At 46.9% G+C, this 72,089-nt stretch overlaps 1 protein-coding gene across 1 annotated transcript; it reads right to left on the reverse strand.

Moving 5' to 3' along the window:
* Window positions 1-2,996: 2,996 nt before the first annotated feature.
* Window positions 2,997-52,424, reverse strand: SIAH3 (siah E3 ubiquitin protein ligase family member 3). Its single transcript, XM_072854380.1, is given in 7 exon segments — window positions 2,997-3,544; window positions 6,669-6,686; window positions 13,628-13,648; window positions 22,455-22,471; window positions 26,327-26,342; window positions 47,797-47,854; window positions 52,290-52,424. Coding segments are annotated over 7 exon segments (813 nt in total).
* Window positions 52,425-72,089: the final 19,665 nt, after the last annotated feature.

Consider the following 72,089-nt stretch of genomic DNA (forward strand, 5'->3'; position numbering starts at 1 on the left):
TATAGGCACTGAAAGAGTGCATGTAAACTGAATTTGATTGTTGATCCTACTTGCCAGCATTTTAGGATTTATGTCCCATCATGCAGAATATTTGCTTCACCTTTGCTTTATAGCAGTGAAGGGCTGTTCATAGGCTTTGAATTATGATGGAATTAGAATGTCTTCCATGGTAGAAAGTCCTTAAATATACCCTTAAACATTTGAGTTTTATGTTGAGATGCTTGTGAAGGCCGGATTTAGGTACCCATATCTCCTTTCTCCCCAAAATGTGTCCTCCTTTTCTGTACTGAGAGTCTTACTGGGCAGATTTTCATCAGTACTCCAAAGTATCTGGATTTCTGAAATCCCTGCCAGAGCTGGGGCTTTGCAGCTGTGGAGAGACGAGCGAGGAGGTTTCTTGGTTGGCTGCAGAGAACAGTGAGAAGTATTTGAGCAACAGCACCCAAGAGGCAGAGCAGGAGGGGGCAAGCAGTGCCATGGGCTCTGCAAGCTGGAGGCAGAAGCCCAGGTTGAGAGCTTGAGAGCAGGCTGAGAGGGTGGCCACCAGATGAGGACTGGGAAGGAAATGGAAAGGCTGAACTTTTGGTCTGGTCATGAGAAATCTCTGGGAGAAGGATGTGTGGGATATAAAGAGGTCCGTGTTGGGGAGGTCAGATTTCCACTGTGCCTCCCGCCCCATCGAAACCAGAAAATCAGGACTCTGGCAAGGGATGGAGATGTCTATCCTGGAGAACTGCTGCTGTCATGCTCATCCTGCCAGAAATACACTGGTCTTTTGGCGAGGGGCATGCCCAAAAACACCAACAGCACATTCATTATTTCAGTAGATATTTCAAGAACAAAAGGTGCCAACTAGTAAGAAGTAAATAGTCTGATACAAGTGAATACCCAAGGAATATCCCTCCCTCTAGAACTGGTTGTGATCAGACAACAAAAGCAGCATTACATTAGGCCTCTACCTCAGTGTACAAAGAGCTCAGGAAGTTTAAGCTAGAGGAACTGTTTATATTGGGGGTTTATTGCTTTCGCTTTGTTTTAATTCAGCAGCAGAATATTTGCCGGAGGAGCTGGAGAAGCCAGTTAGAGTCCACAAAAATGCCAATGATTTATTTATTGCCATAATTTAGGGAAAGGGCAGCAGTTGCTTGTTCTGAATATTTAACATCGCAGGAAAAAAGCAAGCCTTTCTGAAGCCTGTGTGTTCCAGTGAAGCGCTGCAAACCAGCATGCCCCCCTGGCCCCCCCCAAATTCGGAGGTGCGAGAGCCATGAAGGTATGCCCCAACCTACTCTTACAGGGACTGAGACTTCTTCTTCAGACCTCAGCCTGTTGAAGAGATCCTGGCTCCCTCTGAGCAGTGGCCTGCTATGAAAGCCCAGGTAAGGAGGCGAGGTGCATCTGCAACTCAGGAGCCATTACCTGCGCAGCATTCATCTCAGGAAAACTGCAATTTGTTTTACTTCACGCATCGTTTATAATAATTCCCAGGAGAGCAGCAGATGGGAGAGATTAGCATCAGAGCTTTTCCCTACCCAAAGCTAGCTACAGTGAGATGCCTTTTGAAACACTGAAGGACTGTTCTTAGCTCGCTTCCCCCCTTCCTTGGTTTTCCAAGGGACTCAAGCAAACAGCCTCAATCTCTCCAGCTACTAACTGACACAACCCACCAGATGTTTCTCAAAAAAAGCATTCAGGAGCAGCCAGGCCACAGCCACATATGGGCAGAAGGGAAACAGGAAAAGACGATTTCCCATGCTTCTCGTGTGTCACACTCACTGTAGAGCCCCCTCCTTCAACACGTCACCTGCTGCGGTGGGATTTCACTGCTGTTGTTGGCTATGGAGCAAACATGCCTGACTGCAGATGGGACTGAGTGTCAGGAGATGGCCAGCACCTGCCTCTGACTCTCCCCCAGAAGCCATCCAAGGGAGAAGCTCTTAGAGAAATGCATTTCTTCTTATGACCATCGCCGTCTGTGAAACACCTTCAGCAGAATGAAAGGGACCATCATCACCACCAAAGTGTATGGAAGGAAAAAAAAAAGGTTATTTTTAAAGAAAAGCATCTCAAATCTCATAGCCAATTTGCAAACAGATATTCTGGCTGCATTGTTTTAAATCAATATTTAACAGCACATGTTGTGGGTTTAAGTGGCACAGAATTCAATAGCAAGATCAGTATACAACCTAGGACCTTCCTGATACTTTATTTTCTGAAAATCTCTTTTTGATTGCTTAAGGAAATAGCAGCTAAAAAGGTGAATGCCCAGATGGCTGTCTATGGTTATATCCATCCTGGAGCCAGACCATCTAGCAAACCTCTCACTGCCCATCGTGATAGAAGAGTGAGATTTAACCATGCTCTGAGTGACCACCCACTAGCTGTCACCCCCGATTTAATGCAGGATGAGGCTTCCCGGTCCCTGACTCAGCAGAGGTGGTGACTTTTTCTTCTGAAGCTTTCATTGTCTGGGTGGTGAAGGTTGCTTCCTCAGAAGCTGAAGGGAGCTCTGAAACTGCCCCGGGGCTTGGTTGTGACCACAGTGTAAGAGTTAAATCACTATTGCTAGTATGGAAACCTGGGTGATCTTGTCACTTAGTGGAATACTTTACCTTTTACCAGGCACCGGGGCCTCCTCAATACCAGGCAATTAGGCAGAGAATGAAGGAAACACATTTGCATAGCATGCTCAGACCAAAGGTTTCTATGAGTCACCCTGGGTGCACTTTCCAGGAGAAAGTGTTGTTTCCAGTGCTGCTGGAGGGCGACAATAAATTGATTAGCCTCTTTAAAATTTCTCATAAAATTGTATTAACAAAACAGTAAATACGTTACACAGAGACCGTAACCACAGGATGTTTACATAATGCCCACTGTGGACGAGTACTAAATACCATAAAAGACCTGAGACCCCCCCGAAAAGTCCACAAGTTCTGGCTCTCACAAGGCAGCTAGAGCACCATTGTTTCTCCTCCTCCTCTTCTTCCTCTTCACCCTCACATTTCAGCTTCGGTGTTGTGAACTTTGCTGGTGGTTATTGCAATTCCTATCGCTAGGCTTCCATTGTCGGAAAAGAGCTGAGCCAGGGAAGTGTTCAGCACAAGGCAATCTCCATCCGAAATGACAGAGTCAACACACTCCAGTACCGACCTGGGGGTCGCCTCCCACTTAAGGCGCCTCTGGTTCCTGTTGAGCTCGAGCCGGTAGGTGAAGTTGTCGGCTTGGGTTGGCGTGCCGATCAGCATCATCGTAGCGAAGAACTGGGGGTGGCCTTCATACTTCTCCTGCTTCCTGAGGACCAGCAAAAACTGGTGGCCAAGGCAAGAGTGCATGATGATCCAGTCTGTGGGTGCGGGCAGGTGCATGTCCGTGGCCAGGAAGACAATCTCTGCCCCCTGAAGGATGTTGATGTGGTGGGTCTGTCTCAGGTGGGACACCACCACCTCCAGGTGCCCTTCCCACGGGCAGGAGAAGAGCGGGCACGTGCAGGGAACCAGTTGGGGGTCGTGTACTGCTTCGTGGTGATGGCAGGGAGGAAGGACGCCTTGCTCCGTGGACGTCTGCGCAGCTGCACAGCGGGTCGGTGCATACTACGAGAAGAGAGAAATTACACATGATAGCAGGTGGACCAGGAACCAGTGGAGATTCGCAAGGTGCAGACCCCACAGACACCAGCCATCTAATACCCCACCTAAAACAGCACCGGTGGAAACACCAGGAACTCAGCACTGCTGAAACCAGGCTGAGATCAGGGGCAATCCAGGCCTGGATTTGCATTGCAAAAGGCACTGGCAGTTACCTTGGTCTCCAGGAGAAGAGAGAAACCATTTGAGCCATGATAAGTCACTTCAAATGAAAGTGATGTATGTGTTTAAAGAGCAATTTCATTAGTTTGGGGGGAAAAATCTGATTAAAAAGAAAAAAAAGCCCAACAAAGCAAGGACAGCATGGGGCATTTTATATAGTTAAGGCTCTTGCAGCTCAGAACAAGGAAATGAAATATGTATGGCTTTATTATTCTTTAATGAAACACACTGGCAAATTCAGGCGTTTCTCCTGAAACAATATGCTTTATAACACCCATAATTTGTGAAATAAGAGTCAGTTTTTATTGTATACGATGCCTTCATTTTTTTTTTGTCAATGTATTTGTGCTTAATTGATGCGCTTACCTCCATAAATCTTAAATGGCTCTCAAAGGTGGACGGATGCCAGATTAAGGGCATTTTTATACTAAAGTAAATTTGGATTAAGGTAGGGCAGCTAGCTGAAAAGGCAGCTCTTGTAGAATAATTCCACATGAGGACTAGGAAGCAAACCGCTCTGCCTCTGTCAAGCGGGTGGTGTTGAAGAGATACGAGTAAGTCTTATTCAACCAAAAGTATATCCACATGTAATGCTATTCAGGAAGAGTAATAGCTCTCTGCAATAACTGTGCGTGGACAAACCCTAAGGCACAGGCATGCCGGTCATGATTCATCCTACTCAATTTTAAGCATTTACTTCAGCCACCCCAGATGGAAACCTGGTTACCTTGGACTGCCTCTGCAGTCAATAGAGGGAGGCACCCTTCCCAGCGGCGGATTCAGATCTTAGCTGGAGTAATTCACCTCCTAAAGGTGTCACTGGCTGCTGCCAGAGTGACTAAGACTGAGATCCAATCTGTCTAGTTGTACCTAAATTTTAGATGCTTAACCATAGGAGGACAATGTCTTCCTCTGAACTCCTTTGGAGATGCTTCTAAGGAGTATAAGAATTAAGAGTACATATATATATACATTTTCCTTTAACATATGTTTTAGGAAGATTCATGTAATTCTCCCAATATTGCCCCACATCTGCTCATTTTAACAAATGTACCCAAAATTACAGGAACAGCAGTATGATTCTAAGATCTAACAGTTATTCTCCTCCATGCCACATCCAAGTCATAGCAGATTTGGGCTTTATTCAGCTATTTTTTAGCAGAGATTTGTTTTAACCAGGGGCAAGCATAGTCCCGTATAATAGGTGCCAGATACATTGCAAATGGTATGTTGTCTCATCTCTCTATGGATACCGTGATGCCTTTCATTACAGCCTTGACGTGAGAGACTGCATACAGTCTTTCCTCCCAGAACTTGCACTTTTGCTTTCCAGGATGTTTTGGAAGGCAATCTTTTGGGCCAGCTGTCCCAGCTCTCAGATGACCAGGGCTTCCTTGCCAACCAGGATGACAGAGTCCTGGATCTCCGTTCAGGATTTCCATTTTGTCAGCAGCTGCCAAGGGATGTGATGGGCAGAGCAGGGTTGTGATTGCTGCTGCTGTGTAATGCGTGGTTCTTCCCAAGACACTGGGTGTCAAAGGGAGATGATTCTTCTTCCTCTGACATTTGATATGAAGAATAATTGACTATTTAAGCCTTGTTATTGAACCTTGCAGCTTTTTCTTGGGAGCAAAACTATTACTTCAGTAGTACTGTTCTGCTGTTTCCTTCCTCATTTTTTATTTGTTTTGCTGTATAAAATTCAAGAATATAAACTTTCCAACAAGATAATGAATTGAGGTCAGATAAATTACTATCATTGTCTGGGAAATAAAACAGGTCATTATAAACTAATCGAGGTTTGTGGTTTTAGCTGCCTGCTTATCATGGTGGGATTTCTGGAGAGGACTGGTTCACACTTAATTCTACATTAATTTTTGCATTCCATTAGGATGAAAGTTATGGTTAATTTAAACTCTTTTGGTGAAGAAGGCTACTACAATGGCAGATCGTAAAAGCCTTTTAAAAAATCCCTGAAATGCTAATTGCCTCATAAAATGAATTCTAATCTCCCAATCTAATACAGTGGGTGTGAGCAATTACTTTCTCTCACCAAACTGTTAATGCAACATTAGTGATTATACTAATTAAAACTAATGAACTCATACTCACATGCTGATAAACCTCTCAACCACTCGACAAGTTCCAGCCTTCTATCAGTTTTATTTAACTCCTCTTTAGGAAGATGAATCTTAAATTAACCTCTTGAATAACATTCAAAATTAGGTTTTGAAATGTGAAGCTTTATAGACTGTGTATAATTCCTCTCCAAAGATTACCAGAGTCAGAGAAACCATTTCCACTGAGGATGTAATTGAATTTAGAAATGCATTCTCCTAATTTGATAAGCATGGAGAACAATGGTAGCTCATCCCTCTAAACTGTATCCAAGGTAAGAAAATACAAGTATCTCCAAAAAGCACTTTATGACAAGCACATTTCTGTGGCTCAGAAACTGGAAAAATAAATTATGATGAGCAATTTATTCAATGTATCTTTCTTCTTTCCTTCATTTGTGTTTTTTGTGTGTGTGTGTGCAAATAATTGAGAATTCCCTTTCACATCTCACATTTTTGAAACATTTCCATGAATCACTTCAGCAAAGGATTTTTGGTCTGACTGTTCAGTTCAGGTTCATTGAAAATTCTAGAAATCCAGCACAAACCACATGATCTATTTTTATTCTCTGACTAGGTGAGAATCATCTTCAAAATCTGGTTTCTGAATTATTCAACATTGCTGTTTCTAAATTCTAAACTTTGTAATATTCTGAAAGAAACATTTAAAAATTCCCTGTCTCTGTGGAAAAAAGTCTCACAGAAAACTATTCTTTTACTTTTATTTTTGAGGTATGAGTGTAACTATTGGGGTGCCTGTGCCCTTGTTGGTCTTTCATATGGCTGTGAAGAGAACCTCTAAAATTGATATGTAAAACTGGCATAAAATGGTCACCTTGAGTGCATTTAAATGCTTGAATAAATATTTATGAACTTTTTTTCCCATGTTTAATCTGCTCCAGTATTTACTTTCCATCATTTATTGCCTGATTACCTAACAATATTAGGTTTATTATATTGTTGTGTCAGTCCAGTATTATTCTCAATTATCTTTTAGCCTGTTGGCCAATTTCCCTCAAATTTAACTGTGTGATAGAAGTCTTAAAGGCTTTAATTTTCAACCGGTTTTGTGAGAAGAGGCAGCAAGGCAGAGAAGTATGACCCTTTCGCATCTCCAGGGAGGAACAGCTTGCCATGTGGGCAATATTACTTTGTCAGATAGGAGAGAACCTAAACAACGGCAGTTTGATCCCAAATGTATTATAGACACCAGAGAACCCACATGAGACAATGTCTTTATGAACAGGAGAAAAGGCTTCAGCCAGAGTGCTCCTCATTAGATGCAAGATAATCCCACCATGAGACACCAAACTGCAGGAAACCAGGCTCTGCTGCTCACAGAAAAATTTCTTTTTAATGATGCAGCTTATTACAGTGTAATTCTCTTTAAGAACAAGTCATTTAGCAAAGAGCAATTTATAAACACATGGTGATTTTCTTATGGAGAAAAAAAGAAAGGTTATATTTGGACCCAGGACACAGGGCTTCTGGGTCCTGCCCCAGCCTTTCTACAGACTTTCTGCTACAAATGCAACAAACCGCTCTAGGTGTGACTCATCTGTTCTAACTGTGATGTCTGTGGAGTAGGTGGCTAACTCTGAAGAACATCAGCTCCTTTTGCAGCCCATGCAGAGCCCCGGAGTGCAATTCACTTCATCCCAAGAGATACTGAAGGAACATCCCCCCAGACGCCACTCTCTACATGCAGCCAGGACCAAACCCATCCTCGGGACAGACCCACAGAGGCTTTACTGGTTTCTAGTCAAGGAGCAGAATAGTATCCCTATTTTGGTCAGGAGACAGTTGTACCACTATGGCCTTCTTCTGCTGCACTGGAGACAATGCAGTCCACGGAGAGAGAAATGGATGCCCGTTCACACGAGGGTGTAAATCTATGGCTCCCTACCACCATTACACCTCCAGTCACCAGTGACTTGATAGAAAATCCAGGGGAAGGTCGAGGGGTAGATCCAAGAGGTAGAGATCTCCAAGATATCCAAAGATAGAGATCTCCAAGATCTCCAAGAGGTAGGGACAAGCATGTGTCTGAGTCTGCAGCTGCAAAGCTGAGGCACCCACCCAGGAGAGAGGGCTTTGGTATTGCTCTTTATGCTCTGGGCGACCTTTTGTATTTTAACTAGCAAAGACTTTAGGTCAACTATGGTAAAAATAGTGGAAACAGAGGCAGCAACGCACACTGCACCCCTGCTGGCTGAGCTCCCAGCCCTGTGGGGTGCAGGCATCAGCTACACTGCGATCCCTCAAACCCTGCTTCTCTGCTGCACGTTGGCACAGCTTCAAATGGGAGAGCAAAGGTGGCTGCTGCCCTGAGCAGCCAGATGCCTTGCAATTAAAGTCCTGACTTGCAAATGGGGAATTTGCTCACTGCAAACCCCTCAGGGTGAGGGAGGGTTGAATTCAGTCCTCCCACCCCATGGAGAGGACCCAGACCCTGATGATCTGGAGTAAAAGGAAGGCGAGTAGCACTGCGGTATTGTAGCAGAATAAATGCTGCTCAGGTCTTCAGAGTGAAGGTTAAATGTCACCTTTCTGCACTTTCCAGTGTTCCCCAGTGTTATACTGGGAGCCTGGATGCTTCATTCATACTTCTACTTACAGTAATGCACTTAACGTGAAAAAAAATCAGCCTTTTACATGCCCATGAACAGCGCAGTGCGTGCTGAAGAGAACATCCCAAGGAGTGAGGACAAGGACTCATTTGCTGCTCAGTCAATAAGGGTTTCTGACAGCAAAGCAGATGCTATGAATAATCACCCTTTTCGAGACACTTCAATGCAAATGCAACTGCATTTTATCCAGTGATCACACACAACTTCGCAAACACTCATTAATTCACCCATGGGCTGGGTTATTTGCTTGGGGAAGTCAATGGTGTAGCCTGACAGCCCTCACAGTAGAGCTTCTGATCAGGGTCACACAGAAAATAGCAGAGATGAAAATGAAGCCATCGGACACGCCAGCCAGCCTGAACTAGCAGAGAGTGCTCTCTCTCTGCCCCGGTCCAGCTTCAGCACACCCTGAGACACCGCAACCTAATCCTCCTCCCGAGAGGGAACCCGTATCTGCTCCTTCGGTGGATCCAAACTCTTTCCTCCTCAGCCACAGCTTTCTTGGCTGGATGACAGGGGACTTGGTAGGAGCCATGCATGTTCACAGCAGCCGTGACCTTTGGTGGGAGCCAGGGGTTGAGAGGGGCTGTGCTCACACCCCTCTTACAAACCCACCACCTGTGCTAATGCTGCCTCCTGCTACGGCTGACCCCGCGCTGAGATCCAGTTTCCTATCGTGTCTAACTCTGTAAAACTTGGTTGTTTGGGATAACACCTGATTCAGGCTGACTTTAAAATATATATTAAAGTATATATGCACTTACGCAAATACACACGTATTTATATATAGACTCATAACACTTGCAGGTCTGTTTAAAATGTTTCTAATTGGGGAAAAAATGCAGCAGGGAAAAACACATTGTTTTGTCCAGCTTAAACCATTTTGGTACCTTTTTTATTTTAAGAAGTTCTCTGTGGGTGGCACCTGGGGGATTGAAGCCCATGCATTTTGACTATGAGCTTATTTTTGCTGTCCTTGTGAAAATAGTCCCAAATTTGAGACTGCATGTTTTTTAAAAAACTGTCTCTAGGAGCTCATTTTATCATGTATTTTTTCTTCTGTGAGGCTCATTGCTGTGTCTGTGTCTATTTGTGCATCACAGGCATCCGTCAGCTGATACCTATGATGCTGAGCTGAGGCACAACGGCAGTATTATTTCCCACTTTAGGGTCAAGGAATTTAGGCACAGAGAGATTAATGATCCAAGTGTATTGACCATATTTAGTTGCCCAGGTTATATCACACCACACCTGATTTTTCATAGTAGAATTGCCTCATAGAACACTTGATATTTTCAAAATCCAGCCTCCATTAACCTCAGATGCAGCTAGAAGTGATCAAACTGTCCGCAAATCAGATCTAAGGCTTTAGGTTGAGCAACTCAGGAGCAGAGATCGTCTGACTAGAAGCTATCCATGATCAGCTTGCTGTAAATTACTCTCCAGTATCATACAGGGCTTTCCATGCAGAGGCATGAATGGAGTCCAGCTCTCCAGGGCAACGTGGTCTTCCTCCCAGCTACAGGACCTCCTTGCTAACCTGCCATCGCTTATTTCATCTCCTCCATCACCCTACGTGTGACAACGGGACAACACGGGATGCAGTCATACTGTACGTAGGTGAGCAACCTGGAAATGAGAACTTGGCAGGTTTTTGGCTTTGACCTAAACATTTCTACAGGGAAGGAGGGACCCAGGCCTGTAGCTTGGGGATGCTTTGAGTGAGAGCTCCATGGGAACTTTCAGGGTTTCTGTTGAAACATATTGGCTTTTTCTTTGCCAGTGAAATGTGCCATTTATTCAGTTTTCTTACTGTCTTCCTCCTCTTCCCTGGCTTCTCAGGGTCTTTTTGCTTCTTCTCATCTGTATGGAAACTGCCTCCAATAATTTTCTAATTCTCAGTTTCTTTCTGTCTCATAAAAGCTTTGCCACCCACTAACATCCACCTCCACGTTACTTACACCCACCACACAGGGACAGATGCTCAAAAGAACTATAAAGGTGACATGAAGAAACTAGTGAGTCTTTTAATCCTAGTTTTCATTTAATTTATCTTCTACTATTTTTTAGTATGCTAATGAGATTTTGTAAATCTCTCAGATGAAAGAAAAGAGAAGGAAGGAAAAAAAAAAACCCTCAACCTATTTTGTCAAAAGCTGTACTCCCATATCTGAAATTAAGAAGTCCAAGCCAGGGCTCATGTTGGGGATTTATTTAAAATTTTAATTACACAAAACCCTATTCATTATGAATGCATCAGTTGAATTTCTTAAGTACTGAATATTAGTTGCAGCTTTGGCAGAGGAAGGATTTGTTTTCCCTACTATCAAATGGCAGCGAGAGGACAACTTCAAGCTCATTTTGCTAATCTCACTTTGCAACATAATCAGGCATGACTTGGTGACACAGCGCACGGGATGTGTTAATGGCTGTCCTCATGCTAATTACACACCTCTGACTGTGCAGAGAAAATGCCGCTTTAGTACATGTCCGCACTGTAGCACCACACTTCTCTGTACCAGAGGACCCTGAATTTTAGATGAAGCCACACAGTTTTAGAGGTATTTTGGAAAAAAGAAATTTGTTTTTGTGGTAGATGTAGCAAAAATATGTTACAGCATTTTAAATGTATCCCAGATGGAAAGAAAGACATTATTCTCAAATTAAAACTCCTTGCTTGCTTTTCAAAAATCAGGGTTTTCAACCTAAACCGTCATGCAGTCTTGAAGTGCAAGCAAAAAATATCAAGAAACTTGACATTCTTCAATATATTGAAAACAATGTAATTATAATGAAATATAAACAGGATCCATACTAAAGCATTTCAGTCTCGTAGATGCTTTCTGAGAGAGATCTAGGCGTAGACACTGGCAGGGTGGAGCAAGGTCATGCTTTCCAGCTCTACTGCTTTAAAACCAAATTTGATGAACCATTCCCAGCCCATGTGGGAGGACACCTAAACTTCCCATGTTTCAGGCTGAAGGGAGATGCACCACCTCACTGACCCTCAGCCAAAGCTGCAAATGGGTCATGGACACGCAGACAAATGATCCTGGTTTAGCTGCTCTGTTTGCTGGATCTTACTCTGTGGCTAACCTGAGATCACTTTCTGTGCTTTCTTTGAGGAATAAAATACATGCACACAAGCAATTCCTGTGGAGCATCTGGCACAGTTATTTGCCAAAATAAATGAAAAGCATGGAGGTGAAATGGATGAAATGGAAGCACCTGGACCTGTGGAGGTCTAGCAGGTTGGCAAGCTGATCTACATCACCTGCTGTGGGGTAATTGCCCTGTGCCTGCTCAGAGGCCTTAACCAAGGGTGAATCTTAGCTTTAAGATCTGTAACAACAGAAAAAAAGGCATCCTGGCTTTGAGTAAAAACAGTATGAGACCATGACTGTGGGAATGCATAGGACCAGACACACTCGTAACGTCTAGAGCATCCTTGCTCAGTGCAGGCTTATCCTGCACCCATGTTCACTACCCTCACTCACTGTGCTGGCTTTGGCTGGGGTAGCGTTAATTTCCTTCACAGCAGCTAGTATGGGGCTATGTTTTGGATTTGTGCTGAAAACAGTGTTGATAACACAGGGATGTTTTAGTTACTGCTGAGCAGTGCTTACACAGAGCACGTGTCTGCTGCAGCAGGTATACCTCTGAAGGGATTGTGACCCAAAGGTAAGTCCACACTGGAGAAGGTAAACCTCGAAGCATCTGTGGCTGTGGATAAGTCCATGGTGCAGCAGGTACACCTTGAAGCATCAGTGGCTGTGCATGAGGCCATGCTGGAGCACCTCAAAGCACGTTGCCATGGGTAAGCCCACAACAGAGCAGGTACACCCCTGGAGGGACTGCAGCCATGTTGAAGCAGGTTTACTCCTGAAGGGACTGTGGCTGTGGGTAAGGCCATGTTGGAGCAGGTCTATCTCTGAAGGCATTGTGGCCACTGGATAAGGCCACGCTGGAACAGGTGCACCTCAAAGCAACTGTGGCTGTGGATAAGTCTATGCCGCAGCAGGTATACCCCTGGAGAGACTGTGGCTCGTAGATAAGGCTCCACTTGGAGCAGGTACAACCTTAAGGGACTGCAGTCTGTGGATAAGTCCAAGCCAGAGCAGGGGCAAGGGGAGGACTTCATTGCAATGTTAAACGCTATAATGTGGCCCAAGGGGAGCAGGGGTGGAGATTGTAATGGATATACCTTTAAATTGTTGTAACCCAGGATTTGAGTTGCATGTTATAGGAAGTACTATAGCAGGAACCACTTGCTGCTAGCAAGACTAGGGGCAAGCGGAGGAGTTCCTTGCAATGTTAAACCCTGGGGTCTGGTCCAAAGGGACCAAGGGTGGAGATTGTAATGGAAATACCTTTAAAGTTTGGTAACTCATGATCTGAGTTGCATGTTATAGGAATTACTGTAGCAGGAACCGCCTGAACCAATGGATGACAAACCTTACAAGAAGCAGTGCAAGTGCAGCACCTGAGCTGGCTTTGGTGCCCAGTAACTCCATGCAACACACCAACTCTCCTGCCCAGAGTGACCACCATAGCAGATGGAGCCCAAAGTCATGGACTAAATGAACTCACTTGACATTTTATGGACATTTGTGGACATTTTATGGACATTTTACAAGGGTGGTCCATAGGCTAAGGGAATGATATCTGTGTATTATATCAAAGGATGGGGAGTAGTGATTAATGAGGATGTATTGGATAGTGTGGGACCTGAGCATGACGTAAATGGTATGGAATAAGGGGTGGAGAATGTGCTGGTTTTGGCTGGGCTAGAGTTAATTTTCGTCATAGTAGCTAGTATGGGGCTATGTTTTAGATTTGTGCTGGAAACAGTGTTGATAACACAGGGATGTTTTAGCTGAGCAGTGCTTACACAGAGTCAAGGCCTCTTCTGCTTCTCACCCCACCCCACCAGCGAGGAGGCTGGAGGGGCACAACAAGTTGGGAGGGGGCACAGCTGGGACAGCTGACCCCAACTGACCAAAGGGCTATTCCATACCGTATGATGTCATGCTCAGCATATAAAGCTGGGGGAAGAAGAAGGAAGTGGGGGGACATTTGGAGTGATGGTGTTTGTCTTCCCAAGTCACCGTTACGCGTGATGGAGCCCTGCTTTCCTGGAGGTGGCTGAACACCTGCCTGCCCATGGGAAGCAGTGAATGAATTCTTTGTTTTGCTTTGCTTGTGTGCATAGCTTTTCCTTTACCTATTAAACTGTCTTTATCTCAACCCACGAGTTTTCTCACTTTTACTCTTCTGATTCTCTCCCCCTTCCCACTGGGCAGGAGTGAGCGAGCAGCTGTGTGGTGCTTAGTTGCCAGCTGGGGTTAAACCGTGACACCCACATTGCCTTTCTGCTCTCTGTTACTTGGGTTTGGGACCCCCTGACAGAAACATTGGCTTCCTGGAAATTTTAAAGGGCTTTTAAAACTAAGGGGAACAATAGAAGACAATGAACTGCTCCTGTTCCTCAAGGAGAAGCCCATGAGGGTGCTCTTGCCAGCACCATTTAAGCCCTTTGCAGAGGCACTGAAGCAAGGAGTTGAACTGAGGCTGTTTTGGTTGTGCAGGAGCCGGTGTCCCCAGCATGACCATGGAGGGAGCAGAGACAGAGCCTGACTCCACCATAGGGAGATTCCTTGAAGTGCAGAAGGCTACTGGGGACAAATCCCAGATCCTGAGTTACAGCTACCATCAGCAACAGAGGTGGAAAGGGTGGGCAGCTGCAGGTCAGAAACATGGGCTTCCTCCTCTGCTGGTAGTTTAGAGATAATCTGATCGTGTCCCTCTCCATTTCGGTTCTGGGGAACCCTGAACCTCTTCCAGGCAGACTGCCCAACCTTGCAGAGGGGTTGTAGCCACTACAGACACAGAAGAAGCCAGGCTGGAGAGTGGGACGTGCCCTCAGGACCTGATTTGCTGCTTGAATTCCCTTTGTTGCATTTTAGGACTGGGCACAATGCAGTGACAACAAACCATAGTACAGAGTACTTGGTGTTGCATTGCAACTGCTGAGGGGGATGGAGAAGTTTCCTTTCTTCTCCTTGGACTAGAAGAAGAATTTATACCTTGTTTAAGCAAGGGTGATGCCTCTAAACACCACCTCCTTTGGCCACACAGGGAAGGTATTGGAAGCCAAGGCACACACTGTCAGCTCTTGCTCCAGAAGGGCAGTGTGTAACCACTGTTTATCGCCAGATCGCTCATGAGGCAATGCTGGCTGTGGCTCTGGGTGATGTAGTGAACAGCTTGCATATGTAAAAAGAGATAATCCAAAATGTAGAATTATCTGAAGATTCACTTCATCCTTTGTCCACTTTGTATTTTGTATAAAGCCTGTTAACAAAGTGCAAAACCATTATAGGCTTTAATTAAAAGCAAAGTGATAAAGTAGTTCCAGGCTGCATCTGTTCTGTCTGATAGGGGAGGCAGAGTTCACAGAAGCCCTATATCTGACCTGTTGATTTTATGTTTTACATTCACACTGAGGAAGAAATTAATATGGAAAAGAAAAAAAAGAAGAAGAAATTATTGCCTACTGTGCTCATAAACTTTCCAGTTCAGACTGGCTCTAATAACTCATCATCCAATATTCATTTACAAGTTACTACAGTAACAGCATGTCTCCAAGAGGAGCAGATTTGCTGGTGTCATCTGAGATAATTAGACCAAATCCACCCCGAGACAATTGAAATGCTTCCCTTCCATCAGGCAATCTACAGCTATCACAGTTATATGCATTTAAATTTGCTAACTGCTCTTTCAGGAATGCACCCCAGGAGTGCTAAAGGATGGCACAAACATTACTGGTCTGCTGGAAGGAGAGAAGGGATGAGGTGGTGATTGTTGAGCAAGGCCACAGCCTCTCTTGGTGGGACCCATGTCTCCAATCCCATCCACACACACCTCCTGGACAAGGATTTGCTCTATGGTCTATATTACATTGCTCTTGCAACGGGCATGGGATAATGAGCAATTAAACCTACGCCAGGCAGGTCACAGCTGAGTTCAGATCCTGGGCTGGGGCCACGTAGGCAGAGCACGGAGGGACCACAGGGCACCCATTGCTGCAGACACTGGCTCCCTGTCCTGTCTCATAGGCTGTGCCCATACCTACATCTCTGTAACAGTCACTGAGCAATGTATCAGCCATAAGATACTCCTCATTTTTGGTTAGGACTTTCTCCTGAGAACTGTGTCTGGGGGAATGCAAGAGTGGCTTAAAATCACGTCTACCTCCCTCCTGCTGAGGCACTGCTGGTACTGGCGAGCGATGGGCATCTCAGACCCATCCACAATGGCCTGGTGTGGTGGAGGTCATGCCCAGGTTTCAGGAGCATTAGGAAGAGAAGAGGGGAACATAAATTATGCGAGGCTCAGAGCAACTCGTCTTTCCCCTACACATCCCTGCTCCTTCTCCACTAGTGATGTAGTCCTGAGCTTTCAGCTTGCCCTTGCTCTGGTACCTGCAACATGAGTGCGGCATTGAATGAAAAAAGTCTCCCTGTTACAAGACAATGCAAAATTCATCATTATTCCACTGTCAGCTGAAAGCATGTCTTGAGTTTGTGCAGTCAGTCTTAAGAAAGTGAAAAATCGCAATACAATCCAGAAAACCAATGCGAGCCATTAGCTTTGGGCATGAAAAACAAACTGCAAGTCTGGGGAAATTTTTTTAGTTTGTGTAATGTGTGTTGCTGCTTCATTGATATATTCTTTGCAGCTAGGAAAGGGACATTTCTGTGGGAACATTTGGCTTGTGTCACAAATACTTCTTTTCATTTTGTGCAAATCATAGCCTGTTCCTTCTTCTTCCTCCCCCTCAAATTCTCAAAGAATAGTTCTTCTAGAAATTTTCTTCACATGGGGAGGATGCAGGTGGAAAGAAAGAACAGAAAGGGAGGTTCAGCTTAGCCAGAGAAGACAATGTTCCACCTACAGCAAGAAAATTATCTCTATTAATAGAGTGAAAGTTTAAAGGGTTTTGTTGAATAAAAAAAAAAAACCAAAAAAAAAAACCTTCTAAGTTAACATTCATGGTTATGGAAAGGTATCGTATTGCAGCCCCCAAGTTTGCAGTGCTCTGCCTGCAGAAGGAGCAGAGCACAGAGAATAGCAGCATTCATTTTTTCCCCAGCCTGCCCTATCAAAATGCCTCAGATCTGAGACAAAGAAGAGGAGAAGAAGTCAAGTCATTCTCCACACTGCCCCTCCTGCAGCATTGCCCTTTCAGGGAGGGAATCCCCTGATATTCCCTAGCCCGCAGGCACCACCGCTCTGACCTCGTGTGCTACCAGCAAGAGGGATCATAGAATCATGGAATCACAGAATAGTTTGGGCTGGAAGGGACCTTTAAAGATCATCTAGTCCAAACCCCCTGCCATGGGCAGGGACATCTTTCACTAGATCAGGGTGCTCAAAGCCCTGTCCAACCTGACCTTGAACGCTTCCAGGGATGGGGCATCCACAACTTCTCTGGGCAACCTGTTCCAGTGTCTCACCATCCTCATCGTAAAAAATTTATTCCTTATGTCCAATGTAAACCTACCCTCTTTCAGTTTAAAACCAATGCCCCTTTTCCTGTCACTACTGGCCCTGGTAAAAAAATCTCTCTCCATCTTTCTTATAATCCCCTTTATGTATTGAAAGACTGCTATAAGGTCTCCCCAGGGTCTTCTCTTCTCCAGGATGAACATCCTCAACTCTCTCAGCCTTTCTTCACAAGAGGGGTGTTCCATCCCTCTGACCATTTTTGTGGCCCTCCTCTGGACCTGCTCCAACAGATCCATGTCTTTCCTGTGCTGAGGGCTCCAGAGCTGGATGCAGTACTCCAGGTGGGGTCTCACCAGAGCAGAGTAGAGGGGGAGCATCACCTCCCTTGACCTGCTGGCAACACTTCTTTTGATGCAGCCCAGGATACGACTGGCTTTCTGGGCTGCAAGCACATATTGCGGCTCATGTCCAATTTTTCATCCACCAGGATCCCCAAGTCCTTCTCTGCAGGGCTGCTCTCAATATATTCATCCCCCAGTCTGTATTGATACTGGGGATTGCCCCAACCCAGGTGCAGGACCTTGCACTTGGCCTTGTTGAACTTCATGAGGTTCACACTGGCCCACTTCTCAAGCCTGCCAAGGTACCTCTGGATGGCATCCTTTCCCTCTAGCGAACCAACTGCACTGCTCAGCTTGGTGTCATCCACAAACTTGCTGAGGGTGCACTCAATCCCACTGTCTATGTCACCAATGAAGATATTAAATAGTATTAGTCCCAGTAAGGACCATTGAGGGACACTACTCATCACTGGTTTCCACTTGAATATTGAGCCATTGACTGTAACTCTTTGGACACTGCCATCTGGTCAATTCCTTATCCATCTAACAGTCCATCCATCAAACCCATCTGTCTCCAATTTAGAGGTAAGAATGTTGTGGGGGACTGTATCAAAGGCTTTACAGAAGTCCAGATAGATGACATCTGTAGCTCTTCCCTTGTCCACTGATGCAGTCACTCCATTGTAGGAGGCCACTAAATTACTCAGGCATGATTTGTCCTTGGTGAAGCCTTGTTGGCTGTCTCTAATCAAATCCCTGTCTTCCATATGTTTTGACGTCTTCCAGGAGGATCTGCTCCATGATCTTACCAGGCACAGAGGTGAGGCTGACTGGTCGGATGTCATGAGGGGATGACAATGTTGTTCATGGGGAAACCGTGAACAATCCAGAGGCGAAAGACCTGTCACCCAGCAGAGCTGCAGCTCCTGGAGTCTAGTTATTTTTAAAGTCAGGGACGCTCTTGCTGGAAACCCATTGTCATAGGCCGTGCAACTCTGGCTGCAGCATCACAGGCTCTTTCTATTGGTTATGGTCTCTCTGGCTCTCCATCCTAAAATTTCCTATTTCAGTGCAAGTGTAGCATTGGAGAAAGGGGGCAGAGGTGCCACTTTTCTTATTCAAAGCTATTCTTGCACTTTAATGACCCCCTTCATACCATCACTTGTCTTGTGGGAAGGTTTTATGTTTTAACTTCAGCCAGGTCCTCCCCATGCAGGCAGCTTAATCATGTTCTTATAAACGTGTCTGGCTGTACAATACTCCATACCTTGCACATCATAAAAGTGAATAATTGTATAACTATTCTGATACATTTATGCATTTTGAGGATTTGAGAATGGGGTGGATTTTTTTTTTTTTTTTGCATTTTCAGCTTTCTATAGAGAGCTTTTTATAGAGCTTTCTGTGTGACATGTTATTGAACAAGATGACAGACCACTCATTTCATCACATCAAAGGCATTTCAACCTTTTTTTCCCAGGACAAACCTCTCTCTTTCTTCCCAAAGGGCTGCCAGGGCTGGAGGGAGGAAGTGCAGTGGCTCAGGGGTGGGACACCGAGGGAAGGTCTGCTCCCCACCTCTCATGCTGCAGTGTTGCCTACCTCCTGCCCGGGCCAGTGTGCAAGCGTGCAGGAGAGAGCACGGCTGCACCACCCAGGGCAGCCACTGAGCTCCTGGCTGCAGTCCTGGCTTCCTGTCCTGGGGTCAACAGCATGGCTTTGCTGCAACAAACTGCATGCCCCTGTGACAACCTGAGTCAGTTGGGATGGGCATTACATCCACTTCTGGTTTTGTATAGGCCTAGGAGAGCTCTAGGCAAGCCTCTGGGACCAGGCTTAACAAGCGGGAATGGCTGTGTGGTGTTTTGTGCAGCCTGTCAGGCCAAAGGCATGAATCCCATGTGTAGTTACTGCAAGAGAGACACCCACACTCCCAGGAGGAGCCACTCAAGTGTTTCTGAGACTTCACAGGCAGCTACTTGCTCGGTGAAGGCTGTTAGGCACCCTCATGCCCCTATCAACATAGCTTCCATCATGCCCCTATCAACATAGCTTCCATCTGTCTTTAAAACCCTTCATTTCCCTCCTTTCTACCCTATGGGCATGCAGTGATGGCTCACCCTGCAATTTCCAAATCCACAGAGAGTCTGTGTTAACTCAGAACAACATCTTTTAGACTCACAGGTCTTGCAAAGCCTTCAATGAGAAGGATAGCATTACTTAGCAGAAGAAACACCTGTGACAAATAACCGGATAAATTTTGTGTGGGATTTGTCTCACCTAAATGTATATATCTAAAGGATAGACATGTTCAAATCTGAGCTACTCACCTGAAGCTCCCTTAATAATGGAGATAAGATGTACCTCCACAGAGCAATTCATCATCCTGAACATCTTGAACATCCCCATCTTCAGGGAAAGATGAAATTACCGTGCAGCACCTACAGGAGATATTAACTTCTCTTCCATGGCTAGAAGTGGAGCTGAGGTCACTGGCCCAGAACTGGACATCAGACTTGAAAAGTTTCACCACGTTCAGTGCAGTAGGAGAGTCACGAGTCGGAGTAGCAAAGGGTGTCAGGAGACAGCCGCTGTGACTGTTTAATAGGTAATTATGAGCTGCCTATTTGCCTAATGCAGAAAATCCCTTAAGCTGACACATTTTCTTCCCAGCTAAGGGCTGGTCATCCTAATTTCCAGGCCTCTAGATTTAACAGTGAAATAAAACTAATTTACAGCTCTTGCCATTAGGAGGACAAATTTTCATCTCCGTCCTTCGGGTGAGAGGCACTATAACAAATGAATGATTACTGACCCATGATACCTCTTAGAGATTGCAGTTGGGTCATCTCATTTGTTGTTTTAACACAAGAAATTAAGAGCCCTAGTAGGGCTGTCACAAAAATTGAATTGATAATGAGATGAACACTGTCTTTACCAGAGGCTCTTTCTAGAAATACATACAGGAAAAACTCAGCGATGAGAGGACCTTGAGCCGTGGGCCTGAAACATGGAGCCCAGCAGGACTTTCAGCTTGCACTGGCTTCCTCCCATTGCTACCTGGAAGTGCAACCTTGCTGCCGCACATTGGACTTCATACAGAAAAAGGAGCAGTTAGCCATGTACTTGCTTGGCCCTTTTCCCTCCATCGCTGCCCGCAGCTAAATTGCCCACCAAAGAGGTTTTGAATCAAATGGGGGTCAGTGGACAGGACAGTTTGCTCCCAGCAGCAGCTGCTGTGGCAGACTACTGTGCGCTTAGCCTGATGCTGGTTGCAGACTGTTCCCTGCTGCCAGGTAGCAAAGCTGGTCTCCTTCAAAAGTATCCTCAGTGCTGGGAAACAAATAGCTTTCAAGTTTTAGGGGAAATACTGAAGAACGTCATGGATAACCTGACTCTGAGCTGTGTGAAAGCAAAATTAGACCCTAGCAGTCCTGCAGAGTCTCAAGCTCAAGACGTACATACTTGGTTTCTGCTCAGACCCTCCTGCCCCTAGAGTGAGGAGGCTGTACGTCATGCACGCGTAGCTCAGCATCATAGCGCCTGTCCCAGACTGAGACTGTGCTCCAGCTGCACCCTACACCCTCGGATCTGCCAACCGTCTCCGATCTAGCAGCGTTGTTCCTCCCTGCAACCGATGCTGACACACCAGGCATTTCCCATCGTGCGACACAGTGCCCTGGCATTGTCTCATGTATTGAAGGAAAGAAAATTGTAAAAATTGACTGACACTTAACTACTAGCTAGTCATTACTTGACTAGTTGTTCCTTTTTCCAATTTAACATAAGATGGAAAACTGTCCCATTGCCCTTAGTTCATAGAGGTCTATTTAGTGCATCCCCAAGCAGAGAGAGTACTCAGAGCTGTATCCTACCGCTACTTTGTGGAGTTGGGTTATATCTTTCGTCTCCACATTGGGGTTTCAGCTTAGCACTGGATGGAAGGAAATCAGAGCTATAACTCTTTCTTCTACAGCAGAGCAGCAGAGCTGACTGTCCCGTTTTCATGGGCTCAGGGAAGCATAAACAGGAGGCTCTGCAAGGTTGTGGTGTGAAGCTATACAGCAAGTCCCACTTCAGATTTAGACTATAGCCCAAAAGTTAAATGACCAACGAAGGACTTTTAATATCTTCACTGCTTCCCTCCATCCACAGCCACTCAGGCCAGTGCACTCCAGCACAGAACAGGGCTGTATGAACTCAGCTCCTCCACCACTGCAAACCAGAGCAGACCCAGTACTCACCAGCTTGGGATGCAGATCATTAACCTCATCCCTGCTTGGGGTCTTGTCAACACTGGTGAGAGCAGCTAACTTCAGGGCAGGCAGTGGAGAACCTGTTGCCACAGAAAGTGCTGATGCAGTTACAGTGGGAAACCTCCCACTCCCTTTCCATTGCTGCAGTCCCAGACTCATTCATCACAAATGCTCTTTCCCCAGAGCTGCTTTCCCTCTCTGGCAGACTTGAGGTTGCGAAGTCGGCATTGCAAAGTCGGACCTGCAAGTCACATCGCCATTTTGCTTCTCACGTGAGCTTTCTCCTCATTTGTTCCTGCTGCCTATTTTACACAAAGATCTGCTTTATCTTTTGGGCTGCCTCCAGCACCATTTGCTAAAATTATATCAAGTATTGATTGGTAACAGATATATTACATGGGCAATGCTGTTGAGGATACATTAAGTAAATGGAGGAACAGGCCCATGCTGCTTTCTTCCTTTCACTCTGTTGCTGTTTATCAGAACGGCAATCATCCTCAGCAGAGATGTACAGGATCTGAATCAGCCACAGCTTAAACTGGTCAGAGATCATCCAAATTAATAGGTTATGGAGAAGACTTGGTGTTGTGTTAAATAGCTGTGGGCCTGGTACTGCCCGTGGTTACACAGTAGTTACATGGATGATCTCATGAAATGAGAATGGTTCAAGGAAAAAAACCTTGTGATTCAAGAACCTCAACATTGTGGTGGTCTGCCATACTGTTCCTTGTTTCATTTTCACTTATTATCGCTCAATATTTTATTTCCTTTTGTATTTAGAAAGGTGCCAAGCCCTGGTGACAGTGATGGCTGCTTAGTATTTTTCAAGCCATGCAACCCAGGTGGTGAAGTAGGAGGGACAGTAAGAGAACAGGAAAGGGGAAACATGGTCAGAACTCCAGGTGATGGACATCAAGGTGACACTGGCAGAAGATGAGAGGAAAGTGAATGTTTCAGAATGAGAAATTGAGGTAAAAAAAGAGTTTTAAGCAGCAAATTTACACTAAGATATGGAGCAAGTTAAACTAAAACTCTTTTTTAACAGTCAGATGTGAAAATGAGCATCAGTGACACCAGTATCAACCTAAAGTGACTTGCAAATGCCCTTTTGCTGGCATTCCTTGCTACTGGCCTTACACAGGTGACTGTAGTTAAAGGAATGCAGGCTGAAAAATTAGAGAAGCCTGTATATGAAATAACATCAGGATTAAGTTAAACCATATGAAGCTGTAGAGCGGCAGAGTTATAGCTAAACTTCCTTTCCAGTTCAGTCTGTCGTTGTCCTGATTCTGGCATCGCTTGGCTATTTCTCTCTCCACTGCCTGTAAGGGGAGTTGAGGGTGAATAAGCTGAGCTCGGATGCAGACATCTGGTTTTCAGCTCCTACAGTCAGCTGAGACAAATCCCACCCTGCTCCTGCCTTGGCCCCTGAGCTTCCTGGTCATCCTCAGCCCTTTGATTCTGTCTCTTCCTGATCCATCTTCCTGGCCCTGCACTGGCTTGTGCCCACGTTGCCTCAAACATGGCCCCCTTGTTGTGCCCATGTCCTTCTTCAGATTAGTGCTTTTATGAATTTATTCTCTCCTCATAACATCTCTGCTCTTCCCTGAACTCTGCCCTAACTGAGCCATGAGACAGGACCCTCAGCATCCCACTCTAACCCTAAACTGCTTTCAGGATCTCAGCTAGTTGCCTGGAGTACCTCCATGCCCTTTCTTTTCCATGTGAAGATGTACCTTGATACCAACCCTCTAGCTGAAAAACTCTATAACACCTGGTCCCTTGTGTGAAAGACTCCATGTGGCAAAGAAAGCATCCCTGTTTTCACTCTGGCTTGCAGCCTTTAAAGGACAATGATGCACAGGTCTTATATGCAAGGCCTAAACTGCCAAATAAAGGAGGTCTAGGGACAGATCTCTGGTCCCAAGCTCCCAACCTGGCTTAGGGACAGACCTTCTTTGAAGGGAAACAGGGCAGCCTGAACCCATGCCAAGGAACAAGTGGTGCAGGTGGTCAAGGTCCAGACCTCAAACCCAGACCTCATGTCTAATTTATCAGCCTTTATACAGGTCAATAAAACAGGCCAGGAGCCATTCCTTGGCCCTGAAGACAAGTGGCACGGCTTGTGTCCATGTGGTCCAACTCCCCTCTCACACAGGGTGACCTCTGCGTTGTGCCTGGTGGGAACAGTCCCTGGTCTCTCTGAGCCGAGGGCTTGCTGGCACGGGGCAAATCCAGGGAGAGTGCTGGCCATCACCCAGCATGGATGATTGCAAGTTGGTGCTGTGGCTTTGGCCTGCTGTGGCTTGGTGAATACAGCCGTTCCCGAATTTCCTATGCCCAGAGGTGGCTCAGCTTGCGCAGGCAAGAGGCAGAAATTCACATCAGGGGAGTTCATGTGCTGCTTCCCAAGGCCTTGAAGGTTAATGGTTGCACAGAGACTGTCAGCCTTCAGGGACATCTTTTGGCACCTTTCCTAAGCACTCGGTCATTTGGAAGGGAAAATAATAAGCGCTTTCCCATGGAAGGCTTTTTCTTTTGGCATCTTATGTCAAGATGCAGTTACATGTCAGGTACGTGTTTGTTTTCATAAGGCACTATGTAAAAAAACATCTCTTCCTTCAAGCGCACATTGTGTCAGCAGCTCTTTTTGACCGATTTCAACTCCTCAGCCGCAGCTCTTCTACAGCGAGAAGAGGGCAGTCAGGCTTTACCTTCCCTGTCAGCTGAAGAGTCACACAGCTCTGCAAACTGCCCTTGAAATCAATGTGGTTGCTATATTAGAAACACTTAGCACATAAATTGTAGGACATGGAGGCAGTGCATGTTACAAGGCATGATAAGCGTGCAGTGAACCTGCTGTACAAGCTCATTTCAAAACCTAGCACAGACTCCTTGCTCTCCCGCCTGCTTGGTTCAGAGCTTTAAGGGAGGGTGTGCTTGTGAGGGTATGCAGCTAACCCCATCCAAACTCCAGTCAGCCAGAAATGGGGCTGAGCTTTCTCACACATTATACTTTTTATGTTGATATGTCCATGCTTCAGGTTTGATGGTAAAATGAGCTTTTGCACCTAATCTGTGCACTTTCACCTGAATCTGAGGCTGTTACTGTGTGGGCAGTGGTTAAAAAATAATAAAACAGGAATGGAAGTGGCATACCCACATTTCAGTAGGTGCCTCCACAGGGCTTGATTGTGTACACACTGATAAATAATTATAAATGGGCACCTTATCCTGGAATAGTGAGACAGCGAGGGAAAGAATGGGAACTATTTGTGCAAGTTTTCATGTGTCTGGGCATTTGAAAGCCAAGGAGACCATGGTAAGGATGCATCCAGAAGGTGTTTTTATTTCCAAGCCTACCAAGAAGAGCTATATCTGTGCGTGTAACTATTAAAGGCATATCTTCTGTGTTTGCAAACCTGAGCCTATAAAAAGACAAGCTCATTTACCAGGGAAAGTCTTACTCTGTGAAAAACCTAAAGGCTCTTCAGATGTGCCAAATTGATTTCTTTGTCTTCAAGCATGAATATCAATTAAGCTGAGGTTATGTCCTATCTTAAAAGCAGGGTGAGATTTATGTGAACGATCAGTTTCAGTTACAGGGAATTAATCTTAAGTGTATAGTATGGGCATAGGAGTGCATTACTTTCCTTCTATGTCATTTGTTTCCTGATACTGGCACTCTGGAGCAAGGGTATCTCAAGTAAACTTTGCTTCTCATTATACATCCAAATCCCAACAGCACAACTACAGACACCTGGCGAAGGGTCACATTCAGTTGAACATGCTCAGCTAGGTGCAGGTGACATCATGTTTCAGTGGAGGCACCTCAAGGTTTTGTAGATGTTGCTGGTAGAGGAGCCGTGGCTCCAGGGAGAAGAGCAGATGCTGAGCGGCCAGAACAGGTCTCACTTGCGCTGGAGCGGTGCATTTCTCACTTGGCTGCTTTACTGTACTACCAGTCTCATTATTTCTGCTATTATTATTTCTCTAGCACTGAGCATAACAAGTACCTTGAAAAAGGACCATACAGAAAGCGTGAACCACTATAAACCCAAATTATTAGCTGAACAAAGCCAGCACAGCTCCACTACAGCCATTGCACCTCCGCTATGAAGCTGCGCTGCTAGGAGCAGGGGAGTCACGGGGACAGCAGAGGCTTTCACAGTTTGCGTGCTGACGTGAGGGAAGATAAATTTAGGATCCAATCCTAGTTTTTGTGGATTGTGTTTTACAGGAGACAGTCAGTAGCTAAAAGAAACCAGGCTGCAGTTCACTGTTTCCAGAAGAGACGTGGGTATGGAGTCATATTTCTTCTAGCCCCAGATGCTTGTGGTTTTGACTGCACGACGACCTCACTTCAACAGAAACAGTGGAGGGTGATCCTTTCCATGATCCCTTCCACCATCAGGGCACTCCTGTGGGAAGTAGGAGATGCGGCTCCCACCCCATGGGAGAGACTTCTCACTTCTAGGTTGCTCTGCAAGCAGTGAATGAAATGTAGACTGAAAGCTGCTGCCAGGGAGTTGTGTCTTCTCCTGCCCTCCGTGCTGTCACTCTGTGTTGGGTGCACTCACAAATTAAATACAGGATCTAGTCCCTTGGGGAGCATGGGACTACCTGATTTTGCACCCAGAGAGGTACAAATGGGAGACGCTGAGCTGAGCAAGATGATGTCCTAAGATGTCAGCCCTTTGGGGGCAAGGAGGCACACTAGGCACATTAGCGCATTTTCAGTGCCAGCTTTGGTGTACAGGGGCTCTTACAGTGTCTAAGTGATCAGGTGAGTCTTTTGGAGTTAGAGACCAAATAGCATCTAATTGTATTTTAGGAGCTGGATCTTGCCTTAAGTCCCCAACAGGTCATGTTCATGGACAGGTAAAGGAAATATCACAATTTGTCCCTACACTGGCTAAGGCACCATCCATTGTGTGAACTTATCCATCCTCTATGTACTGGGGGACCACTGAAAACCTTGGGTATCAGTCTATTGACTGCAGAAGAGTTACTCTGCTCTGTGACACCACACCCGAGCTTGCACCAAATGGGTCTCAGAGAGGCAGCAGAGAAAAAGGGGACACCTTGAATGAAGATGTTGGGAAAGTGCATTCAAAAGGAGGGGCCAGGTACTAGAGGTCTCTGCTCTGCCAAGGGGGGCTGAGCCTGGTGCTGGCTCTGGCTGCAGAAGAGGGTGGGAAAAATGAAACTAGGCTCAGCCAGGCTAGGGATTCAGTCTGAAATGCTAGTATGGGGGTTCCCTAGATATGGGGCACATGATACCGGTGGCATGCAAGCCTGGCATGGTGCCAGGACCTATCAGTTGTACTATGCATCCTCACGAGCACTGCTGATCTTGGCGCCTGGCAAAAAATCGCTTGCGGATTTGAGCATCCATAAATCATTTATGCCCTGACACACTTGCAACCTCCTCTTTTCCTAGAAACGTAGCTCTCTGTGATCCAGGGATCCAGTGCCTGGCTCTGGTTCAGCCCAGCTACGTAGCCTTGGCTCAGACCACTGAGGAAGAGCTTGGGAGAAAGTCTGTAAAGCAGTGACTCATGAGATGAGAAAGATGAAAAGGCAAACAGAGGTAGGATTGATGAGATGGGAAAAGGTAACAACCCAAGCATCCAACAAGAAAAACACCAGCATGGGAAGATATAAAGTCCTAGATGGTAACATAGAGAGCTGGAAACTGGAAAGTCAGCAGCACTGAGGACCTGTCACAAGTGCAGTAGAAACCAACCCTTCCCCACCTGATGGCTGACTGGACTCTTGGCTGGCCACCTGATGGCCAGCAAGGACTCTTCAGATGTCTTATTGGGGACACTGAGTATACTAATGCTTAACCTGGTAGCACATTAAATCCCAGCTATCTCTGGTCTCTGTCAACCAATAAATAACCATGTTATACTTCAAAGTTGTGTATATCCTGCTTACAGAGTCTCTTTGTGCATAGCAAAAGGTGCCTGAGCAAAGTAATCTAGAAAAGGAAGGTTACACTTTCCTCTCTCCAGCATAGAAAGCCAGCATGACCAATAGAAGAAAATCCGGTTTCTTTGTTCTTGTTCTCCCTTTTAATCTTCATCCTTCCTCCAGCTAATGAAAATGAAATACTTTCATTGTGATTTGTTGGTGTGGGGGGGGTTACCACAAAGGCAAAGGGGTAAAAACTGCAGCCAAAGTTGTTTTTCTACTTGTACACAAGTGGAAAGTGATGGATGTAGTATGTCATGGTGTTGACTCCTTTTAGGGACAAAAATTCAGATTTTAGTAAGAGTCACAGAACAAAATACCTTTGAAGATCTGGACCATTTAGGTAGTAGAAGGTGACAGTCTGCTGGGCTATGAGTATCTACGATCTCAAAAAGAGAAATCTGGTTAAAGTTTTATGCGCTGTGTTTCAAAGTTTTGAGATCACAGAAAGGTTTCAAAAACAAGTCAAAGAGAAAGTGTGATTCATCTTACCTAACAGCACAAGTTCACAGGCATCTGCATGTGGTCTAGTCAATACAGGCTCTCCTAAAAGTCAAAGTAAATAGCATAGTCCTCTGGGCTCGCCTCCTGATCTGCTTTTGCATCTAATCTAGGCATGCCTATTTTCCTCCACTGGGAAAAATGGGACCCTGCATTTAGCCAGGCATCTTCTATATTTGGGGCCAGAAAAGAGCAGTGTGCAAGAAGGGAGGAGTCACTGAGGGTGTGGAGTGAAATCAAAATAAGGTTCACTAGGTCTGGCTGGGATGGAGTTAGCTTTCTTCACAGTAGCCCTTACGGTGCTGTGCTTTGGATTTGTGACAAGAACAGTTTTGATAACACACAGGTGTTTTAGTTACTGCTAAGCAGTGCTTGCTCAGTGTCAAAGTCTTCTCTGTTCCTCACTCCGCCCCCTCAGTGAGTTGGCTGGAGGTGGGCGAGAGGTTTGGAGGGGACACAGCCGGGACAGTTGACCCCAAATGATCAAAGGGATATTCCATACCATGTAATGTCATGCTCAGCAATAAAACCGGTGGGTAGCCTTTCCAAAGCAGTCTTTGCTTAGACACCAGCTGGACATCGGTCTGCTGGTGGGAGGTGTAGGTGACTACATTTGCATCACTTGTTCGTTTTTTTTTTCTCTTTCCTTCCCTTATTAAACTGTCTTTATCTTGACCTATGAGTTTTTCTCACTATTGCTCCTCTGATTCTCTCCCCCATCCTGCTGGGGGGGGGTAAGTGAGTGAGTGGCTGGTGGGTGCTTGATTTCTGGCCAAGGTTAACCCACCACAAAGGGCAAACAGGGCAAGAAATGCTAGTGAAGATCGAAAGGAAAGGAAACCAGAAAATGGGCATTTGCATGAAATAAACCAAACTCTGTTGCCCCCTCGCAGCATTGCTGAAACATTAAGGAAGTGGGAATGGCACTTCCAGGGCTCTGGTGCCACAGAACAGGCAAGGAGCCACAGCCTGAAAGTAACCATTTTACTGGAATTTTATAACACCTGGTTGCATCGGACATGAAAAACATTCCCACTTTTTATAAGGTCTCAGCAATATTACTATTGTAATCCTGAAATTCCTGTTTGAACAACGCCAGCTGCAGGGACACCCACACTTAATGAAAGTGCAGTTTGGCAAACAAAACTGAAATATGACCCAATGCTAAGACTGAAAAAGCAGGAAGTGAAAAATTTTGAAATACCGAGGATGACACATTTGGAAACAAACTTGTGTTTGTACCATTTATGGGAAAGATAATCCACAGCACTGAGCCACCTCTGCACGCAATCCAGTAGCTGGGAAAGACCTTGCAATACAACGCTGAGACAAGGCAGAAGAGACAAACAAACGAGCCAGTCTGTGGCATCCCCCACCACGACGCAGAGAAAACACAGGGTGTGCAATCAGCCCAAATGACAGCAGTAACCTCAGACCTGCACTAGAATCACCTACAGGGAACATTCGCCCACGCAGTTTGACAAGCTGATGCGCACCACACCCCAGTTGTCTGCAGTGGAGGAACCGCATGGACAGCAAGCAGTGTGGAGCACCAGCAGCTGGAATTGCCAGGGTAATTTTGTGATTTGCACCAGGACGACCAGCAAATAAGTGCATAAGAAACAAGAGGTCAGGGCAGCACGTCGGCATGAGGTCAAGACTGGCATGCTAGCTTTGTCAGAGGTGGACCCCAAGGAAATGGGCTGAGCTGGCAGCGAAGACTGGACGTGTGGTCTTCAGCCCCTGCAGATGAAGGTTAACCCGTGCTGTGGTAGCCTGCTCATGTTTCAGGTGTGATGGCGAAGGCAGGGGCTGAGCAGCCGCCTACTGCCAGGGGCGAAGAAGGGGGCTGTAGGCATAGGGTAACACCATCTTTCTAAAATCAGTTCATTCTTGATGTCTGATGGAGAACTACAGCAGAGGGAAGTGGTAATTTACATCCCGTGGCCAGATGAAAGTGCCCACACGAAAGCTCAGTGGTGTTTCTCTCCACCCAGGCCTGCTGTAGGTGAATGCAAAAGAAGAGAAGTGATCTTCTCTTTAACCTTTCCATACACCTCCTTGGTGTGAGGCTGTCCCAAAACACAGTGCAGACGTGGCCTGACGACATATACATTCAGCATCACTTATATCATGTGTCTCTCTGATGGGCTTCATCCTACAGCTCTACTCTTCCTTCCCTGCTGCTCCTGCCCCGCTCTGGTGGCCCATAGCTCTGAAACCAGCGTGACCCCCACAGCCCACCCCGACCCTCCGGTCTGCAACTTGCTGCCCATGATGTTCCCTGTGCTGATAACCAAATCTCGGCCTACTGGCCAACACTTCAGCAACATGTCTTCAGGGCTTCGTCCCTGTCTCAGTTACTGTTATCTTTTCACAAGAGCTCCTGATGGTTTGGGAGCATCCTGGTATTTTCTGACCTTAAGCTAAACTTCCTTATGACTGCATTAACTTGTCCTTGTCTGGTTGTGTATGATATTAAATGCTTAGGAGGTCTGGCAGCCAAACATGTTGTGTCAAGACTTTGGCAGCTTGCTGCCTGATGCACTGGGTTTCTTGTGGTCCTCCACCGCACTGAGGTGAAGTTGTGTGATAAATCAGATGTGATGAACCCAGCCTGATCTGGTGCAACCACGGCGACTAGGTTTGGGAGCCTCTTTTTGTACAAAGTGCACTTGTGCAAACATGGCAGCCCGTTGCTTCCAGATAAATGCAAATAAAGAAGGAATGACTAAAGTGGGTCGCTCTTCCCTGCCTTTGGATGTGATGAAGGACACCGCATTAACAAGTCTCCTAGCCGCCACGATAACATTTCTGAGCATGGAGCCAACACTGGCACCCTCAGTGTCTCCTTTCCCTACCTCCTCTGAGACGAATTGACCCTGCCTGAGTAAGAAAGGACTTTCCTAATCACATTAGGATCAGCTTAGATGGCAGAGAGGGTAACAAAATTAGAGCTTTTAAACCATTATCTGTTCTTCATGAACATCTGCGTTGATACAAGCCTGCAGAGAGTTAAGGAAAGCTGAGCTATGGCTGATCTCATTATAGCTTTAAAAAACAAAATATGTGACAGAGAGCTGGTCCATGGCTGTAAGAAAACCATCAGTCTTTTTGTAAGAGGCAAGAAAGGGGTCTGCTCAAGCCCAGAGTAGTTATATTCTGATTCTTGATTTAAAAAATAAAATGATCTCCAATTCCTCAAACATTTTCCTAGGCCCCATATGCAAACTAATATATACACATATACCTAGTCAGGTAGTGTGCCTATAATTTCATATTATATGTATCATGCCATAGTGTTTTAAACCTGTTGTCTGCATCCTGTCTGATGTAATAATTTATTGTAGTATTTTACATAACCAGAGTTGATATATTGTATGGAGAAGCCAGGGAGCGTGTCTGATCTCCTTGCTATGACAGCAATTGTTGATTATTGTGCTCGGAGAGAAACATGAACTCTGCAGAAAAACTGGACTGGATGAAATAGGGGATAGGACTGGATTTTGGCTAATGCAAAGTAGACACCTATATGGCAGATGATACAGTGGTCAGGAGTTTTACCATGCAACATGTTTTTCTTAAAAGCACTGAATAGGAACTATTCACGTATTTCTTAACATAAATCAGGAAAAAATAGGACTTCCTGTTGACTTACTCAAAGTATAATTTACTGTGAAAACCCCCTCCTTTTATTTATATATTTACATATATAAATAAAACTAAGCAGGTCAAAAATCAAACCAAAATATTCTGAATTTCATTCCATCAGACAGATGGGCCCAAAACACAAAGCCGGTATCTGGAACTGGGTATATTCAGTGCAGAGGGATATACAGCTATGTCCGGAAAAGAAGATCAAGTAGTGAACCCAAGCACTGGACTCCTCATCATCCACATATGCGAATTATCAGCTCACTCCCTGGCTCTGTTTGCACCACTCCAGCTACATCTCTCCAAGGTGAAGTTGCTATAGCGAGAGCTAACCCTAACCAGTTGAAGAAGTCATTGGCATTTAGCTTCAGGCAAGAGATTGCTTCCCCTCCCTCCTTCATTTAGCAGTAGAGACATAACCCGCCAATCTTGGACTTTGATACTGTACTTTCTCTGTGCAAACATCACTTCTGCAATGCATTTATAGTGATGTGTACAAATGCACACGTGCATGCACGGACACACATATGTCTTCTTCGTTGCTCCAATTTGGCAGAAACCTGAGCCTAATTTTGAAATGTCACAGCTCAAATATAATCCCCCAAAAGAGTTTGCAATGCAGATCACTTCAGCAACCTGGTTCACAGCACAGCCCCAAAAATGGTAATATTGGTAACACACTGAGATGAGAGAACAGAAACTTTTTAAGCCAGCCTCACCACTGAGGTCTATTATGAAACTGCCCTCTCCATCTACCGACATTTAATTGCTACCTGGCTTTTGGCCTCATTAAATTCCAGATAATTAACCCCCGAGTACTAGATTTTCACTCTGCCCCAAGACACTTCAACAGGTTTTCTTAGCAGTGGCCCTGAAACGATCATTTCCTGCTCTCAGTGCTGAACATGCTGTGCCAAGCAGTTTAACGCATGTCCATTAATAGCAGGCCGCTCTGCTATATTAAGGGGAAGAAAAAGACAGAAGAAAAGTACGAGCCCTGCACTATCATCAGTTTCACAGTGAATTCGAGTGATCAGAAAAATGCAGATTCAACCACTTGCGGGACAATTACCCCGTTGCTCTCCAGGGAGCTCAGTTTGCAGAACGGCTTCAGAGCTGCTGCTGCCAGAGCTCCGTCGGGCGCCTCTCCTGCCCCGGGGTTGTCACCTGCCCCATGGGGAGATGACCATACCCAAAGGGAAAGGACCAAAAGCCAGTCCCCCTTTTTGGCATTGAAACCACCTCCCACTTCCACTCTCCATTCTCCAGTTCTGGTTGAAAGGTGGATAAAATCTGAAGAAGACAAGCACAATGCACTCCCCGTTACGAAATAAGGACATAAAACTCAGCCGTAATTTAATCCTAAGTAAATTCTACCACAGATTTAATTCAATCAAAACTTCCCTCTTCCTCTTAAATAATCAGCAGAAGGCATTTGCTGTAGGTCTCCCCTCTGTGACCATCACCATTAGAGGCATAGCTGGCAGGCAGCATCCTGTGGGTGATGCCCAGGCGCTGCCCTCAGGGACAAATAGAAGGCATCTTGCATGAAATTTGCACTTTTGCCCCTGGAGACCTAACAGCGTCTTCTTTTTTTCTATGATTTGGATAACAAGTTTAATGTAATCTTGAAATGATGCAGCACAGACTTGAAAGTAACTTTCTTAATTTATTTTCCAGACTGTTGGGGCTGGCACAACAGCCCTATCCGGAGCTGAAATGTCCTCACAAAGCTCCTGGTTCATGTACTTTGCGGTGAGATAGGGAATATTGTCTGTCCTTCAACGGGCACCTTTTCTGGATTATAAATGCTATCAGCTTACATTTAGGGGGGTTTTTTTTAGCACTGTATTTCTGTTTGTTGTATGTGGCAGGTGCCTGGACTGATTATCTCCGAAAACAGCATAATTAATGGCTGTCTGTAACTTCAAAATCAGATGTATTTTGATCAACTTTAAAAAAAACCCTTCTTTCTGCTGATGGGAAGTGTGAACCTATAAGTGCTGAGCCCCTGAGACTTTCCCTGACTTCAGAAGAGGTTTCATCTCTCATTCCACAGAATGACTGAGAATGCCTCCTTAATGAAAAGAGAGGAGACTGGGGTTTTCTCTTTTCTGTGTTGCAGACCTTGACTTAACCTCAGAAAGGCCTTGGTTTTTCCAGCTCTAAAACATAGGTGATGGTATTTATAAGCAGACTGGGCGTTTCTACTTGAGGAACATTTTATGAGAGCCTGGCTATTTGCCAAAGACAAGCATGATATTTTCCAGACCAATGCACTGTGGCCTCTCTACTGCAGGGGAAAAAAAAAAAAAAAAAGAAGTACAAGAAGATCCAGTCCCCTGTTTCGATATTTAATTAGAACAGCAGTGGGGCATTATGGCATTGTAACACTGCCAGGCTGGTACCCCCAAGGCTGAGGGAGCAGAAAGCCCACAGCTGATCTCCCTGATGTGGGCTGCTTCAGGAGCCTGCAGGAGCAGATGCTCCGCAGGGAGAGTGCTGTCTGTCCGCTCCTGGATGGGGAAACCAGCTGGGTGGGTCTGGATGAGGCTGGGGGGAAAGTTAAGGAGTAATCTGGCAAAATGGGGCAGGGGGAGGACACTGCAGCTACTGTGGGAATGCAGTGGGGAGAGCTGGGACTCTGCTGTGGGGGGTAAGTGGTGTGTGCAGACATTGCTGGCTTTTACAGAGTGCTGAAGCACCAGTCAGTGGTTTTGCAAGCTGGAGTGACTTTCACGAAGCCTCAGAGGGCATGAAGTGCTGATCCAGCAGTCGAGATGAGCTGTAACTGCACCTGCGAAAGCTGGGAGAGAGAGGAGCAGGGGGAAAGCCGCTGTGGAGGGAAGAGGCTGATGCGGTGAGCACCGAGGGAATGCAAGGCTATTGCAAAACTATCCCAAGGAAGGGGAGTCTCACCAAATCGATACAAACCTCTATTGTCAGTCAGCTGTAATTGATTTTTCTGGGGTTATTTCATTGCCAACCCCCAGCAAAGTTACTCTGTTTTTTACAACAGACATAGTGTTTCTGTGGGGATATCAAAGTTCTCCCGAGCAGGAGGGGGGAAATACATAATTTCCAGGCTTTTGTGTAGGATCTCAAGTTGCTGTTATTTCGTTAACATTCAGGAAAAAGAAAACACCGAGCAGCCCCTTCCCAGCTTCCCCAAAGCCCTTCCGAGGTAATCAAATGTAGCCTTTTTTTCTGTTAATAGGATCATTTCTAAAAATATAATATTTTGCCCATAGACATGTGATCTTTATCGATGAAAGTAATTGTGTCCAAACTAGAGGTCTTTCTAAAAGACATCAGGAAGCTGAAGTCTCAGGAGCCTTAAGCTCCTGAGAAAGGATCTTGCCTTTGGATTTGTGCAGCTGGCCTGGTTAGGTTACCATAAGAGCCTCTTCTAGCTTTAAAGGATGTGAGTTTATGTCTGGGAGGCAAGAAAATTTCACTGTACCCTCACCAAAGCTTCACCCTGTGTTATGTCAGCAAAGTTTCAAAACAGGATCCCTCCTTTCCCCTGCCCCTGCCGCCAGCTTCGCAGGCTCCCTCCGGATGCTTGTCCTCAGCGATGGATGAACATGCTGCGAGGACACACGGTCAGTGACGAGCAGTGGAAGATCCTCAGCCTTGCAACTCGCACTTCATTTAGCCCAAAGAAGACACACATGTAATGCTCTGGGGTTCCTGGGGTTGGTGGCTAAGAGGCAGCTCAGTGCTCACAGGGGATGGTGGTATGACCCTCATTTGAGGGACCAGCGCTGCACTTCCCAGGAGGATGATATCTGTGAGCACGATGCAGAAATGGAAGAGCCATTTAACTTGTGCGATTCCCATCTTGTGCAAGGAGCTACAGCAGAAGGAACCCTTGAAGGACCGCACTGTTACTAGGTCCTGACAGACACAAATTCCCTTCCCAATTAATATTTGTTAGCGTGTATGTATTACTTAACCCAGATCTGATGCACAGAAATGTGTTGTTCATGGTAACAGTCTCCTCTCCTTTGATGATGACAGGCCAGGAGTTTTATGAAAGTCTTTGGTACCTGCTGTGTCTACAGAAGAGTTGATTTACGGTTCGCTTAATTAACATTGTTCTATTGCATATCGATTTTCTGTGTGGTTAATAGTTTAACTTAAAAATGATGTGAAGGCCATAACTACGTTAAGCCTGTATGAACAGCAAAACACCCCAACATAATAAAGCAAAAAATTGTTGCTGACCTGCAGCTGGTGCTTCCTCTCTCTGAAAACCTGCTTAAGCATCATAGCTAACACATTCTCTGAAATAATTTTTCTCAGAGGTGAGCTCATAAGCAAGCTAATTAAATACCAAATTGGTTACTGTGGGTGCATTTACTGGGCATGAAAAAGTGATGCATCTCTGACATTTCCCTCTGTAAATATGTTTTAAATAAGTCGTTGGTAGTTAATTACCATACTGTAAAATTAAGGCAAATAGATGTATTTTGGATGCTATAAGGCAGCTGCTTTATGATAATTAAATAACATCAGTGGATTATGCTTAGATAAAAATTCTGGAAAATCAGGAGCATCACATCATGGTATGGCATTTATTGCTTCCCCAGGCATAGCTTCTGGATTAGAGGAGGCGCAGAGGATATGTCCACATTAGCAATGAGGGCAGCACAGAGCAGGAAGGAGGGGGCCGATTCGCAGAAAGCTGTTATATTTTGAGGATGACCTGTCCGTTTCCTGACCGTGAAGTCTGGGGCAGCTGCCAATGCTGTGTGTACACCACAGGTCGCTTCCCACCAGGGTAGCACCCACGCGGGTGCCACAGGGCACAGCTCCAGGCTTGGGACCTTGGGGGGCCCTGCACCCCTGCTGCTCTGGTCCAGAGAAGGATTTACCCCTCTGAGCACATGCATTTCTTCCCTTCTTCACCTTTGGGACTGGGTTTGAGAGGCAAGCCCACCAGAAAGGCAGGCTTCCTGCTCTTGCTTCTCTCTTTGCTTTGCAACAAAAGCAGCTGTCCAGGGTTGATGGGATTTGCGCCTTTTTGGAGATTTGGCCGTGACACTGTACTGAGTCCGAGATGCAGTTCAGCTGGTCCCATAGCCTGGCCAGCACATGAGTAGCCTCAGCCTTATCTCACACACTGGAAGTGAAGATAACACACACACAAAATAAATCATTTGGGACTGTGACAGCCTCAGTACTCATTTCCTATGGTGACAGGCATGTGGAAAATTAAGTTCCCTGGCAGGACAAAGGAACACCAAAGGCCTTTGACCACGTAGTACATCTACTATTACCTGACATGCTCCTGTACATCTACTGTTGCCTGACATGCTCCTCCATTCTTGTTTTACCCTGTCCTCAGGCAGTGCACAGTACCCCCTTGAATTTTCTGCCAGTTAAGAACCTCCTGAAGATCACTGAGCTGACAAGTTTTTTTATTTGCTGTGTGACATTAGGACATTTTCTATGAGAATGAAACCCCTCCTGTAATTAAACCCCCGCTACTGGCTGGTTGTACTGCAGACACTGCAATTTCTGCCTCTGCTTCAGCTCTGGGAACTCATCGTGCTTGGGACTGAATGAGGACACTACCTCATGACACTATCTAAGTGTAGTGACACTACACTTGTGCATGGGGAACCACCAAGAAAACCCCAAGTGATGAAGAGCATTTCTGTTTATCAGTGAAGATAACACTGGCGAATACTCCCACACATTTATTTTTTTATCGAGCCATTGGTGTCGTGAAGCCAAGATGATTTATGATTGACCTCCCAAGGGTTTTGCCTTTGATAGGGAAAAGCACAGAGGTTGCTGCACTGACACACGCACCTTTCCAAAGCAGTACCTTCAACCTTGACCTAGGTGGCTGAATTTTACTTTGGATGGAAGCTGAAAGTAAAAGGTGCCTACTCTGCTGTCTTTGTTAGGGAAAAAGGCAAGATGTTGGTGCAGATCTGCCCCAAAACCCCAATGCAGGATGACAAGGGAGGTTAGGGAGGCTGCACATGCCCTGTGGTGTCTACCTCAGACCATCGTCTTCTGTCCACCTCTGCCTACTCCTGCAGTCCCAGGTGGAGTGGACATCTTCCGCTTCCCTCCTGAAGGCAGGCAGGAATGCGTGCTGCGTAATACTGAGGCGGCATGGTTGCTTCATTCCCTCTCAGTGGTGGCTGCATATTAACTGTGGATTAATGAGCCCTCCAAGTATAACTTTAGGCTCCTAAAATGCTTTATATTTTCTACTTACAGTATAATCATCATTAAGGGATTAAGGTAAAAAAATAATAAACTTAGGTGGCTACAATAGAGCTTCAGCATCCTCGTTTTGGGTCTTAGATATTTATAGCCCGACTGTGAGACCAGAAGAGCACATCCTCCCAACCTCATTGACACCAAAAGGATCAGCGGCTTCACAGCGTTTATGGCAACAGGACCAGTTTTGCAGATGGGTCCCTGCCACACATACAGCAGCTTAACCTACAGCAGGAGATTTGACTCTTTTGGCCTCCATCCCAAACCACCTAACTGATGCCAGAGAACATTGTCCCCCACGTCGTTTACAGAGAGAGAAACCAAAAGCATAGGCGCCTGCAGAGCATCCCAGCTAGCTGATCCCCCCTGCGGCTCCAGCGGCACGATGGATCACTGCAGCACGGGGATGCGCCCGTCAGGTTTGGAGGCAGATAAACCCCAACGCCTCGGCAGGATGCTGCAGTGAACAGATCCTGTCTCCTGCAGGGCTTATTAGTTCAGGCACAGCACCCGCCTAATGCAGCTATTTATCCACTAGGCTCAGCCTGGCTCGTATCCAGCCTCTGCTGCATCTCCGCTCCGTCCTTTCTCGCACCCCAGCTCCTGGGGCAAGCAGGGCAGGAGTCGGGCAGCCTGCCAGTGCTGTTGGTGAGCTCAAAGGCTGCGTTTCTATGTGGAGGGGAAAAGCAGTTTTGGGTACAGAGGTAAGCACAGCAAACTCTCTGTCACTGTTAGCTGGAGCCTGGGCTCAGAGTGTTGGGTCAGTCATCACTGAGTCCTCTCCAGGGAGCTCAGCCTGATTTTGCCCGTGAACTTAGGAACAGATGCTCACTGGATGGGTCTTGGGGAAGTCTGGTGATACCCAGCAAAAGGTAGGGCTGTTCCCCAGCAGGGAAACAAATCATCCACAAAACTGGACTTAGGCTGTAGGACTTCTTGACTGCAGAGGGCTGGACTAGGTTCTTGCTCATCTTCCAACGCCCAGCTATTTGCAAACACCAGGTGGCACAGGTCTTACTGGAGTGCTTGAGCTGTAATTACGGGTCAGCCAGGACTGGAGTTGGCTGCAACCCACTGAGTGACTTGCCTGTAGAGAGCATCAAGGTCCTTTTGCATTAATAACAACTCAGAAGCTACTTGATCTGCAACTTTCTTCTATGTTGTAAAAGTCAAGAAGCAAAAGTTACTATTACAAAAAACGCTGAAAGGCTGCTTTCAGCATCAATTAATTTTCCCTATGAGTGAGTAAAGAAAAGGTCTTCCCCTCCCCAACATCTGCTTCATCAGACTGAGTTCTCTTGCTATAGGCTGTTGATTGGCCTCTGGCAAATTAAAGTTGCTTTAGTTAAAGCAGCAAATCGGCAAAATACCCAGACGCAGCCTGGATTTATTTGCGGGCTGGGATGTTGTTTTCTAATCACTGGCTTATTATTAAAAAATCATTAAAAGCTTAAAAAATATTAAGAGATACCTTCCCAGTAAGCTCGTGTTTAGCTGCAACACAAAATTATCTCCAGTTGCCTTGTGAAGCTCCTGGAGATTACGCTGGCTTCAGATCTGTTTTCTGATAGTGCCTTCATCTTTTACTAACAGCCTGAAAGAAAATTCAGTCTTTATAATCAGTTATTTACAAACCAGTGGTTATGTTTGTGCAACCTTGCATGACCTTAACATTTCTGAGTCTCTTTTTTGAAATATTTTCTATGGCAGAAGAAACACAGTAAAAGTTTTGTATTATTTTTAAAGCTGTATTATTTCCTATATGATTTAGAACCTTGAGATTCCAGGCAGGAATTGTAATTGGACAAAAGATTCCAGTTTGCCTGTAAGGGGGAAACCAGATGAAGCAATGGTGAATTACTGCAAGCATTTGTGTCTATTTTCCTGACACACTTTAAATCTTGACCTAGACGTAACCATGAATTGTCTGGAAGTAAACACACCCCTATTTATAAGGAACGTGCTCCTGCTGCTTTGCTGCCTTCTTTGAGCTTGCATTCTGCCAAGATTGGCATGTGGCTGTGGAAAACATGTCTTTTCACCCACTCCCAAAAGCACAGATAATGAGAGGTCTAAACCTGTCTTGAGGCAAATATTTATATGGAATACTGCTTGACTCAACAGGGGTAAAGAGGTCCCCAAAAAATGTTTGCCAGAATGATGGCAGAGAGGGAACTAAATGAGCCAGACAAGCCCCTGACCACATCACAACTATTTTGTAGGAATGTGAGGAAAGAAAATGAAACGTGAACATCTTCCCCCAAACCAATAAACCTTAAACACCAGCAGAACATTTTTCAAGGACCAACGCCTCAGACTCCTGTCAGACATCCTCTGGTGAAGCTTGCTAGGGTGGCCTAGGACATTCCTGATCCCAGTGCCTGCACGGCCACTGCTGGGAGTCAAGTTCCCACAGCCAAGGCAGCAAAGAGTAAAATGTGCCTGCATTTCAGCTGCCTCTTCAGTCTGACATACTAATGCAAACTCTTAATAAACCCACAAAGGCCTGTGAAATGGGTTAGGGGTGGCGTGAGGACCAAGCTTTACCTCCCCCTCCACTGCTCCTGCACCAGGGCAATGACAGCTTTTAAGGGACCAACAAAGTCATGTGGGAGTCATTTTAAGCTGCCCCAACAAAATACAGGTCACCCACAGACTGCCGTACTGCAAACCATGAGCTGGCCTAAAACGGCTGGGTAAATCAGCATTTCCTCACCTCTAGTGATGCTATTGCATCCTAAGTCACCAAAATCTGTGTAGCACCTCTGGCTTTCACTGATCAAAGATAGACAGAAAAAGAGGGACTCCATCGAGCCTGTGAGCAGACCCAGAATCCAGGCAGGGAACAGAAATTACACTACCTAAGTAGCCTCTCTGCCTTGTACCTCTTTACACAGCTAATTAACACAGCTCACACACCAGAAAGCAGGTCTGAAGCATTAGGGATCCTGCCGTAGGGGGAAGGTAATCATGAAGCAGTTAATTGAATAAACCCAGGGAAAGTTTGTTCTGCTGGCAGCCATCCCATAAGGAGAATGAAAGGCAGATTTGTCCAAGTGGATTATTTGCTCCACGTGACTTGCTCCACGTTATTTGCTCCACTCAGTACTCTTTAGGAACATGTTTACCCTTGTGCCACGGTGCAGAGTCTTTTCCGATAGATGTTAAACAATCTGTCCTCTCCCCTTCAGAGTTTATTTTGTATTGCTTGTAATTACCAATAAGGGTGCTTATCCCAAAGCATATTTTGAAGTATGTCTTGCTGTCTTTTGCCATCCCTCATCTGCCACAGTGACCTCCTTTCCAATCCAGACTGATTTCATTAGCCAGTAATAACCCTGGGCTTTGGACTACCATAAGGATTTGCACTTCCGACAAGTTTAAATTACCAGCTACTTGTTTAACTGGTATAGCTCCATACTTTTTCACTGGTGTCAGTCTCCTGTGCTGATCTGGATTCCTGAGTGTGTCCCACATGTCTGCCTGTCTGCCTTCTTCACCGTTTTCAGATAGGTCTTTCAGATACGACTTGGTCATTGTTGACGCAAACATTCAATGATTGCTCTTGAGACCCTTATACTGCTGCACCCTTCCTTGCACACCAAGCTCTGGTTTTATGTAGGGTTGCAGGGTCAGAACAATTCAGGTGAGAAAGAACCTCTGGGCATTGCGTTGTGCAGTCCCTGCTCAAAGGACAGTCAACTGCAAAGACAGGTCAGGTTTCTCAGGGTCCCATCAAGTTTATAAAATCTCCAAGGATGCAGATGGCAGAGCCTCTCTGGGCAGCCTGTGCTAGTGCCTCACCACTCCCATGAGAAGGACTTTTTGCCTCATACCTAGTCAAAATATCCCTTGGTTCAGCTTATGTCTGGCTCTTCCTATTCTGGGAAGAGCCTGGCTCTGTTTTCTCTATACAGTCTCATTAGTTAACTGTAGGCAGCAATTCCCTTCTCTTCTCCAGGCTGAGAAAGCACAGCCCTCTGCCTCTCCTCCTCCATCCTCTGCTCCAGCCTCCTGACCAGCTTGGTGCCCCTCACTGGGCTTGCTCCTCTGTGTCAATGCTTTTCCTGTGGTGGGGAGCCCCAAATGGGACTCGATACTCTGGATGTGGTCCCACAAGTGCCGAGCAGAGGGTAATAATCATTCACCTGGACCTGCTGGTTACACTCCTGCTAACACAGCCCAGGATGAGGTTGTCCTTTGCCACAAGGGCACATTGCTGTTTCACTTTCAGCTTGTCCACCAGGACCCCAAGGCTTTTTCTGCAAAGCTTCTTACTATCCACTCAGCCTCCAGCCTGCACTGTTGCATGGGGTTATTCTGTCCCTGATACATGACCCTATATTTACCTTTGTCCCTCTGTCTTACCTGGCAATGGTGACAGCATCCATGGTCTATTCGGTTGCTTTGCCTGAAATTCTCTATTGTCAATTAGGCCAGAAAGTTATTCCCTACTTTTTTCTTGATGGGGAGTTCCTTCTAGTAGAAATAAATTGAAAGCTCTCACCCTGCAGTTATGTTGCCAGACCTTTTTTGCTGTATCTGAAATCTCCCTCAAAACTTGCTTTTGGGAAGTGGAAGGAAGATTGTCTTACCTAAACCTGTGTAAAACAGTAGTGAATATAATACTAATTATTACTGTGCCCAAACTTTCTGGATTTATCTTAAGGAGACAATTATCCTGATTGGGTTTTCTTTTGCATAAGTCAAAGGAACTGCAGGGTATCAGTGGGGTTCATTTCATCTAACTTCAGCTAGATGAAAATGACATATCCATCCCAAGCTGGTCTTCTGGCTTCCTTGATTGTCAGTGGCAAGAAAGACAGTCTTCCTTTGAAGACAATTCATCTCACTGATCCTAGATTCCAAAAGACGTTGCATCTCAGAGATGTCCTCAGCTCTCAGGTAGTACAAGTGGGGAACTCACAATACTGCCCCACAAGCAAAGCCTGGCCCCACTGGTCTGTCCTGTGCCTTTTCATACTATGGGGGTCCAACCGGCAGAGATAACATATCCCTGCGTGCAACCAGGCATCCTCATCTGAGCAGACATTGCAATGCAGCAGCGAGACATCCAGGCTTCCAGGCTCACTTCCCTATTAAAGAGGAAGATGTCTTCAATCTGCCCTGCGCTCTTCAAAAGAGATGGATAAGTTTGCTGGACTCCAGCAGGTTTTTTATATGGTCTTTTGCTGGATCAAGTTTGATAATTTTTAGAATAAGTATGTCTAAATAAGGGTCTGATCCTGCAAAACTTACATATTTTTGAATCTGTGCACATGCTTGACACTGAACCCCTGAGTGGCCTTGCTGAGTTCAGGGCATTACCGTGATCACCGCACTTGCCGCCATCCTGCCATTTCCATTTCAGCCTCTCATTCCTGCAAAGCCTGAAGGTGACCTTAACCATCCCATTACCCCAGCTGCCCTACGTAATCCTTGTGTGGTGGTTATTTACTCCATTTTCACACTTATTACTTTGCTTATTTTCCACATGGCAGTCCCTAAGAGTGGAAGAACATTTTCATCCTCTGCTGATGTGGTTTTCTGCTCCGTAGCAGCCGCCTCCTTGCTCACCTATAGTGTTTGTTTTCTGCACAAGGGGACGTTACTGATTTCATCTTTTACTGATTCATTTATGCTCCATTTCTCTGTTTCTCTTTCCATTTCAGCTGGCACTTGATGTGAGAGCGTGTGTGATCTTGTGTTTAAGATATTCAAAGGACCTGTGTCTCTTCTCTACCACACATTTCCCAGGGCTTGATGGGCAATTCGCCAACCACTCTGGAGCTTAATATTTCCATGTGTAAAATACCAGTAACATCACTAAAGCTGTGCAGATTATTTATTTTTTACTGGGGAGGCCAATCTGGAAGGAAAAGGGATTTCAGTTTGGATCAGCTCAGAATGAAATTGCTCTAGAAGAAAAGACTAGAACCGAAAGCACTACATCTGGTATGGAAAGAACTGATTAATTCCTTTCCAAAGTTGTTTCAAACATTTCTACCTTTTAAAAAAAGTACACCAAAATAAACATGCAAAGTACTCGGAGGTCTCTGCCGTTGTCCCCCAGTGTCGCTTTCATGTTGTTGCTGAGACTAAAGGGGAGCTAAAGATAAATCCATTAATGTTATGTAAGATGCTCAGAAATGCCTCTAAATAAATAAAAAGGTGCTTCAAATTGTACACTGTGTATGTGTCAGGCAATTCATTGGCAGTGCCAGGATGCTCTTCCCTCTTTGGAGGAGAACACTGTGGGAGAGCCAAGCAGGAGTATTGCAGGTGGCTATTAGCAGCAGGTCACCCAGAGCAATTTTCAGGAGATCTCCATGCACTGATGAAATTTTGCCATTCAGCACAGCCCTCAGGAATCCCTAGGGGTAAGAGCTTTGTGGAAGGTTGTGAAAACCAGCTGAGGCCACTGCCCTGCCCAGCTGCTTGCTCCTGCAGCGTGGAAGCAGAAGGGACATATGCCTGCTTCGGCAGTGCACACACCAGACCGCCAGCTTAAATCCCTGCTGAAAGTGGATTTGCACCACCATACCGAAGCAGAGGGAAGATATTATCTTTTGCCAGCACTAGTGAATGGATCGTGATCGTGGCTCACTGCGCTGGGTGGACAACAGGTGTCCGTGGCACCTCCAGCTGGACCTGCCTGCCCAAGCCCCGATCCAGTACATGATGGCAATTAGGCTTTGCAGGCACGTAAGGCACTTGGCTTCCTCGCCAGCTGCATCAGTGAGTTGTGACAGCAACATTTCACTGCTTTTTGTAGCTCTCCTTGTCTTGGTGGAGAAAATTTTAAAGTAGGACTTCATCTGTCAATAGGTAAATTGGTGGCACCGAACAAGCTGTGGATTGAATGATTGTGATTTCTTCTGAAAGAGCTTAGAGGAAAATAAGAGATCCAAAGTTGTAGTGAAATTAGTGATGTTTTGCTTTCAGCAGGAGTAAAAAAAGGCCAAAATTAGGTTATTGAACAGGTAAGGAGAATCTTTTGCTTTAAGACTTTGGTATAGCAGGGAATGGACAGGATGAGGAGGAACAATAGCATAGAAGAAAAGGTATTTAACGAAAAGAGACAAGCTATGGAAAGAAAGAAAAATAATGCATTCTGGCAAGGTGTTTAATGTCTCAACATCCATGCTTTCCATTTCCAAATAAAGCATGTACATTTGTGGGCTGGGAAGTTGCTCCCACTTCCAGAAGGACCCAAGTGGAGAACTCAGGCTCAGGCTCTCCCCAGCTCCATCAGAAGCTGGACCCAGATCGGCTCAATGTGGTGGCTCAGTTCTGCTCCCCTGTTACAAAAATCACACCAAAAGCAGGCCCAGCGTATTACCTAAATATTGTTCAGCTCTCCCAAGCAATTCTCTCCTTTTTGTGGTGCGTGCACCTCCTGGCACCCACCTCCAGCAGCTCCAAGGAGGACCACAGCTCTGCACTGTGCCGTGCCATGCCATGTGTGCCAGTGCCAATGCCACCGAGAGGTGCTGAGGGCAGCCCGTCACGGTCATCGCTCCCACGGTCATCGCTCCCACCACGCCGGGGGAGCAGTGGTCCTCGCCACCCCGGCCTCCTGCAGCCAGAAGAGCGTGGCTGTGTCTCCCGTGCTCCTCACTACCTCACTCCCTCCCCAGTAAAGCTGCGTAAAGACTGTCTCCCCCACACTCTCCCTGATGAAATTATTGCAGGATTCAGTTTTTCCCTCTTCTGCACCAGGCTGACAGATGCTGATTACCCACTGTGATGGGAAGGCTCTGGGGGTGCCAGGGGCGACACCCAAAGTCTCGGCTCTGAGCCAGGCAGGACAAGGATTATGGTCTTTCTATGGTGTAGGAAGCACGGACACCCTGGGCAGACAGGGCACAGCCACAGCAGCTCCTTTCCCTTGCTTTACCGGAGCTTTCAGGATCTGCTGCGCTTCCTTTAAACTCAATTTCTTGGATAACTTAAGAACCTCAGATTGTCTCTGAGAAAAAAAAGGAAGTTTCTAAGTGCCCACAGCTACGTGTGCTGGGAGGTCTTTGGTACCAGGAGAGCATCTGAAAGATTAAACAAGAATTTGTACTCTGTAAATTCTGACTTTAAGGCAAAATTCACAATGCTTGGCAACCTGGCCTGGGACTTTTTAACATCTGAGCCTTGCAGGACCATACTCAGTGCTTGGCTTCTCTACTGAGGCAAGCAGCAACGTGTGCTAATTAATGCCAGTTGTGGGAATGTCCCGGTGTGACTTACATCTGCTGGGAAGCAGACTGAGACCTCATCGCTCATTTTGTATAATCAAGGCTTATATTAAAACATCCCTCTTTCCTCTGCACCCCATGTGCTAGCCACGGCAATTGCTTTGGGGCAGTATTTCTCCTGAGGGAGGTATCTGGGCTGTTATGTCTAGCCCAAAGGGCTGCACTGAGAAATTCTTGATATAATGAGCTGTATCAGAGTGGGTGGGTTAGAAAGCAATATGTGGTGGTGTCTGATGGCTACTCCTCACCCTGCTGTCAAACACCCTGTCAAGGGGAGAGGCATTTCTCTAATATTATAATAATGGCGCAGTCTCCCATTGATAACATCTGAATTGAAATGTCCTGCAACCAGGTCGGATTTATTCTTGAAATTCACCCTCAAAATCAAACGTGGGTAGGAAAGGACTCAATGTTTACCCACTCTATCCCACCTCCGGAGCTGCAGCATGAGAGGCAGCACCAGTTGACGGCCATAATTCACTTTCCACAGTGGGTTTGGGGCGGGAGAGGGGGAGAAGGAAGCCGGAGCATATTAACACAGAAAGTTCTGAGACGGCGGGTCTTCCCGTCCCTCTCCCTCTGCCGAGGAGATGCTGTAATTGATATTCTGGAAGACCACGCTGGAGCTCGGAGCTGCCCTGCTTTGCAGTGCACTTGGAGCAAAGCCCATGCCACCCTGCTCACCCATGCCATGGTCCTGTGGATTGTGCAGGTGCGTGGGTCTGCAAGCTCAAGGTTAATGGGTTATGGGAGAGGGGAGCTCCGGGGACCAGGCCACGGCAGCGACAGATGGAGAGCCCCCGGGGAGAGCTGCGGGAGCGTGCTCTGCCTCGCCTCCGCACAGCACCATTACGGTCACATCTGCAGGCTGCTGTGGACACACGGACGGAGGCTCCCAGGGTGCTCGTGATCAACTTGGTTTCCAGTTTTGCCCACTGAAACCCCTTCAAACAGAGGCAGGGCTGAAGGAGGGGTGCTAAAGCAGCACTGCTTGCTGCCTTCCGCATCCCTACAAAAGGATTTGAAGGTCTGAGGTGCCCCATGTTCATGCAGCCCTGGCCCACAGCTGGGATGGGACCCAGGTGCCTTGCCAAGAACCCAGGTTTGCAGGCAGCAGGGGGTTTTGCAGCCCTTCTCGCCGTGGCTGTCACAATCCTGCCGGACACTGGGGACAAACGCCACTTGGGCTCCCCAAATCACAGCCCTGCATGGGAGATTTGAGGGTGTCTGGGCTGAGGCGGTGACAGAGGCTGTCTGGGGGTTGTTAGCAGCAGGTTTCAGAGTCCCTCTCCTCCCTTGCACCAAATAAATAAATAAATCTCATGGGGGTATAATGCACCATAGCACTTTAATCCTGCTGGGGATGAAGTGGATTACAATGCTATTTGGCTGGCCACTGCACACAGAGCCAAACTGTTATAACAGGATTCAAATCCCTTCCCTAACTCAGAGCAGATTTGCTTGTTGCTTTAAAAAACAGCTAGAAGGCAGCTTGGGTCCGTAAACCATGCTATGACCCTTTTTTAATATAAGATTGAACTATTTATGCTCTCCTTTAAATATGCTTCTTTTTGTAATTCAACAAGTTCCTTGAACTCCTGCAGAGACAGGGATGGGTGGTTTTTACAGGAACATTGTAAACACACTTTTTTACTCTTTACAAGAACATTTTTCACACTCTCCAAAGAGGAAAAGTTGCATGTAAAAGCTAGTAACTCCTTGAATGAAGAAGATCTGTTTTACCCAGCCATACACAGCACGTCGCAAAGCATCGGTGCCCGACTGGGCTGTGATTGCACTGCAGTCTCCTGCCACGTACGGCTGGTTTTTGGGGCAGGGACCGATGCCAGCTAAGGAGCGAGGACACAGCCGCCCACCTTCGCCTTCTCCCCGGGGTGCAATTAGGAGTGCTGGGGGGCACTGCTATTAACAGGGGGAAAATGCAGAGGAAGTCACTGAGCCTCATCTCCACAGGGACCAGCAAACCCTGCTCGTTTCTTACACACACACAGAGCACCTTAAAACTTTCCCTGCACACTGGGGCCTGCAGCCAGAAGCATGAGCGGTGCTCCTCTAATTAATATGTCCTTGAAGGGAGCAACCACTTAGGTGGGGAGATCCATTGCCTGGCTGTGCCTCTCCAAAGGAGACATCAGGGTGACCATACGCTTGAAGGAGGACAGGTTACAAGGTAATGCATATAATACAATCGAGAACGAAGGTGACCTATAGGAGTGCGGTAAATATGTGATTTTCGCTGCTTGACAAGCCAATTTTGATCCCAGCATAGCACCATGTCATAAGGTGCTGCTGCCATGCCTGGGAAAGCTCATGGGAGGACAAAGAGCAGAAAGTGGCAAGAAGGACAAAGAGACTCCAAAACAACCCCCCCAAACACCCTATTCATACCCCTGCCAAACAGGCAAAACGGAGGGTGATGGTTGCAAAATTGTCTTTGCTTGTTTAGAGCTGCCCGTGTCAGCCTGTCGTGCACAGGGAAAATAGCAGCAGATCAATAGAGGTGTCTGCGCTGACACTCTTATCGTCTTCTTTAAGATACACTGAATCGCTCATCAGCCTTCCCAGTTAATGAGCCTTTCAGTGGGAAGAAAGACATGGGTTTCTTTCTAAGCATGTGCTTCTCTGCCAACCTCCGGACCGCTCCTAAAGGAAGAGGCAAGTGATGGGCTCTGGTCATGGTCAGAGGTCTGGGCTGTGACTACAGTGAGAGCGTGCTGATATAACTTCACTGGAGGCTCCCCTTGGTCTAGCTATGGGTCTGTGACAGCAGAAGCTGGTGCAGCCTTTCCCTGGAGGGTACCAGGGCTCCCCTGCGCTCTGCAGCTCACCAAGTGCTTTACATGATGCCAAATCTCTGACACACATACCTGATCACCAACCATGGGTCCTCGGGGTGGGTTGGATCCCACCACCATCCCTGAGCACTCCCCTGGATGGAAGGGGTGAGAATGGAGGTCCTGCTGCAATTTTACTTTAATGGAGTTATGAACATTGGCACTGATTGAGGACCTGACCTCTGTGAGGGATGTCAACATATGTAATCACACCAGAATATGATGCCTGTCATTTATCATTTGCACCAGTCAGCCAGGAGCCCCCTTGCCCGGGTGCTGTGGAGATACAACATAAAATAATCCCTTTGGAAAGGGTTTACAACTTTAGAGTAAGCACAAACATTTAAGCCTTGAAGGGAAGGGAGACAAATGACATTGCTCCTAGCCCTTGTTTCCTAGCAGGCTTGTATTCATCGACCGCGAGCCTTAATACAGTTTTCACTCCACTTGTCAATTGTTAAGATAGATTTGGGGGCTGTCAACAAAATGTTACAGTTGAAATGACCCAGCTAGAAATAATAGGCTATGAAACATCAAAGAAGTCATAACACTGTAAACCACCACAGAGGAATACATTCAGTCCTTTCATTTTTAATGGTCCCTCAGGTGTCATTTTGCGTATGGGACAGTTTTGGGGGGATTTCCCTGTCCCAGCTTCAGAAGTATCTGTGCCAGGTTGCTGGAGGGAGCAATCACAACCTCCCTGTGCATCCCCAGGGGAAAAATGGGCACCCCAAGAAGCAGGTTCATCTGACTTGTCTTTGATACCAGTTTTTGGACAAGGCGCCTTGCCGGCTGGAGATGACCATCTCTCCACCACCAGATAAGAGCAGGTGGGGCGAGATGTCTCACTCGGAGACAGCTGGTTTCGGCCCGCAGGCTCCTACTGCTTGCTGGCACTGGCAGGGGGGTGACCCCTGGTGCTGAGCACAAAGGGGTCCAACGCACCCGTCTCTTCTAGGTGCTGGCACAAAGCGGGGGTGCGTTCCTTACAGAGCTGGTGGGAAACCAAACTGAACACCTTGAGAGCAGATCAGTGCTAAAGCCCGCTGTGTTTACCCAGCTGGATGCGAGCTGGGTAACTCGGGAGCACATTCAAAGCATATTTCACTTTACAGTCAGAGGGTTTTTTTTCAGAGCAGGAAGGTTTCTTGTCAGCTTGTCCCATCTACCTGGTGTCTCAACAGACCCGTGTGGGGAAACACGTGCCATCAGGTTCCCACTGCAATCCTATTGTGGGAGCAATTCCCACCCAGGTCAAGATGATGCTCACTGGGGCTTCCCTGACACATCGGACCTTTTCCTAGAGGCTCCCATTTGTTCCAAAGAGAGTTTTGGATCCAGTGCCTACTTTCAAGAGCTGCCAGACAGTACCGAGATTGCTTGTCTCTCTGCTAGGCTTTGGGTCTGATCAGTGAAGAACTTGGCCATGGGGAATTTTAATACACTACAATGCCCTATGTGTTTAAGAGAGAGGAACGGAAGCATCAACTTTTTTTGGTATGCTCAAAGGTAAAATGTTGCAGCTCCTACAATAGCAAATCTGCAGCTGGAGAGGACCTGAACTGATAAATTCGGGTCTAGTCCTAGATACCAGTGGAGCAGTCAGTGGACACCCCTCTGTGTGCTTATGGGATCTCATCAGACAGTGCCATTGGCACTGAAATTGTATTGTGACCTTTAATAACCTTTTTTCTGCTCAGTTTTTTTTTTTTTTAATAATTAAAATTATGGATGAAAGTAGCAGGAGACAGTCACATAAAAGGGGTCGAGCACAGAAGCATTCACTTACGAAATCTCCCCATGCACTTAGGAACACGGCTATTTCTTTTATCCATTTGGACGGCCAGATCCTTTCAGATAATGACAGGGCTGCAGGTTTTTTAAATAGCTTATGTCGGCAGAGGAATGTGATGCTGGGAGGGGCGAGCCCGCACCCGAGCGGTCCATCCCCTGGGAGCGCCTGCCCTGGCCAGCAGTGCTCGACAGGCTGAGCACAGCCTTGCGGGGAAATCCTCCCGGAGCTGGCACCCTGCTAGAAACAACCTCTCCCTGCCTAAGCGCAGCCTGAGACTGGAAATATAACTCTGGGAAATCTGCCTTTTTTTTGGGGGGGTGGATGCTGCTCTGAAGAGGGATTTACCCCATCAGCGGACACCCAGGGGGCCCACGGTTCAGGAAAGATGCTCCCCGCAATCCCTCCGAGTTCCTCGTGGGAACACCAGCAGAGCCAAAGATAAGTTGTCCTGAATTAATTTCATTTCTGAGCTTGTGTCAGGCTAGCAGGGCGGCATCGCAAGTCAGGTCCACAAGGACTTCCCACAAAAGAGGAGTCACTTCGTTAAAGTTGGTCATTCACTACTCTGATAAAGTAATTAAAACCTCCCAGTAGCTTTCTCCCCCTGCTGCTCCTTCTCTACGTAAAAACATCAGGGCTCTGGCATAGATGGAGCTGTTGACACTTTGTCAATGAAAATCCAGAACCGTGCAAGTAAGAGAAATGTTTTATGGGGACTATAAATAGTTTTGCATTAAGGCAAATTCCTTATTTCCTGCCTATTCTCCTGCTTATCTCCTGCGCGTTCTCCTGCCTAAAATAGACTCACCTTGCAAACGGCTTAAGGACAGAGGAATGCCTTCCGACTCCCCTCAGGAGACAGAAACTGCCTTTTTCCCAAAAAAAGCAAACAAGACCAGCAGCCAGAGACCCCTGCGCTGCCATCCCCCCTCTCCCCGCTCCCCACCGCTGGACAGCAGACGGCTGGGCTTGGGTGTCATCCTGGGAGACCGCCCAGCATCCTTCCACCAAAAAGGGAGGTTAATTCATCCAACTAACTTTTCCAATCATTTCCTCCAGAGGCTTGCAACATGCATGCTCAATTACACGGGTGAAAGGGATGAGGAAACTTTGGGGAGGGGGAGCAGTGACTTCCCACGATCGCTTGGAGCAGCGGGTTGCTTCCCCTTCGCTCCGAAGGGAATCGCGCAGCCAGACAATGCAAACATCCTCTCTACCAGGGCTGCAATGTGTTAACAGCACTCTCCCCTTGCTGCCACAGCATCATTTCATTCCCTGCGGAGAAACGCCGGCGGTGGCAGGGGGAGGACGAGAAGATGTCAGAAAAGAAAAAAAATTTAACTCACCTTTAGGCTGTGTGTTGGGTTGACGACGCAGACAAGTTGCCCGGCAGCTGAGAAAACCCTCTTTGCCTTGTAGTGCTGAAACCGCAGGTGAATAAGATCTAACACAGCCCCAAAGCACTGGGTGAAGAAAAGCATCACAACTTTTGGCGTTGCTGCTGCTGCTGCTGCTGCTGCTGCTGGCGGTGGGCAGGGGAAGCAGCGAGAGAGCCCCTGAGTCCTTGAGCCCGGGGAGGGAGTGCAGTCGGTGAGAGCTACGCTCTGGCACGGCTTAGCATGCCTTCATATTCATCATCAAAATAAGACGGGAAGAGGCTTGCAGCAGCGGGGCGGCCAATGGAAAGGACAGAAATGTTATCCTTGAGGTCCGGAGACAGCCAATAACGAATGCCTCCCCTCCAGAAACTCCCTGATGAATTGAGCCTGGTGGAGAATGTATTATTGAACATTACCATACATCAGCACATTGCATTTATCTTGTGATTACAGCCAGTCATACGTAAGGCTGTGGAGATATGCAGGCAAAATTGATTGCTTAACGTCTCCATTTATTAATTGCCTTAATTTAACAAAAGAGCGCTCGTGTACCAAAGCTAAATGTAAGGCACCAGTGAAACTGTTAGAAAGTAGCAAAAATAGATTAAGTAGACTATGTTTTACTGAGGGAGAAAAATCAAATATGCAAAGAGACTTACAGTCCCTTGTAGGGGTTAAGCAGAAGTAGAGCTCACTATGTAAATAGATTCATGTCTGTGCATTTGCAGGCTTCGATTTGGATTTTCACCACTCTGAAGTTTTCTGAATTTTATATTCTGCTACTTCACAAGGGTCCCAGCTCACAAATAACATTTCCCCCCACCACTAAAAATAGGAGAGGTCAGGTCTCAGGTCTGGTGTAACTTGGAATAACTCCATTTAAAGTCAGTGATGTTTTCCTGATTTACACTCGCCGGTGGATCAGGTCTGTTGGACACAAAACATGGTAATTACTGGATGCTGGAACTATGAGAGCATAAAAAGGCACAGAGCATGCTTCTAAAAATAATGAAATACATGATGCATGAGAGCACACACAGAGAGAAACTTGCACTGAGGGAAAAGTGGCTTCTAAATCAACAGAATAATTAAACATGCAGAAGGCTTTTGCTTGTCATTCATCTGCATATCAGTGGGCAGGAAATTACTAATTAGCCATTAGATTGTCCTAGGCATTAAAAAGGAATTAGGGAAGTGCAAGGAAAATAACATGCTTTTGCCTATTATTACCAGTGCGTATCTCTGTTGGTGGGCAGGGATCCTTTTCGAGCCATTGAGTCTCATTAAACTTGAGTCCCCATAACCAGGTTTTCCGGGAGGTGACTGCACCAAAGCAGCCGAGGGAATCGGAAAGCACATTCGTTTCATGGGACAATCCTGTGTGATATGTTGCTCTGCTTGTTAATAAATCAAAGAGGGTTAATTTAATTAGCTCTCTGCCAGAACTTCCTATCAGGGTACTATTTAGGCTTGCTAGCTAAGTACTCAGATGGCTTATTTAGCCTTGGTAATCCTTTTTCCCTTCAAAGCAGAACAGAGAAAAGTAGCTTTTCTTTCTTTTTTTTCCTTCTTTTTAAACGTGAGCCCTGCGGTGGGGGTGAGGCTGCTGCTCCGGACAGAGCAGCCCCCATACAGCGCGGGCTGTTACAGCCTGGGACTGGATTGTCACAACTGCCTCTTCCTAAAGCAATACTGCAATACTGGCTCTGCCAGACTGCAGAGAGCCTGTGCGTAAAAAAAAAAAAAAAAAAAAAGGAGGCCTGAGTAGATAAATAAGTGGGAAATTGCGAATGCTGGAGCAGCTGACGACACCACCCCCCGCCCCCCCAAAAAAACATTAAAGACGGGAGGAATATGTATGTCTCGGTTCTTAACATTTGCTTGTAAATGAGAACAGGAGATAATTTTTGCAGCGCTGAGAGACATTCTGAGAATATTTTCAGACAGACTTGAGGACAAGTGAGTGAATTGATTTGCTTAAATGTATCCTTTTCTCTGTTCCCAAAGTAACTGTGAGCATCCAGCTATTTATTATTTATTTCTTCCTGATTTGTAGTTGGTCGCTGCACAAACACTTTGTACCAGCAAATTTCAGTCTGCAAGTTATCAGGGCAAGTATTCTGCCATCAAAGCCTTAAACGAGCAAAAGGTCCTTACTATTTACGTTGGTTATCGCCACCTACATCCCCTGGGATTATTTCTGTTTGACTGATTGACTCAACTGAATGCCCGGGCTTGGGGGGCACGACCACATCTGTGGGCAGCAGAGATGGCACCCCTCACCCCTGCTGTCCAGCCAGCCTCGGGGCTCTGGCAGTGCCACGGTCCAGCCCCCCTGAGACCCAGCTGCCTTCCTGGGCGGGCAGGAGAGGTGTCCCTGATGCCACAGGCACACAGGGACATCTTCAGCCTAAATATACATCCTGGCCACTGGGCTGGTATACAAAATGAGTTGTCGCTCTTTCAAAGAAAAGACCACCTTCAAGGGTGGGCGAGGGACCTTTGCAGTGCCCAAATCCCCATATGCATCTGTGCCCATCTCACGTTCTACATGTGACCTCCTGAGGAGCGTGTCCCTGCCAGCAATATTTGTGGAAAAGGATGAAAACGAGTGCTCAGTGCACCTGAAGGTAACTCCTGCTCAGTGCATGAGTTCACGTTCATGGCGACGCTTTTGGAAAATGCTTTATTGCCCGTGTTTTGTTGTTGTCCGTGTCCCAAGACCCACACGCAGTGCCCACTTACTGCATTTCAACACATGACTTAGCACCAGCTTGACAAGGGACTCTACATCCGCCAAGCTGCGGCAGCTGGCCACGCATGCAGCTTCGCTTGCAAGCAAAAGCTCAGCAGCGTCGTCTGGTGTGCGGGTGTGGATCCAGATCTTTCTTCTGCTTTCACACACAGGGGCTCTTGAGCAGTGTAACTCCACTAATTTGAGTTCGTGGTGGTCTCATCCAGGCTTGGGGATGCAAGGTCTGCTGCCCTACCTGGCCTCAAACCATGGAGCGGGTCCTCGAAGGTGTTATTTAGCTCTATGGATGCAGCCAGAGAGAGGAGGAACAAGTCCACGTGCAAGGGGCACTTGATGAATCCCATTTAACTGCTGGTTGCAAATTGGTGACTGTAGCTGTTGTTTCCAAGACAGTTAATTCTGTAACATGCAAGCGTGGCGTGGCAAAAGGCCATAGGCTAAATCTTCATTAGGATCCAGATTTTGCCAATTTAGCAGCTCTAGTGGCATCACCCTAATACGCATGGGATTATAATGCTCTAGCAGCTCAGCTGTGGGTGCGCCTGCATCAGGTTAGCACAATAATAGGATCAGCTAGACATAAAAACTGGCCACAGCGGCACTACCTTTCCAGTTTGCCCACTTTGCTTTCAGTCCAAGCTGCCGAGGTGAAAGGGAAACGCTCGTGGGAAATCGCGGCACCATGTGACTCGGCAGGATGACAGCCTGGGAGATGCATCGCTCAGTCCAAACCCAACGTTACATTGCAGGGCTTGGGTTTCAATCAGATTTCTTTATCTTTCTGACCGGGCACTTTTGGGGGTGACCTTCCTACAGGCTGCTCTCTCTCCTTCCTGCCCCGCCAGACACCACGCTGAATCCAAGTCCCTTCTCATCCCTGCTTGTATAAACCTGGGTGAGCCCCTCTCGCTGGCATCCACGGGGTGACTCCCATGCAGATGGCAACAGGCTGCCCTCCGTTACTGACAGCCGTAGGGGAAACCTAACCTGCCTCGGACAACACCGGCACTCGTCTTTATCCCAAGGACGGGAGAGGCAGATGCTGTTCAGGCCATCATTAGTATCCACTGAGGCAGCTTACCAGCCTGCTTGCACAGCCCCATTGCTGACTGCCAGCAGGATTTCTGGCAGTGCTGGCTGATGCAGGACATACTCTGTCTCCGCTACTTATATTTCCCTGCGCCCTGGGGCAGGGAAGGACCCCTTTTACACCTTCAGCCCTGCCTCCTAGGGATGCTAGTTGGCTACTTAAACAGGTTCCTGCCACCTTCTAGCCAAGGTGCAAGTCCATTTTCTGCCTGGCGAGGGACTGGAGGAGCGGGATCCATGCCAATTAGGCACCTCTCCTGCGAGTGTATACATCTCTCTATACAGATCCTTTTGTAGGGGAATGAGCAGCGCTGAGGATGCATTTCCCCTCACCTGCTGGGACATCAGGCAGTTTTCTACATCCTTTGGATGCAAAATTAATGTATGAAGCTTCATCTGCTCTCCTGGGTCTCACGGCAGGTTTTGGGGAGAGGTGTTTGCACTGTTAGTTATCATTTTCTTCTGTTGTCCACCAGACATTTTAAGCAAGAACATAAGAAATGTCTCACTCACTCAGTGCAATGGTCCCTCCAGCCCAGCACCCTGTCCCCAGCAGTGACTACAGGAGATGGCGTTTCGAGTCAGCTTGTAGGCAGAGGCCACCACCTGCTGTCCATTCTCCTGGTATTCCCTCAGCACCTACAACTGCTGTATTGGGGCATTGGAGGGCGCATCCCTAGGGAAGCAGAGTCAGCAGTTTTTAAAACTGGGAGGAGAGTTGTAGCCTTCCAACCTGCCCCCTGTAGAGCACATGTCACTGCATACTGACTGCTCTGCGCTTTGGTTGGAGCCTGTCCTTTCCAAAAAGCCTGGCTTTGAAGTTTCCCGTGAAGGAGACGAGTGGCACCTCCTGGCAATTTCTTCCAAAGGTGATTTGTCTTCACTACTAGCATTTTTTTAACATATTTCAGTCTGAATTGTTTTCTTGCATAAGCTTCTGCCTGCAGAAAGTCATTGTGCTTTCCCTTGCTGAGCAGGGGCAGCTTCTGCTATCACAGACCTTCTCCATGTGAAGACACAGATTTTGCCTAAAACCTCCTTCAGCAAACTCAGTAGATAGATGGTGTTTCCTTTGCAAAGCACTTTTCTTGCCCAAGATCAGGTCACTCTTGCAGCTTCTCTACACATTTTCTCTACCTCCTCCTCATCTCTTCTCGAGCCTGATCTGCTCCTCACTGCTGATGAGTGCAGAAGCAAAATGACCCATTTGTCTCACAGCATCACGGTGCACTGGTTACAGGCATGATACGTCCACTCCTTTGGGTCCCCATTCCCGCACCTTCTCTTCGCTTGCAGGGCAGATTTCACATCACTTCAGCACAGCCACGTGGGAGCCAGAGCTGCCCGTGGGCAGGGAGGAGAACCACAAACCTCCCTGGAAAATGCACGGAGGTACTCCCTCCTCTCATCTTCTCTGGTGTCTACAGCGATGAGAGGCGAGAACATCAGCGAATCTTTTTTGCTCTTTTAAAAAAATGATCTATTTTTTTCAAAAGCAAAGTGCTGTCAAAAGTTGTCGGCTTTACCAAAGTACTTTATTTGTGGTGAATTATTTTGCCAAATACGCTTTCAAAAATCCATTTTGACTCCATGCAGAGATCTAAGCAATAGCTGCACTGGAATTGTGCGGATGCTTTAAGCAGAAACTGATCTTAAACATCTCAACAATTTTCTTTTTCTCAAAAGGACAGCTTTTATTGGGCAAGAACTATCAAAAGCAGTCTTTAAAGCAGTTAAATAACATGCCAATTAAGATATCAGTGATAAATGCCACAGATAATCTTACAAAACCAGGGAGAAAATGGAATTTGCTGAACTGGAACCAATTTCACCATTCTGAGGCTCTTCCTGACATTTCCTCAGTGCTGCCTTCCTCCTCCCTCTGGGCAGCTTGCCTTCAACCATGCATGTTCATCGCCTCCAGAGCTACTTTGCAGCACTGCACATCCAACACCATCACCAGAATAACCGGGGATGCACGCGGCCATCGTTCGCATGCTTGGACCACGTCTCCCCCATCTGTCACAGGGCAAAAGTCATTTCTGCACCCCCTGGCCACCTGCAGAGCATCGTCAACGCACAGCTGCTGAGCTGGGCTTTTCCTGCTAATCTCCCTTTGGCAGAAACTTACATTTCCCTCTGGTATTGAAGGACACTAATATGGCAAGAGGTGTTTTTCTTTTATTCCTTTCAAAGCCATCTTTCCTACATTATTATTAGCAGTACATGAGTTTTCTAGTTGCTGGGTCAGGAGGGGAATTCTTCATTTCCCCTTGGAGGACATTTGCTGCCTAGGGAAAAAGGTTGCTGCCTCCACCTTCTTAATTTTGTCCCTTCACATCACTGCATTTTGTGTACTCTCCCTTCCTCTGCTCACTTATTAACAGGAGAGTTTATGGCAATATCTCATGCCACTTGTCTCTGCAAATGTTATACCCGAGAGAGCATCTCCTTTAACTCTCACCAGCAAGCCAGCAGCTCAATAAAGACACTTTACATTTTCATGCTGTTATTAGATAAAGTAACTGCCATCATTTCCTATTCATAGTGGCTGCCTGGTGCCCACATTACCATAAGGACGTATTGCTTTCAATTGCCAGCCTAACACAATGCCCAGCAGAGAGTCCTGCTGCCCCGGGCCATACCGGCATGGGGGGTGATGGACCATAGCTGCCTCGGTTGCCTTGTGTTGGAGAGAAAAAGCACTAGGAGCCAGTAGTGATGGATGGAGGAGGCTCCTTTTCCTGCCATCAGCCCAGGCAGTGGCTTGTTCGGAGGCAGCCTCTAATTCTGAGCAGGTTTTAAGAGCCAGAGAGTTGCTCATTTGCTGGGGAGCCCGCTGTCTCTGGTCACGCTCTGCGGGCTGGCGTTTCTCTCCCAAAGCTGCACTCAGCCGGGGGAAGCAGCGGTCAGCAACGCAGACTGCCGGCAGCGCCTGTGTCACCCTTTAATCTCCTCAGTGTGCTCTCAGCTCCAGCGCTGCCTTGTAATCAGGATGCTGGGGGCCTCCCTAGGAGCCTGCCGGAGCCACGATGGGCTGGTTTTGGTCCAACTGCTTTCAAACAGACACAGGGAGACATGCACGGAGACGTGCGAAGGACAGGCAGGTAGCAGGGACGAGACAGACTTGCTGTGCTCATGTCAAAGTGTGAGCAGCTTCTGGAAGTGCAGATGAGCCCTGCTGAACCAGGTCGTGCTGCTCCTGCCTCCCCCATGGAGGAGGAGGCCCTGGGCAATGAAGAGGTGGAGCCCTGTATCCAAATGACCCAGCAAGACGGACTGAAGTCCCTGCTTTTCTGGGTCACAAGAAGGATGAATAATTCAGGCTTGCTTCAGAGCTTTGGATCCTACGTCCACATTTTCCTGGACTTGGACTTTTCTGTCTTCAAAATCTGGTTGAGGTAGATTTAGGCGATGTTCATCAAGGATTTTCCAGCCATCAGAGGTGGCACACATCTTCCTCTAGCGGATGCCTATTCCTGAGTTAGACAGCTGTGCCTCCTGAGACAGTGGGGAGAAGCAGGTTTGGGGCATCTCAAGTTAAAGGAGATATCTAAAATGGGTTAGATGACTCACCACCTACAAGTACCAAATCGCCTCCACTGACTGTACACCTGTGATTCTCACAGACGTAGCACCACACTCTTCCATAACCAGGTGAGATGAATCCCAAGCCCAGCAAGCTGGGCTTTGCCACACAAGCAGCGGCTCCAGTACGTGGCATCCTGCAACCCCACAGAAGCCCCTGCACATCCCACCTGGACAGTGGGTGCCATGGCAGGGGCTGCTTCAGTCATTGGAACTGCTCAGCCAGCACTGCAGGAAGGCGAGCCCTGGCCGTGACCAGGAGTAGTCTCTGCAAGGGGTCCTGCCTGCTGTAGCGGTACATGCACAGCCCACGCTGCTCTCCCTGGCCGTGGCATCCCCCTGGCCTGGCCCTAGTGAAGGCCCCAGAGCCCAGGTGACCCCAAATTAGTCTGGGTACACACCAGTGCAAGAGCCTCTGTGTCCCCTCCGGTCCCCACCCTGCTTTGGGCAGTGGAGCTCCCCATTGCCAGGCATACCCCTCGCCAACACAGACATGGGCTGGGGATGGTTGGACAAGCACCAACTAGGTCTAGATTTCAGACCCCTTTTCTGAATTTCTAAACCCTTTTCATGCGAGTCTCTGGGACAGAGCCCAGCAGTAGCCTCCCATGTGGTCCTGGTGAGCCCGGGGCTACCACCACTATCTGAAGGTCTCACCAGCTCCTGCCATCTAAAGGCTTGCAGATCCTGCTGATGACTACTGGCTAGGCGGGACATGTAGCTTTTCCAAATCTGTATTTACTCATTTGAAAAACATGCCCGCCAATCCCAGTGTTGCTGAGGTATTGCTGCAAAGCTCAATTAGCTAATGGCACAGAGATTCGGAGAGCGACGTGGATGGGAGGCCGTACTCAGTGCCAAGTGCTGTTTAGATGATTACCACGTCCCAGTGTATCATCAAAGGCATCCATCCCTCATGAGCTGCACCCGGTAACGTCTTGCCTGGACCATGTCCTTTCACATCTGTACATGCACCAAAGGCATCCTGGCAGCCGGTGGCATGTTTTCAGCCCACAGATAGCTAAGGTTGAGCCCACCAAGGTCAGAGACTGTGCAGGGACTCGTCTGCCCAGAAAGCGTGCACAAAAAAGGATATTCAACAAGAAGGGCCTCACCTGGACCACAAAATCCTCTTCCCATGTTCACGTGTGGTTCTTCCATGACAACAGTGGCATTTGTAGACAGGTATCTGATGGCAGAATTTCACTCTTAGACTGTTTATTTCACCTTCAGGATCTTCTCAGGAGGAAAAACCACAGCTGGCTAGACCTCCCTGAAATGAACTTTTGGGCTGTCCTCCAGCTTAATATACCCTTGCAATTATGCTGATGGCAGCAGAGACGAAGCAGACCGATGCCTGCCATCACCAGCTGGCCAGCGCAGTGAAAGCCACCCAGCTCCCTCCAGGCTACGTCCTGCAGCGACCGGTTCTTTCTCTGCATCTGGACTAGCGTCTCATGAGCTAGAGACAGGCTGTGATGTCCAGGACCCACATCACGTCTGTCTTGCCTTGACTAACATGGCAAATACCAAGGCGAGAAACGCTGGGGAGGGTTGTAAAAGTATGACCTCTTTTTACCTCCTCTTTACATCAGATGTGGACAAGTGATGCTGTGCCGTGCTTCAGACGTGGTTGGAGTCATGGACAGGGCAGAGGATGTTGGTAGAGCAGTGGAGAGGGGCAGGAGGTGAGAGTTAGAGGGCCAGAACTTGTGCCTATAAATAATCCACCTTTCTTGTGCGGAAAAAGGAGATGTATCTGGAGTTATTAACCTTAGTTATAAAACCTTAATCTACTATTTCCTTGGAGCAAGACGGCACAACTCCCCTTCATGCTAATGGGCACGTCACCCCACCGGGTCCCTCTGGGCAGGTGGTTTCTCACCAGCATAGGTTTTCAATGGTGCTTGAAATAAATTTAAAATATGCAGCACTGGAAATGACAACAACCAAATAAATACTTGCAGCCACATCGCACTCTTGGTTTCCCGGGGGAGAGCAGTTTTAATACTGACAGTGTTGTCCCTGTTTTGGGGCACAGCCACAGGACAGATCTTATTGCTTTTCTTCCTGCCTTTGTAAATTTAACTAAATTAATTTGATTTATATAGCCAATAAACAGGTGCTTCTGTCCCCTGCTCTCAGACACAATTGTCAAATGGACTGTTCCTGCAGCCACCTCTCCGCCAATAATAACAACATCTTTTAGTTGAAAATAATGATTTAAAGGGGCAACTGTCCTAATTGCCTAATGTCTTAATTCTGAGTCTGTTTTCCAGAGAATAACTAATGTTTTTCATAACGAGATCGGTTATCATCTCTGGGGATACAACCACCTTCTTCCTGGAACGCTTTTCATGCCGGAGGACGTGCGTTAAAACCGAGAGCAATATTGTCGGCGAAAATCCCAGCTGACGCTACGTGTTTCTGACTGTGATACAGCTAACTCCTGAGAGGGGAGTAGACCCTGACCTCAGCACAGCCAGCAGAGATCAAGGCTGCAAGCTCCCGGCCTGGGATTTAGCTCTGCTACTTTACGCTGAAGAGAAAACTCCCAGAGCCTGCTCTCCAAGAAGATTTTGCCGGCAAAGTGACTGTTTTGAGTTAAATGTCTCGATGTGAAAACATCCCTCTGCTGGCAGTAATAGCTGAGGGAGAGTTCCCAGTGTGATTTGTGTGTAATAGCACTGGGACTAAAACGGCATGCATTGCTAATCACGGCACATCAAAGAGTCAGGCAGTAATTTAAGGCTTGATTTCTTTTTTGGGGGGGCTCAGTGTTTCAATTTCTATTTGGCATTTCTTACCAAAAAATTCTGAGCCTTCAGTAAAACTGAGCATCCTGATAGCTCAACACAAAACCTAAAAGCAGGTTATCAAGACCATCCTGACTATATCTTGACCCATTAGTGGAAAATAAACAACTCCTGCGGATCTTTTGCCAGCAATTAGCTAGTGGGCAGCAAACCGCTCCTCCCCAAGCCCTTCCACCACTGCCACCTACCCACCAGGCTATCGCCCTCAATCAAGGAAAGTCCCAGGGAGCAGATGAGCCCTGACCTGTGGCCTCGAGGCCATTGTGCTCCGGCTCGGGGGTCTCGAGAGGCTTCCTTCCAGAATGCACACTGGTTTACATTTTAAATGGCAATTTATAAAACCACGATACAGCTAACACTGAAAACCCAACTTGTTTGAAAGCAATTCCTGTCGCGCAGCATGACAATGGCATGCCTCGGGGTTTGCCTTCTTTTTTTTTTTTTAATGTAAAGATATCAAATGATCAGCTAACTCTCCCGGTGTTATTTCACCTCCCTGTATGAAGCAAGCCCATCAGAGACACTTTTCTTAATTACTCAGCAATCCCACTGAGATTCATTTATCTCCAGGGTTAAAATATGCCAGGCATTTAAAGTGCAAACCAAATGATTGTATTAAAAGTTTGCCAGAAGGACTATCAGCATTTTATGTGTGTAACATCCCTGTTTGAATGATTCGGAAAGGTGGCTGTGATATATTCCTTTTAATTATGTCTTTTGATGGTTTTATAAATGTGCTCTCTACGATCTACAAGCAGTGTACATCTCGATTATATATGACATGTTTGTTTTTAACTAAAAGCAAATCAATAAAGAGACTCCACTTTTTATTTAATGTTGCTATTGGACGGCTGCTTACATTAAAAAACCCACAAATATTAGTTGAATCATAAAAAATCCAAACAGGCTACTTAACAAAGCATAAAAAATAGATGCCAGCCTTTGTTTTGGAATTAGATTATAAACCATGCCCCTGCATCTGAAATGCAAAGCAGCAGATCTGGAGGACAAGACACGAAGCAGCACCTTTGCCCCTCCGCCTGCCGGCGTGGTGGCTTTGAATCAAAGCTCAAGAAGATCTGTCCCGCTTTGGAGAACACCTACCACCCGCCCTGGCCCCACAGCCCGTCACAAGAAAGGAGGAGCTGTGACAAATTGCAGTCCCAAAGTTCAGATCAGGATTTTTTTTGCATTTTTTTGGATCCAAACCTCACTCAGCCCCTGATCCAGTGTGCAGCCTGGGGGTTGCCACCTCGTCTGCATTTCTGCCATGTCTGCTGAGGGTGAGATGCTCCAACGCACAAGCACAAGTCATGATGGAGGACCTGACCCCTCTGGTGATCTTGGGTGCTAAATCCATTTCCCTCTAGCAAAGAAAAAAAGCACATTTTCATTCCTCTGAAACACCGCTGGAGGAGGCTTTCCCATCCTGTGTGTCTTGGCCCTTTGATCCCTGGCTGAGCCTGTATGGGGCTGGAGCCCCTTGGCAGGAGGGCAGAGGTGCAGGCATGGGGACAGCAGCAGCCAGGACATGGGGCACATCCCTGCAGCAAGACTGGGCACAGAGAGGGTCTAGGTGCTCTGGGGTGAGGCAGGGGTGGGGACCACCCATGGCACCCCAATCTCAGCTGTAGGGGCACTCACAGCTCACATGGGTGTCTCAAGCCCCTTGGGGAATCCAGCCTTTCCCAGCCCACGCATTTTCTTGATGTGATTTTCGCTTTCGCAGCCCCGTTCACCTCCAGCCGCCAGCCTTGGAGTGGTGATTTCTTGCCTCCCATGGCATGTCTGGAAGTGGCCACATCCATGGACGAGATGGACTTCTCCACCTCAAAGGTCAGTGCAAGGAGAGTGGCGGAGGAGGAAAGCAGCACCCAGGTGAATTCCCACTTAGCAGTTATTGCTAATATTACTGGTTTTCATCATGAGAAAGGTGAGCAAAGAAAAGGATTTAAATGGTTTTTGTTTCTTGTACATCTGATTTTTCCACCGTTTGCAGATCCCTTCAATTAATGTCTCCTGAGGAAGAGAAAGCCCTTCTAGATCGTTTTCCAAGGCTTTGTAATTAATGTAAGCGGAGCCCTGAGGGGCGTTCGATTTGTGTTAGAGTGTCAGTCTCATTTACGGTTAATTTGGGATGGATCCACTCCACTTTGCTTTGCTGGACTGCAGCACGGAGTCAGATCTGTTTATGAGATGCACTTTATTACCAGCAGAGGTACCCTCAGGGCACTACATCAATTTACAAGTACTTAGTCGCTGCTTTCTCTTAACCCTCTGACTGCCAGCATATTTGCATTTTGTAAGTTAAATAAACAGTATTTGGTGGCTGACTGGGGCAAACAGCAATTTTTTTAGATAGTGGATCCTAACTAACAAGATAGGAGTAAGGTAGCCACTCATATCCTAGTAATACCGTTATTGCACTGTGATATTTCAGCTGAGGATCCCTGGGATCTTTATGTGACAGTGCAGGGGACAGAAAGGGCATGGGGGTAGGTCGGTAGTGAGTATGAGAGCCAACCCCCAGATGGACACAGGGGTTGAGTGACCCATCGCTGCCTGCACAAGAAGTCTGGGCAGTGCCTGGAAGAGAGCTTGGAAGAAAGCCTACGTGTCCCAAATTTTAGCGCTCTGCTCCCCTTTCCAGCTCTAGCCTTCTCCTTGGGGAAGAGTGGCTGGAAAGCTGCCAGGCGGAACAGGACCTGGGGGTGTTGGTCAACAGCTGGCTGAATATGAGGAGCAGTGCATCCAGGTGGCCAAGGCGGCCAACACCATCCTGGCTTGTATCAGAAATAGTGTGGCCAGCAGGACCAGGGAAGTGATCGTCCACCGCACTCAGCACTGGTGAGGCCGCACCTCGAATCCTGTGTTCAGTTTTGGGCCCCTCACTACAAGAGAGACATTGAGGTGCTGGAGCGTGTCCAGAGAAGGGCAACGAAGCTGGTGAAGGGTCTAGAGCACAAGTCTGATGAGGAGCGGCTGAGGGAACTGGGGTTGTTTAGCCTGGAGAAAAGGAGGCTGAGGGGAGACCTTATCGCTCTCTACAGCTACCTGAAAGGAGGTTGTAGAGAGGTGGGGGTCGGTCTCTTCTCCCAAGTAACAAGCCAGAGGACAAGAGGAAATGGCTTCAAGTTGCACCAGGGAAGGTTTAGATTGGATGTCAGGAAAAATTTCTTCATGGAAAGGGTTGTCAAGCATTGGCACAGGCTGCCCAGGGAAGTGGTTGAGTCACCATCCCTGGAGGTATTTAAAAGACCTGTAGATGAGGTGCTTAAGGACATGGTGTAGTGGTGGACTTGGCAGTGCTGGGTTAACGGTTGGACTTGATGACCTTAAAGGTCTTTTCCAACCTAAATGATTCTGATTCTATGACGCTATGATTCTCCTGCTTCCTAGAGTCAGAAGCGAATGGGGAATCGTTTAGGTGGTTTCACCCCGACACCAGAGAACCACGAAATCCTGCTGGTCTCTGGGACATTTAAACGATGCTGTGAGCCTTCTGTGGGGGCTGAGCGGGGGAGCGCTGACCCTTCGACAACAGCACCGTCCCTGTCGGTAGCAGAAAGGGAGAGGGGCATTTGGGGGAAAGGAGGCAAAACAAACAGAAATGAAACAGTGTAAAAAAGGAGCTCAGGCTCAGGTGTGACTCGATCTGCTAGAGTGGAGAAGAAAATTGTCCCTGATGTTTTCCAGTGAAAAGCAGCTTTTCCACTCAATAAACATTTTCAAGAACATGCTATTTTGAATGATTTTTCATGATCTGAAAAGTTTTCATTGCCAAGAAACTCCCAAACGTTTCCATTTTTCAAACTCTGGGTTTCTCATGGAGAAACTTGAAAAAACATCAGCATGGACAAGAAAAGTCCTTAATTCCATGGGGAAAGAAATCCCTATCAGCTCTGGTTGCAGTCTAGAAACAACCCTGCAGGTAGGAGCCAGGAACAATTTCTGATCCTATTTGCTCATTTCACTGGCAAGGAAAACTTTTCCCTTGGTTGGGGCTGCAGAGCAAGCTTGTGCCTACATCCTCACGAGAGGGAGTAATGGTTACACCACCTAGCATGGGGCAGAGGCGATGACTCTATGTCCTATGTCAAGGTCAGTCTTCTTCTAGACTCTTTAATGGAAAATAATGTGAGAGGAGAGAAATGGACCCCCATTGTAGCAGCTTTTGAGCCTTTTTTCTGCTCCAACCACACTTAGATGAAAGTTGGGGCAGAAAAAGCCCAGAAGAGAGGGGTAGTAAAACAGGGATCTGTAGGAAATGATAACGGAGAGAGCATGTCAAGAGGGTTTAAATGGACCGCTTACATCTGACAGAGGAGCAAATGCGGTTAACACAAAGCATTTTAAAGCCGATGGTAAATGACAACTACGTTCCTTTGTGCCTTATTATTAAATCGTGTTGGATTAATCTGGCATTAAGTGGTATTTCTGTCTCTCTCCTCTGTTGCACAGATGCATCATTCCTGTGAAGCGCTGGCCGTGATGTGTTTCACATGAGCTTCAGCAAGGAGTATGGGATCAGCCTCTCTTTGCAGAGGTTAGAAATGGATTCCTCTTCCCTACTGCTCTCATAGACTGTTTTTCTAGATATTACATGGGAAAAAAGAAGTTTGCAAAACTGGGGCATTGACTGTTCAGATTCAGCTTGGCTGGTTCTGTTCTTCCTAATCAAAATCTGGCTATCTTGTGAAAATTGCAGTGTACTGTTACCAGACAAAATTGTGATGTTCCACCTTGGAGAAGACAGTAATGAAGAGGTAACCGTCCAGGACAACATTTTCTCAGGTGCTCTAGGATGTCTTGGGTAATAAGGAGTGATGGGCCTCAGCTACAACAGAAACAAACAGATCCTTTAAGAAAGTCCACTTTTATCACAGCCACACTGAAGAGTGAAAGGAGCAGCCCTGAGAGCTGTGTTGCTCCTGTGGAAGTGGCTCTAGGCCTGTAAATTAAAAGTCATGGGTTCTCTGCAAGATTTTCCACCGATCTCTCAGGTCATTTGGACAATTTTCAATTACTCTCTTCTGCACCTCAAAGCTGAACTAAAACAACACCAAAAAAAAGAAAGTTAAAATAGCAGCAATTCCTGGAAATTCTCCTGAGCTTTCTGGTATGGTCCTAGTAACATGTATCGGGAAGCAGAGAATGACTGCATAAAGCATTTGGCATTGATTGAATATATAGATTGGTGATGTCTCAACTTCTGTTTTAATCTTTCCATTACCTATGGTATTTTTTACAGGGAAAGCCTTATTATTTAGAAAACAATTTCTATCAGCCTTCAAATAGATGAGAAGCTGCAGCATCTTAATGGAAGGTAAATTACTGGTGCTTTCACAGCCAGAGCCTCTCCCTGGTCTGATGGAAAGTTTAACCATTTAGCACCTCCACACTCTGAACACCGTTTTCCAAGTGAACAAGAATTTGGCAGAATTTGTCACAGTGTATTCTACAGTGGGACAAGCGTCTCCACATTTGCTGGGAGGGATAGTTACCCCATGCCAAAAGGGGCTAAATTTTTAGCAGCGGGGAAATCCCATATGGGGACAGCATCTGGCAGGGGAATGACTTGCAGGGAAACCGGATGGCCCCGGTCCTGGTGACGGCCACCCTTCGGCTGCCAGATGCGGGCTTTTGGCCACCGGGGTAATTCGGGTGATCTGTCCCCATCTCCCTCCCCTGAAGCAAATGAGCAATTTACTTGAGCGTCAAAATTGGATTCCAGCCGAGGTGTCTAGGTGGGGAAGGCAATTGCTTTAATCCATTAAGCTACTTTAGCTCCCCGTCTTTATCCGAAACTCACAGACAGAAAGTGTCACTGGGACTTGACGGACTTAACTACTTAGTGCAATCAGCATTCCCGGGTGCAAACTGCGGTTTCTTGGTTACCTTGCTTAAAAGGGAAATGGCCAAAAAGAAAAGACTCTATTACAACCTAGGATGCACCATTTTGGAACCAAATCCTCATGAGGCATTCTGTGTCAGTCAAAAAGCATCTCAGAAGAGGACGGGGACAGGATTGGTGTGGGGTGTTTGATCTGAAAATGGCTGCAAGCCTGAAAGCCCGTCTGTTTTTAAAAGCCAAGCAAATCCAACACAAACACTAAAAAGCATGGAGCTGGTTAAATCGGTTGGACAGCCAGCAGACCCTGGTGGGACATGTTGATTTTCCTGTCTCTCCCTGTTATTTGATAAATCACAGAGGCTTCCCACACCTCCGTGCTGAATCCAGCTGTCACAGCTCCATAATTTAAGGTGTGCACCGGCATCACAGCGTTTGGACGACTGCGAGCGGCGCGATGCATAAAGTCGTTTTTGACATCAGGCTTTTAAAGCCACCCCAGGCTATTCTTGTGCTTAGGTTTTGACAAGGGGGAACTCTTTTGACAAGGGGGAAGGCTAAAACCCACCTCCAGCTCTGCCTGTGGGTGGGCAGCAGAGACGAGGCTCAGGCAACCCCCCTCCATCCTGCGTCCTTGTACTGCCTCAGCCCCAAATTGCCAGACAAAAGTCATGGAGGGACTAGGGAGAATTTGGGAAAGGACGCAGAGCTGGCACTGAACATAGGGGCGGCTCCCCAGGCTCTCAGGTGAAACTGCTGCAGCAGCGGGACCCTGTCCCCAGGGCCAAGCCTTGGGATGCCTCATCCCCACCCCAGACCCCCTCTCAAAGGCATCTTGAAACCTTGACCAGGTGTCCCAAAGCCCTCATGTCCCACCCCCACCACACCAGACAGCTTGTCAGAAAACCTAAAATGCTTCATCACCCTTCATGAGGTTATTAAAGGCAATGAAGTGAGGGGCTCTGGGAGGTGAAGGCTACTTCCAGTGTCACTAAATCAGGGAGGGGTGTAACAGCTGCACAACGTGCCCTTTTACAAAGCTTTAAAAGTCAAAGGCAGAGGCACCAGGAAGATTTATTGTTATATTGGCCTTTATAATCCACTCGGGTATTTTATTCCATAAAGGGTCCCTTCTACGTTTTGCTCTGACACTCTGACCAGGGTGCCCAGTTTGCCCCCTTCGTTCCCTGGATCAGGAGATGACTGATCTTTGGTAGCTTCACCCCTGCCTGTGTTTTACTGGGAAACAGCGTTCTGCCCCTATGTCCGCCGAGTCCATCTCAAACCAGTGGTCATTACCCACAGTTTCCCTTCGTCCATCCCTCCTGACTTCTTTTTCCTTACACGCTCAATCCTGGGTGGTTTTTTTCTTACTATTTTTTTCCCTCTCATTCTTTTTCCCCTGCAAGTTGCCCACTTCTGGATTTTCTGGCCCTTCTCTCACCTTAGGGTCAGGGCTTTGTTCTTTCCCTGGGCGACAGTCACCAGCCCAGGCCTTAGCAGGCTGGCAGAAGAGACAGACCAGCGGTGCCCCGGGGGACAGATGACAGCCACCTGCAGGACAGTTTCCTCATTTACATAGCCCTGAGCCCAGCTCCAGGCCTGAGGACAGCACAGCTTTCCCTGTGTTTCTCTCATCACCTGCAAAGAAGGTCTCCAACTGCTTCCTAACCCCATGGCTGTTACAATTGTCCCCCAAAAAACGAGATGTACCGTGGTTTAGAGGGGTGTTATTCCACAACCCAGCCTCTGCTCCCCAGATCCAGGGCACTGCTGGCTGACGGTTAATGGTAATAGCCACGTGGATGAGAACCAGGAGTAAATTGAAGGCCCCCTTGAAAACGGTGGAAACAGATGTTCGGAAGGCTCACACTCCTCATCGTTAACTTCAGAATGTAAATGCCTGCTAATTCCTCATTTTATTGCCCAGCCTCATGCTCAATGTCAGAGCAATCCTGCAGGGATGCTCCATACATCAGCTCTGAAGGTCACGGCAGTGGTGGAAAGGTACCTAAACAGGAGAGGGGAAAGGGGGCAGGGGGCTGCTGTTGCAGCCGGTGGGCTGCGGTTGGGAACAAAAGGGTCTCCTGGGAGACTGTGAGAAAATGAAATATCAGGGTCTGACAGCAGAGAGGGGAAGGGGTAGCCCTGTCCTGGACAAACAGGACTACTGGCGTTGAAGATTATCCTGAGCTGGATTCCTGACCACTTTTGGTGTTCAGATTTTTTTCAGTAAAAAGCCACCACATTTTTTTGCTTGGGAAAAGCTTGTGAAAGACAATTCCCCAAATCCAACATGACTTTGTTGGGAGCTGGATCTGTCCTGTAAGGCAAACGATTTTTGTCTGTGTAGAGGGAAGATTTTTACTACCTGATGAACAGAGATTGAACAACATCTGTTCTGTCATTTTCTCACTCTCTCGCTTCTTTTTTCAGACATTTATTCATACACTTTCCCCCTGCTTTTCCATTTCAGCTTTCCTTCCTTCTCTTCCCAAGCACTGTCACTGTTCAGCGCCAGCTGACAGTGCTCAGGATCACAGATGTGGTGGTGAGCTTGGGGGGACGGGGTTTTGCAGTCTCTGACCTTGCCACTTAGACCTCCGCACTGAAGCTCACACTCCCTCGGGATCTAACTCCTTCTGTACAGAAAGGATCCTGCAAGAAGAGCATTCATAAGGAGATTTTACTGAGGACAGCACATGAACAAGTTAGTGGTGTTGCATCTAGGAGGTTCCTGCGCTTACTGCAGCAGCTCAGCTGGCCTCCACTGCAGCAAGAGGGACCTGGTATTGCTCATGGAAGACGGTGTAATGGAAAGCAAGAGCCTAGAAGACACAGGACATGCAATGGGTCCTCCAACCCACAGCATGGAGGAGTGGTTTACTGGACCTTGATGCACAGCAGGGAGCACAGCTGATAATATTAAAGCTGGATTTACGATGCAAAGGCTTAACTAGTGAGCTGTATTTCCATGCAAATGGATTTCTATGAATGCATGGATGGAAAAACAGCAGCATGGATGAGTGGAGTGGAGCTGAGGCAGGCAGGTGCATCCAGTGTGAGCAATTTACTGTGTTAGTTGGGAGATCAGTGGTAACCCCTCTCATGTTCTCTTAATGTCTAGAGTTTTCCTTAATAAGCAGAGAAAACATGCATACTTATTCTAACCTTTAACTGTGCATATGAAGTCAAACATATATTTGAAGACAGCATGACCACAGTGGTATTCCTTGGGGATCTGAGTAATAAAAAGGCACCTAAAAGTTTTCCACTTAACAGGCCTCTGTATATCATCATGGTCACTTGTCCGCACTTGAAATGTGACAGTTTAATAACTCTGAAGCAACTGGAAATAATAATTGAGAAGATGGCTGACCAGAGCAATATTAATTATCTGTAACAAATACATCAAGCCAATATGCTGTTGTACACGTAAGATTAGCTTCGGCTAGTACGTTAAAAGGTCAGCATGAAACGAGGGGTGGGAAAACAACATCTCTGATTTGTGGACATATGCTGTAGACAGTCAGGAGTGAGGTATTCCAGCCCTCATCCCGATGTTTATAAAAGCACAGGGGTATGTTATTCTAATCAATCACTTCCCGTTTATGAATTCCAACTCATACTTGCCAAACACAAATCGCGTGCACATGTACAAAGACTAT

Source organism: Ciconia boyciana, chromosome 1 (genome assembly GCF_034638445.1).
Source record: "Ciconia boyciana chromosome 1, ASM3463844v1, whole genome shotgun sequence".
Lineage (NCBI taxonomy): Eukaryota > Metazoa > Chordata > Aves > Ciconiiformes > Ciconiidae > Ciconia > Ciconia boyciana.